This window comes from Mustela putorius, unplaced genomic scaffold (genome assembly GCF_011764305.1).
Source record: "Mustela putorius furo isolate JIRA1106 unplaced genomic scaffold, ASM1176430v1.1 tig00003909_pilon_pilon_pilon, whole genome shotgun sequence".
In the NCBI taxonomy this organism is placed as follows: domain Eukaryota; kingdom Metazoa; phylum Chordata; class Mammalia; order Carnivora; family Mustelidae; genus Mustela; species Mustela putorius.
In genome coordinates, this window is record NW_025422057.1 from 165477 (window position 1) to 236353 (window position 70877).

Below are 70877 nucleotides of genomic sequence, written 5' to 3' on the forward strand. Positions count from 1 at the left end.
CATCTGTTGATGGACATCTAGGTTCTTTCCATAGTTTGGCTATTGTGGACATTGCTGCTATAAACATTCGGGTGCATGTGCCCCTTTGGATCACTACATTTGTATCTTTAGGGTAAATACCCAATAGTGCAATTGCTGGGTCATAGGGCAGTTCTATTTTCAACATTTTGAGGAACCTCCATGCTGTTTTCCAGAGTGGCTGCACCAGCTTGCATTCCCACCAACAGTGTAGGAGGGTTCCCCTTTCTCCGCATCCTCGCCAGCATCTGTCATTTCCTGACTTGTTGATTTTAGCCATTCTGACTGGTGTGAGGAGATATCTCATTGTGGTTTTGATTTGTATTTCCCTGATGCCGAGTGATATGGAGCACTTTTTCATGTGTCTGTTCGCCATCTGGATGTCTTCTTTGCAGAAATGTCTGTTCATGTCCTCTGCCCATTTCTTGATTGGATTATTTATTCTTTGGGTGTTGAGTTTGCTAAGTTCTTTATAGATTCTGGACACTAGTCCTTTATCTGATATGTCGTTTGCAAATATCTTCTCCCATTCTGTCAGTTGTCTTTTGATTTTGTTAACTGTTTCCTTTGCTGTGCAAAAGCTTTTGATCTTGATGAAATCCCAGTAGTTCATTTTTTCCCTTGCTTCCCTTGCCTTTTGCGTTGTTCCTAGGAAGATGTTGCTGCGGCAGAGGTCAAAGAGGTTGCTGCCCGTGTTCTCCTCAAGGATTTTGATGGATTCCTTTCGTACATTGAGGTCCTTCATCCATTTTGAGTCTATTTTTGTGTGTGGTGTAAGGGAATGGTCCAATTTCATTTTTCTGCATGGCTACACATTTAATGCAATTCCTATCAAAGTACCATCCATCTTTTTCAAAGAAATGGAACAAATAATGCTAAAATTTATATGGAACCAGAAAAGACCTCGAATAGCCAAAGGGATATTGAAAAAGAAAGCCAACGTTGGTGGCATCACAATTCCGGACTTCAGGCTCTATTACAAAGCTGTCATCATCAAGACAGCATGGTACTGGCACAAAAACAGACACATAGATCAATGGAACAGAATAGAGAGCCCAGAAATAGACCCTCAAATCTATGGTCAACTAATCTTCGACAAAGCAGGAAAGAATGTCCAATGGAAAAAAGACAGCCTTTTCAATAAATGGTGCTGGGAAAATTGGACAGCCACATGCAGAAAAATGAAATTGGACCATTCCCTTACACCACACACAAAAATAGACTAAAAGTGCCATCTTTAAACTTTCTGGGAGCAGTGCAGTCCTAGATGGAGTTTGGGGTCAGAGTAGTTTAGTTTGTCAAAGATGATGTGAGTTAATAGGCTCCAAGAAGCTGAGCATGGATTTTTTCCATCAGGAACATCCTAGTTACCCTAACAACAGCACCAACAATCCCTTGTTCCTCCCTGTGTCAATAATCATGCTGCTATGAGACTAAACATTATTTCCTCATCAACCCTTGAGCTAGTATGAGTAGGTGTTCTACCTTCAGATCCTTTTACAGATGATGTGTGCCTTCCATTTGCCCCACCACCCCACCACCACCACCTCCGACCTGCAGACGTGCACTGCCTGCCTGATCAGCCCACACTCTGTGAAGGAGGGTGGTCAGACATTCTATGCAGAGCCCCTACTCTAGGAATTTTAATGCTCAGGGCAGGTGGGTTGCCTTTATACAACAACAAACAAAAGAATGAGAAGAGTGATGCCCTTGCACCTCTATAAAAATTGGACATAAAATACCTGGATTTCAGGGCTGCGTGACAGGGAATCTAACCTGTCCTGTGAGGCTGTGGGTAGGGAGAGTGCAAGGTCAGAAGACAAAGGGATGGATTAGCACACTCTTGGCAGAGCAAGAGGGAGGAGCTGGAGGGAGGAGCCTGGGATGAGGGGTCTTACAGAAGCAGGGCATGTGACAGGAGACTGCAGGATGGGCAGCCTGCCCATGACTGGCGGATGTCTTAGACCATCCACTCCCATCACAGTGATGGGAGCAAGAGCCCCTTGCAAGAGGTACCCCGGTGCAGGCAGGAGCGTGAGAGAACAAGGCAAGGACTGCCTTTGAAATGAAGGTCTCACAGATGGTCCTTCAAAACCTCAGGCTGTGAGGGCATGTGACTTCCAGGAAAAATTGTTTTGTCTTTTTGCTTATTTGCTTTAAATATGTGAGCAGTGTGAGAAGGAGTCAGCAGGGGGAACGCGTGTCACAGGGGAAAGAGGGCAGGGCCGAAGAGCAGGTCCCTGAAAGGGTGGGAGAGAGGCGTCCAGTGCAGAACAGGGGAGAGACCAGGAGGGCGGGAAAGCCAAAGTCAGAGGGTGAGGACTCTGCCAGACACATGGGGAGGAAAGGCCCAGTGCAAGGGGCAGGCTGAGTGGGTCCCTAAGTCTCTGTGCATATCCCAGGAGCGTGGTGGTTGCAGGAAGCCTGGGTGGAAATGCAGTGAAGATTGGACAGGCCCTCTGTCTCTCCCAAAGCCTATGCTCTCACCACTTGGCACTCTCACCTCCCAAGCCGCATGCCCACTTCTTAAACACTGGGAGTTAGAACTGGTGGCAAGTCCCCACTGTCTCTCCAAATTAATCTTTATACCACTTCTTTGGGTAAGTTTATCCACACTTTATGAATAAGAGAATCCATCAGTGAAGTCACTTTCCAAATACTCTCACTACTGTCAACTCTTGACATGGACCCTTCATGACAGAAAAGTGTCTGTTCTGCCTGCAGTACAAAGGCAGAAAGTCCTCACTATGGTGCAGTCTCCTTGGACTTGAGCTTCGGGGATGATGAGAATAGCAATTCTGTGTTCGTGTCTCGAGAATCCATGGGCCAACCCCACGGCCATCCTGGCTCCTCCTCTGTCCCTTACACCTCCTGGGCACCCACCAACCTCCTCAAACACCTCAAGACACATCTTCCCTTCATGGCCCCACTCTACTGCCTTCCCAATTTCTTTCCCTTATTCCTATAAAACTGTTCACTGCTTTCCTTCCCTGCAGCCTACCCCTATCTACTTCCCACGCTGGCCTCAGGGGAGCTTCCTCCAAGCCTAGTTTTCTCCAGCTCAGGATCCTTCATTCATACCAGTGCTTCTGAAGTCATGGTCTGACTTCTCACCTAACACACAGAGCACCTGCTTACCTGGCCGATCTCACCTGGCACACACAGTTCTTGGTTACTTGGCTGACCTTTCTGACATCAAGCTGCCTACTCTTCCTGGGTCCCAGCATCTCCTGATTCCCTGGGCCCCACCAGGCCCCCAGGTATGCCATCAGGCTGCCATGCACTCACAGTAATTCTCACCTCTGCTCTGGTGATGCCCTGAGCCCAGACACTCAGTTCCGTGTGGATGGAAAACAGAATGCCAGGAGTAAGAAAACCTCATCAGCTATGTATGCAGGAACTTTGCCAGGCCCCTCAATGTGTTATTGGTTACAGACACAAATACACACAGTGTTCCACAATTTGTTGATTAAGACACCCATCAGACCTCCCAGATTGCTAGTCTACTGCCTTGTATCTTCCTCTGCAGTCAGCTAATGTGTGAGGACCACTGGGCACCAGGCAAGGCAGAGGCCAGAGTCTCTGCAGGGTGGGTGCTATACATGACAGACATGGTGACCATCATGTCCATCCTGACATCCAGAGAGACAGGTGTTTTCCACCCTCTAACCAGGTCACTTTTTTCCTAACCTCCACCTCCCTGCCTAGGACTGAGTCTGGCTGATCCCTGCCAGCCTTTTCGGACTAGCCCTCTACATGCCTCACAATTCCCTCACCTCCAGCCTCCTCAGCCACAATCCTGTGTCCATCCAGTAGGCAGGATAACATCAGAGTTTTGTCTGTGGGATTTGTGTTCAGTCTGGGCTGGAAACATCATCCATTCTTAAACCATGATTCTGAGTGGACATGTCCCTGGGGCCTGGAGTGAGGGAGGTAGTGGGGACTGTGCACCAACGAGAGCAAAATTCTTTATTCTCAGGGGCCTATGGAGGGGCCTTTCTGACAGCAGAGAGCAGGTGTGTGGTAACAAGAGTGATGCTGCTGAGGGCCCAGGGTGAGGGAAGGCAGGAGCTGCTGGAGGCACTTAGTCCACCCTGGGGTGGGTTTGGCACCCATCCCATAGGTTTGCTTTGAGAAATGGAATGAAACTTGATTAAACTTGGAAATTTTTCTCTGAAATCTAAACACTGCTTCTAGAGTAAGACTCAAAACAGCAGTTTCATTCTGGACTTTGCAACGCTGGGACCAGCCCATAATCACCAACCTTCAGCTTATCACTCACTGGAGTTCCCACTCTCACACACCTCGTGCTGCAGGTTGCTGAGTCACAATGGAATATTACTCAGCCAAGAAAAAGAATGAACTCTTGCCATTTGCAATGACATGGATGGATCTAGGGAGTGTCGTGCTAAGCGGAATAAGTCAGTCAGAGAAAGACAATTGTCACAGGATCTCACCCATATCTGGAATTTAAGAAGCAAAACAAATGAGCAAAAAAAGAAGGAGAGAAACCATTAACTCTAGAGAACACACTGATGGTCAGCAGAGGGGAGGAGAGGGGAAGAAGGAGTGTAATTGTTGTGATGAAAAAAATAAAATTAAATACAAAGCAGTCCATGCTGTCTGGCTCTGAAGAGAGGGGGGGCCTGGCCAGCTATTCCTCAAGGTGTCCCAATGCCTCTGTCCCTCTGTGGGCTGCCCTTCCTGCCTTTTACTTGTCACATTGGCCCCTCTCTTCCACTTTTTCTGTTTTCTCTCAGTTCAATTCATTATATGGACACAGTCCACAAACACATTCTGCTTGGAAGCTGAAACATTACCAGACAAAGCCGAGGCCCTTTGACCACGCCCCCAGCACCACTGTTGTGTACTTGTTGTGCGTCCGTGCAAACTGCTGCCTGTGCATTTGTGTGCCTGTGTTTATATAAAGAATGATACCCCTGCCTCATAACTTTTATGTTAACAATAGGATATGCTTTTTGTTCTGTAACTTGCTGTTTTCAACATCTGGAAGATGGCATCTGGATACCTTGATTCTAACAGATGCACTGCCCTGGCAAGAGGTGCTGTGGCTTAGCTGTGGCCCCACAGTGGTCTTCAGTGCATGTCTTGTTGCTGTTTCTCCTGCTACAGTGAGGATAGAAAGTGTCCATGACAAGAAACACCACATGCCTCAGTGCAGACTGGTGGTTGCCCAGCCATGGGAGGTGATATGAAGTGACCACTTCATAGCTCCAGGGTCTCTATTTGGGCAATGAGAAATCTCTGGACCAAGATAGTGATGAGGAGTAGTCAATCCCACTGAATCGTTCACTTTAAAATAGTTAAAATAGTAAAATTTTTGTTATGAGTATTGCACCACAAGAAAAAAAATGTAGAAATCCTTAGAAGAAAACATTAAGTAACACACCTTGAATAGATATAATTTTTATTTACTAATTTTACTTTTAAAAGCTGGGGAAATGCAAATAAGATGTCAAAAAAAAACCCCACAGACAGCATAGACATTTTCAAAATGTTCGTTCTTCCAATCCATGAGCATGAAATATTTTTCTATCTCTTTGTGTCTTCCTCAATTTAATTTCTTTTGTAAGCGTTCTATAGTCCCTAACTTGTAGATCCTTTACCTCTTAGGTTAGGTTTATTCCAAGGTATCTTAAGGTTTTTGATGCTATTGTAAGTGGAATCGATTCCTTGATTTCTCTTTCTTCAGTCACATTATTAGCATATAGAAATGCCAGTGATTTCTGTGCATTGATTTTGTATCCTGCCACGTTGCTGAATTCCTGTTGAATTCTAGTAATTTGAGGGTGGAGTCTTTTGGGTTTTTCACATAAAGTACCATGTCATCTTCAGATAGAGTTTCACTTCTTCTTTGCCAATTTGAATGCCTTTTATTTCTTTTTATTGTCTGATTGCTGAGGCTAGGGCCTCTAGTACTATGTTGAACAACAGAGGTGAGAGGGGACATCTATGTCATATTCATGACCTTAAGGAAAAGCTCTCAAAATTTTTAAATTATGTTCAGTCAGCCATTGTATAGTGCAACATTAGTTTTTGATATACTGTTCAATGATTCATCAGTTGTGTACAACAGCCAGTGTCCATCACTACATGTGCCCTCCATAATACCCATCACCTCATTACCCTATCTTCCGGCCCCACTCCCCTTTGAAACCCTCAGTTTGTTTACCGAGTTCCAGAGTATCTCATGGTTCATCTCCCTCTCTGATTTCTCCCCCTTTAGATTTCCCTCCTGTGCCCTTTGGCCTTCCATGTATTTCTTATGTTCCACATATGAGTGAAAGCGTGTGCCAATTGTCTTTCTCTGCTTGAGTTACTTCACTTAGCATAATCCCCTCCATTTCCATCCATGTCAATGCAAATGGTGGGCATTCATCCCTTCTGAATGGCTGAATAATATTCATATAATATATGAACCACATCTTCTTTATCCATTCATCTGTCGAAAGGCATCTTGGCCCTCATTTTTTCCCCACTGAGAATGATACTCACTGTGGGCTTTTCGTAGATGGCTTATATGACATTGTCATATCTTCCCTCTATCCCTATACTTTGCAGAGTTTTAATCAAGAAAGGATGCTCAGAGCAATCCACATATTCAGTGCAATCCCTATCAAAATACCATCAATATTTTTCACAGAGCTGTAACAAACAATCCTAAAATTTGTGTGGAACCAGAAAAGACCCCAAATTAGGGGAATACTGAAAAAGAAAACCAAAGCTATGGTATCACAATGCTTGACTTTAAGCTATATTACAAAGTTGTGATCATCAAGACACATGGAATTGGCACAAAAGCAAACATATAGACCACTGGAATAGTATAGAGATCCCAGAAATGTACTCTCAACTCTATGGCCAACTAATCTTCAAAAAAGCAGGAAAAAATATCCAATGGAAAAAAAGAAAGTCTCTTCAATAAATGATGCTGGGAAAATTGGACAGCCAAAATGCAGAAGAATGAAACTGGACCATTTCTTTACACCATACATGATGATGTACACAAAATTGATGAAAGACCTCAATGTGAGAAAGGAATCCATCAAAATCCTAGAGGAAAACATAGACACTAACCTCCTTGACCTTGGCCACAGCAACTTCTTCCAAGACACCTCTCTAATGGCAAGGGAAACAAAAGCAAAACTGAACTATTCAGACTTCATTAAAATAAAAAGCTTCAGCACAGCAAAGGAAACAGTCAGCAAAACCAAAAGGTAACCTACAAAATGGGAGAAGATATTTACAAAAGACATGACAAATAAAGGGCTGGTATCCAAGATCTATAAAGAATTTCTCAAACCCAACACCCAAAAAAAAAAACACCAAAGGCACTGGAAACAAAAGTGAAAATAAACTTTTGGGACTTCATCAAGATCAAAAGCTTCTGCACAGCAAAGGAAACAGCCAACAAAACAAAGAGGAACCCATGGAATGGGAAAAGATATTCTCAAATGACACTACAGACAAAGGGCTGATATCCAGGATTTATAAATGACTCCTCAAACTCAACACACACAAAACAGATAATCATGTCAAAAAATGGGCAGAAGACATGAACAGACACTTCTCCAATGAAGACATACAAATGGCTATCAGACACATGAAAAAATGTTCATCATCACTAGCCATCAGGGAGATTCAAATTAAAACCACATTGAGATATCACCTTACACCAGTTAGAATGGCCAAAATTAACAAGACAGTAAACAACATGTGTTGGAGAGGATGTGGAGAAAGGGGAACCCTCTTCTACTGTTGGTGGGAATGCAAGTTGGTTTAGCCACTTTGGAAAACAGTGTGCAGATTCCTTAAAAAAATTAAAAATAGAGCTTCCCTATGACCCTGTAATTGCACTACTGGATATTTACCCCAAAGATACAGATGTAGTGAAAAGAAAGGGCCATATGTACCCCAATGTTCATAGCAGCAATGTCCACAATAGCCAAACTGTTGAAGGACCCTAGATGTCCTTCAACAAATGTTGGATAAAGATGTGGTCCATATACGCTATGGAGTATGATGCCGCCATCAGAAAGGATGAACACCCAACTTTTATTAACACCATGGACAGGACTGGAAGAGATTATGCTGAGTGAAATAAGTCAAGCAGAGAGAGTCAGTTATCATATGGTTTTACTCACATGTGGAGCATAAGGAATAGCATGGAGGACCATAGGGCACAGGAGGGAAATCTGAAGGGAGAGAAATCAAAGAGGGAGATGAACCATGAGAGACGATGAACCCCGGGAAGCAAACTGAGCATTACTGAAGGGGGGGTGGGGGACGGGGTAGCCGAGTAATGGGCATTAGAGGAGACACGTGCTGTGAAGAGCACTGGGTGTCATATGCGGCTGTGAATCATTGAACACTACATCAAAGACTAAGGATGTTGGCTAACTGAGCTGAAAGGAAGGAAGGGAGAGAGAGAGAGAGAGAAACCCCATGGAAATCGTCATATCCTAAGTGCTCAGACGGGCTCAGCCGCCCTCATTGGCTGCTGCTGTGTGGCTGTTATTGGCCTGTCCTGCCTATGCCCAGCCATGGCCAAGCCTCCTGCCCCCACACCCACTGGCACACCTGTCCCTGCCAGTGTTGCCCAGAACTCCCACTGTTCCCTATTCTGCTTCCTGGACAGCCTCCCAGCCTAGTGGCCGGAGGAGTGTGTGGTGCTGTGGTGAGCCTTGTCATCCACGGGCCTGTGACGTAGGCTGATACCCCCCCCCCGCACCTGCGGTCCCATTTTACACTAAGGGTCAGTGTCGTCACCTCCAAGGAACCCTCTAGTGCTGTGTTTCCGGGAGAAACCAGCGCTCAGAGTGGGCACTGGGGACGCTGGTGTCTGGCAGACACTGCCCGTCACAGCCCCGTCGGAGGAAGTAAGTTTTCTCTCTAACTTGGAGTGGCCGCTCCCGCCAATACCGCTTGCCTTGTCCCTCAGTACAAGTCACTCTGTGCTGAGGCTACCGCCTCAGGCTCCAAGGCCCCCAGGGCTCCTGAATCCCTCTAAGTGACAGAATCTGGAGCTGGATCCCAATGGGTTAACACTTTCACTCATGACATCACACAGCAGAGCTGCCTGGCTGAAAGCAGGCCACACTGGGCTCTGGCTGCTGTCCTCAGCACAGACCCCACCGACCCCACTTGCCACTGAACAAGGCCCCTGAAGAGCCAGCACAAGGTCACGTGTTTGTTTCTTCTGAGTCAAGCCCGAGGGGACTCCCTAGGCAACTTAAGGGCCATCTGCAATGCTTCCGGGACTCAGAAAGAAGCTTTCATCTGCTCCACAACTGTTTAAGTCATGCTGTGTATTATTCTTGATAACGGATCTCTTGCTATTATTATTAGATTCATTTCACAAAACAAGTGGAACAAAATGACTTAGGGCATGAAACTTTTTGTTTGCTAGGTCACAAATTATTATTATAGCAATTTTTAATTTTAGGGGTAAGTTTTCATCATTTTCAGGGGCCACAGAGAGAGCAGGACAGGGAAGGAGGGAGGGGCTAGGACTTTGTGGCCAAGGCCCACGTCCCTGCGTTTTGCAGGTCAGAGCAGGTGTGAGTGTGGGGCTGTGCACCATCCTCTCCAGGACACCAGCGGACACCTCCGAACACCTGTCCAGGAAGCCCGGGGCAACGCGGATCCCCTCTGAGGTGGGTGCTGCTCCACTTGTCCCTTCTCCTAACCCCGAGGATGTAAGACAGATCCAAGGCTCGAAGGTTGTTCCCTTTTCCCTCTGGGTGATGCACCTTCTGTGAGGTCTTGGGTGCGAGCGTGATCGTGTCTGCAGTGACCTGATGCCTCCCAGAGCCCAGTGTCCTGAAGGGCTCCCATGTCTGCTTGGAGGGGTCCGTGTACCCTAGCTGTGCCCTGGTGTTGCGTGCAGGTCTGTCTGGTTTAAACACAACTGACTTCTGCTTTTTGAGAGAACATGTTGTTATAATAAATTGCCATGTCATCAAGTTTTTAAACCGACTGCTGACCACACAGTGTCCGGGCTCAGACTGTGACGGGGAAGGAGAGCACGGTTCTCCTTCAGATGCTTCTGTGCTCCCCCGGCCCTCCTCTGACACTCCGACTGCAACCTCTCTGCTCCTCGCGGGCCCCACATGCTCACAGCACAGCCCAAGCCAAGGGCAGCAGCAGAAGAGTGTGCTCTGCACAGTGTTCTCTTCTGGACGGGAAAAGCCTGGGAGGGTCTGACTTTGGGTCCAGTCACCAGAATGGTGTATTTAATAACACTTCCAGGAGTGCCCCTATTAATACATGACTGCACAGGACACGAGCAATTGACAGGCTCTTTCAGAAGATGGGGTGGCTTCCCCTGTGCCTGCCTTTCCAGCATGAAGGTCTCTTGGGATTGTAAAAATGAAGATGCTGGGGACCCATTCACATGTGCTATTTCAAGCAGAGATATTTTTTCCTTTTTTTAAGATTTTATTTATTTATTTGACAGACAGAGATCACAAGTAGGCAGAGAAGCAGGCAGAGAGAGAGGAGGAAGCAGATTCCCCGCTGAGCAGAGAGCCCGATGTGGGACTTGATCCCAGGACCCTGAGAACATGACCTGAGCCAAAGGCAGAGGCTTAACCCACTGAGCCACCCAGGTGCCCCCAGAGATATTTTTCTTAAGTCTGGGTTGCCCCTGTGAACTTGGGGCAGGTCTGTACCTTTATAGTACAAAGTCAAAATTAAAACAGTGAAGATACAACCTGTCACTCATTTGTGGTGGGAACCCTTAAAAAGGTGCTTTACTCACAGATGTAAGTGGCAGGCACACAGAGTTGGGCTGTCTCGGGCTCCCGATGGACTTCCCCGGAGGCTGATCTGGGCTTCGGTTGGAAGATGTCCCCACTCAGTAGTAATACTGTCATCTGTTCTGCAACGGCTGCACAGCTTTCTCGGAAGTCCCTTGCTGGCCATCTGAGAAGGGCCAGTGCGTCTGCAGATACGCAGAGTGTGCTTGTGGCCGGGTGCGACCACGATGACTCTATCTGCTGTGTGACTGTGTGCCTGCCTTCTCAATGAGCCCGACATATCCCCTTGTCATGTACAGGTTCATCCTCGAACTGTTACCCTGTGTCTGTTATCATACAAGAAACATGACTGAGAAATATAAAACACACCAAAAATCGTGCTAATCTCTGTTGTGCCAGCACAAACCCAGCCGGAATAAGAGCTATGGACAAGGTCACCCCTGCAGAAGCAGCTGGGAGTTGCCATCAGGCTCTTTGATGCCTGCCCTGGACTGGATGCCCCCTTCCCAGGACGGGGAAGTCACGGGGACAGAATCAGCGACACTGCCCTCGGGGAAACCCTCCGTTCTGCTCTCTTCTGGTGGGACTGCCCTGGACCCTCAACCTGTAAGATCCTCCCTGCTTCCAAGAAGGCCTGTATCCCCTCTGACCTTCCCAGTCTGGTCCCGACTGCACCTCCCAGCCTGCACCTCATGTTCATCCCCCTCGGTGACTTAGGTCTCCCACCAGCCCTCCTGCCTCCATCATACTCTGTCCCCCTAAGCAGAGCCCAGGCTCCATGTCGAGTGTGACGTCCACTGATGTCCACTGCCTCATGTCTGGGGCAGCTCATCAAGGAATGTGAAGGGACCCGGGGGGACCGGGCAGAGGAAGGGGCGGAGGGTGGAAGAGGGGTTAATGCCTGGTACTCCCGGGCCAGGACAGGACATGGAGATACTTTCAGGCCGACCGTGCACACTGGGCATTGTCTCCTGAAGGGCCTCACAGGGACATGGCATGGTCGGGGGACCACTGTGGGAGGCCGTCATGCCGCGGTGGGGTGTTTGTGGGCAGGGGTCCTGGGTGCCGTGGCGGCAGGAGGAAGCAAGAGCGAGCACACCCGCCCATTTCCCTGAGAGGAGCTTGTTAGCCGGTGATGTCTGAGTCTAATGAAATACGAAAGGATTAAATTCTGGGAGAGTCTGGCATATTCACTTATTCCACACTTAGACCACTAATTCCACACACTTTTTTCCAGCCCAGCTGCCGAACAGGAAAGAGCTTGAACAGACGGGTCAAAGGCCATGAGGAATCAGACGCGAGTGACGGAATTCATCCTGCAGGGCTTCTCGGAAAGGCCGCAGCTCCATGTTCTCTACTTCATCCTCTTCCTCTGCCTCTATGCCACGGCCCTCTGTGGCAACTGCCTCATAATTGTGGCCATCGCCTTCAGCTCCAGGCTCCACACACCCATGTACTTCTTCCTGGTTAACCTGTCTGTGCTGGACATCATCTGTACATGCACCGTGGTACCCAAACTGCTCGCAATCCTGGTGGCAGAGAAGAGAAGCATCTCCTACAGAGGCTGCATGGCCCAGATGTACTTCCTGTCGTGGTCAGTGGCCGGGGAGGTGCTGCTCTTCACCGCTATGGCCTATGACCGTTACGTGGCCATCTGCCAGCCACTGCACTATAGCTCCATGATGGGCCCGGGGGTGTGCGCCGTGCTGGCTGGAGCCGTGTGGGGCATCAGCGTGCTAGGAGCTGGCGTCAATGCCTGCCTGATGTTGCGGCTGAACTTCTGCGGCCCCAACGTGATTGATCACTTCTTCTGTGAGATCCCCCCTCTGCTGTTACTCTCCTGCTCCTCCACATATGTGAATAACATCATGGCAGTCATGGCCGACATCTTCTTTGCCATGCTGAACTTCCTGCTCACCATGGTGTCCTATGGCTTCATCATCGTCACCATCCTGAAGATTCGCACAGCCGAGGGGAAGCAGCGAGCCTTCTCTACCTGCTCCTCCCATCTCACCGTGGTCACCTTGTACTACTCCACCATCATCTACACCTATCTGAGCCCTGGCTCCAGCTACTCCCCCGGGATGGGCAAGGTGATGGCTGTACTCTATTCCACGGTGAGCCCCACCTTGAACCCTCTCATCTACAGCCTGAAGAACAAGGATGTCAAGGCAGCCCTCAGGAAAGTCTTGATACTCGTGATCAAAAACCTGTAAATTGGCAGTCTCTAAAGTTGTGTTCTTTGTTGCTCTCTGACCACTGACCCTTATGAGATGTATCCCACCTGTTATAAATACCCTCTTTCTATGTGACTCAAAACACAGCTTTATTGAGAAAATATTCCTGTATGAGTTCTCTCTAACATCGCAGTGACTTGTGGCTTTTGCCACCTGTCACTGGAAGTTTGGAGTTCCTGGAATATAACACACGGTAAGGTGCAATGGATGTGTTGGTTACTTCTCAGACCCCTGGACCACACACCAAACCAGAGTCTCTATCTTTGTCTTGCTGACTTTCATGAGGTGGGAGCCAGCTCAACTCCATCATAAATGCCCCTGCAAACAAACAAACAAAATGCCCCTGAAAACCTACCCGAAGCTCTGCTCAGGCCACATGGGTCTCAGCTCCAGATTGCAGAGGGGAGGCTCCTGCCATGGTGGACCTCGTGTGTGGACCTGACTGCGCTCTGGGACACACAGACAGCCGGTTCGGACGTTATTTCGGGTGTGTCTGGGAGAGATTAGCATCTGAATGGACAAGCCGGGTAAAGAAGGTCATAGATCTTCCTCCCCAGTGGGGGTGGGCGTCACGGGGGCGCTGAGGGCCGGATGGAACAAAAAAGGGAAGGAAGGGTATGTTTGCTTCCTTGGCTGGAGACTCAAAAGAGGACTACAAATTGTCCCCGGTTTGGAAGTCTGGTCTTGGGCTGAATGACTCCATCAGGTCTTGTGGTTCTACAGTTTGCAAACGGCTGGTAGTGGGGCTTCTTGTCTTCCATAAATGCATCAGCCACTCCCCAATAATAAACCTCCAAATCTATGTATATATGAACATAAGTAGATACATACATATATGCACACCGTATTGTACCATATCATGCATGTGATTACATGTGCATATGTGTATATGTGTGCATGTTATCTATGTGTGTGTATGTGTGTGAATAGATATAGATACAGATCACCACAAGTCCAAAAGTACGTGTACCTCCTACTGGTGGTTTCTCTGGAGAGCACGGACTACACCCTCTCCCGTCCCGTGCAATGACTGCCTTGGAATCCCCGGCCCAGGGACGCGACAGAAACCTCATGAGCCACAGCAACACCCCCTTCGAGTCTCGTGTGCACATTACTCCTTCCACGTGGGACACTATTTACTGCTTAACACATGCTCTTTTCACACCCCTGCTGCACATTCAATCCTGAGTAGTTTTTCCCTAGCCAGCCTGAGTTCGGTCTCTCCACTATCTGCTCCTAGTGCTTTCTTATTTCCCTCACAGCTAATCATTCAATCGATTATGTAATTAATATCTGTCGCACTGGGTTTCATTAAGAAAGGGGCTCTGGATTTTGCACACCACTGCATCCTCACAAAACACGGGACCTGGAGCACAAGAGGTGGTAAATAAATGACAAATGATGCACAGTGCCTCTGACTTGTCACATCTGTCAAAGACGAAGACGCGCAAACCCCACTATGGGACAGTCTCCCTGCTGGCTGCTCCTGCCTACAGACACAGCACATGGGCTCACCGTTGTCCGTTCCATCACTTCGTGCGGTGGCAAAAAGTGGAAACTGCCTAAGTGCCCATCAGTGAGAACATAAGGAAGCGAGCTGTGGATTTACCACACCTGGGCTATCATCCCGAATCCATCCATTTAATGTGGAAATACATCACACCTGGAATTTCCTGTTGGGTGTTTTATCCATGGGGACAATATAATAAAAGCATAATGTAAGGAAGAAAAACAAGTTGGAAATAAATAGATGTAGGTGGCAAACATTGCCATATTTATAAAAATACTGAAATAATGGGGCACCTGGGTGTCAGGCAGTTAAGCATCTGCCTTGGCTCAGGTCGTGGTCTCGGGGTCCTGGGGTCGAGTCCTGCATCAGGCTCCCTGCTCCGCTGGGAGTCTGTGTCTCCCTCTCCCTCTGCCAGCCGCTCCCCTGCTTGTGCTTACTTTTGCCCTCCCCCTCACACTTGCTTTCTCGTAAGTAAACAAATACAAAGATTTTTTTAAATCACTGAAGGGTGCCTGAGTGGCTCAGTCAATTAAGCGTCTCCCTTCAGCTCAGGTTATGATCCCAGGGTTCTAGGATCAAGTCCCACATCCGGCTCCTAGCTCAGCAAGGAGCCTGCTTCCCCATCTGCATGCCCCTCCCCTTTTTTGTTCTCTCTCTCTCTCTCTCTCTCTGATAAATAAATAAGATGTTTTTTAAAAACTAATGAATCAGAATTTTCATTTTAACAGGTTCCCTGGGGGGTGCTTCATAAGCTAAGGTATGAGTACACCCGACTTAGGATAAAATCAAGACTTTCCTGTCTCCCACTATGTGCCCATCATGGTATCTGGTATTCTTCCTCAACACAGAGAAAACTATAGGAACCCCTCAATGAAATTCCTCTGTTTAGCAGATAATTCTAATTCATATCCTGTTTGTTTAAAGAAAAGTTGTCATAGCAGCAATGGCCACAATCACCAAACTGTAGAAAGAGCCAAGATGCCCTTCAACGGGCGAATGGATAAATAAGATGTGGTCCGTATACACTATGGAATATTCCTCAGCCATCAGAAAGGATGAATACCCAACTTTTGTATCAACGTGGATGGGACTGGAGATTATGCTGAGTAAAATAAGTCAAGCAGAGAGTGTCAATTATATGGCTTCACTTACTTGTGGAGATTAAGGAATAGTGGAGGACATTAGGAATAAGAAAGGAAAATTGAATTGGGGGAAATCGGAGAAGAAGATGAACCGTGAGACTGTGGGCTCTGAGGAAAAAATTGATGGATTTGGAAGGGAGGGGTGGGGGGTTGGGTGAGCCCGGTGGTGGGCATTCAGGAGGGCACAGATTGCATGGAGCACTGGGTGTGGAGCATAAACAATGAGTCTTGGAACACTGAAAAAATAAGATAAAATAAAAAGATGTCAGTATCATTGATCAGAATGGCTAAAATTAACAGCACAAAAAAAATTAACAACACAAGAAACAACAGGTGTTGGCGAGGACGGGAAGAAAGGGGAACTTTCTTACACTGCTGCTGGGAATGCAAGCTGGTGCAGCCACTCTGGAAAACAGTGTGGAGATTCCTCAGGAAGTTAAAAATAGAGCTACCCTATGACCCAGCAATAGCGTTACCGGGTATTTATCCAAAAGATACAAGCATAGTGATCTGAAGGGACACCTGCACCTCAATGTTTATAGCAGCAATGTCCCTGGTAGCCAAACTCTGGAAAGAGCCCATCTGTCCATCGACAGATGAATGGATAAAGAAGATGGGATAGATGTACAATGGGACATTACTCAGCCACCACAAGAATGAAATCTTGCCAACAACATGGATGGAACTAGAGGGTGTTGTGCTGAGCAAAATAAGTCAGTCAGAGAAAGACGGTTATCATATGAGCTCACTCATGTGGAGTTTAGGGACAAAACAGAAGATCAGAGGATAAGGGAGGGAAAATAAAATAAGATAAAAACAGAGAGGGAGGCAAACCATAAAAGACTTTTAAATCCAGGAAACAAACTGAGGTTTGCTGGCGGGGACAAGCGGGGAACAGGGTAACTGGGGGAGGGGCACCGAGGAGGACACGTGACGTAACGAGCGCCGGGTGTTGTGTGCAACTGATGAATCACTGAACTTTACCTCTGAGACTAATAATATAGCATATATATGTTAACTAAATAGAATCTAAGTAAGTACGTTTTTAAAAAAGAAAAGTTGTCAGTATCATAATCTGAGTTTTTGAAGGTACCGTTTTTAGTAAATATGGGTAGTTTAGCCAGCTGGGCTGTGCTGTAGTCCCCCCGAACACGCCGGTGGTCTGTAGGCCATGGGTCACCTCTATATGGCATGGCTCAGCCACAGGCAGTTCCCGGGGCTCCATGGGACAGACACCACACAGCACACGAGTTCCCCCGTGACCAGGTCCTGGATACACCATTGGCAGGCTGTGGGAAGCACCATAGGCTGCTTCGAAGGGTGACACTGTCCTTGAGTGCTGAAAACAGTATCGTAGGGAAAAGAGTTCTTCTAAATCCTCTCAAAATAGTAACCACATGAATGTTTCCAACCAGCCAGCCAGCATCTGAGTTTCTGTCATTCTCATCTTGCCTGACTCCAGGAGACAAATGAACTGACCACAGGATGTTGCTTGGCACTAGCCGCTGGCGACTCAGCACATAAAAATGGCTTCAGTTGCTCCCTCTGGGCACTCTAGCCACTTAGAATTCATCTCCCAATTTTGCAAGCACTTAGTCGTATTTCTAAATTGTAACTGATTTTACCACATAAAGCTGTGAAGATCCCTAATGTAGCACATCACCTCAGTGGGTTAGGACAATCAAACAAAAAATCTGATTATAATTAACCTTGAATAACTTTTCCCACTTCCTCTATACAAGAGTAGATATGTATTTATCACCACTGCGAACTGTTACATGAAGACAGTGGGAACAGTTCCAACAGATGCTTGGTCTTCCCTGGACCTGCCCTCCCCCTTGCACACACACCCCATTTCTATCCCCAGAGTAGTCCCCGTTAACTTGTTCTTTTATGTTCTACGAGAAAACTTTTGTTGTGCATTGCTAAACAAATACTGGATAGCTATTTATCATAGCATTTATAGATTTTTATAATTTTTTTCTTTTATAAAGTGATTTTATTTAACCAGGTATTTATTGGCCACAGCAACTTTCAAGACACATCTCCAAAGGCAATGGGAACAAAAGAAAAAATGAAATTTGGGAGCTTCATCAAGATCAAAATCTTTTGCATAGCAAAGGAAACAGCCAACAAAACAAAGAGGCAACCTACAGAATGGAAGAAGATATTCGCAAATGACACTACAGACAAAGGGCTGATAAAGAAGATCTGTAAAGAACTCCTCAAACTCAACCCTCAAAAAACAGATAATCATGTCAAAAAATGGGCAGAAGACATGAACAGACACTTCTCCAATGAAGACATACAAATGGCTAACAGACACGTGAAAAATGTTCAACATCATTAGCCATCAGGGAAATGTAAATCAAAACCACAATGAAATACCACCTCACACCAGTTAGAATGGCAAAAATCAATAAGACAGGAAAACCAAATGTTGGCAAGGATGTGGAGAAAGGGGAACCCTCTTCCACTGTTGGTGGGAATGCAAGTTGGTGTGGCCACTTTGGAAAACAGGGTGGAGATTCCTTAAGAAATTAAAAATAGAGCTTCCCTGTGACCCTGAAATTGTACTACTGGGTATTTATCCCAAAGATACAGATGTAGTGAAAAGAAGGGCCATCTCTATCCCAAAGTTCATAGCAACAATGGCCATAGTCGCCAAACTGGAAAGAGCCAAGACACCCTTCAATGGACGAATGGATAAAAAAGATATGGTCCGTATATAGAATGGAGTATTATGCTTCCATCAGAAAGGATGAATACCCACCATCTGCATCAACATGGACGGGACTGAAGGAGATTATGCTGAGTAAAAGAAGTCAGGCAGAGAAAGACAATTATGATATGGTTTCACTTATATGTGAAACATAAGGAACATAGCAGAGGACCATAAGGGAAGGGAGGGAAACTGAAGCGGGGGAAATCAGAGATGGAGACGAACCATGAGAGACTCTGGACCCCGGGAGACAAACAAGGGTCAGGGGCGAGAGGGGTTGGAGGGGGCGTAACAGGGTGCTGGGCATTAAGGAGGGCACATGTGATGAGCATGGGGTGTTGTACACAACTAATGAGTCGTTGAACACTACATCAAAAACTATGAGGTGCTATACCTGCCTAACTGAATTTAAATTGTTAAGAAGTTAAGCCTGGGGCGCCTGGGTGGCTCAGTGGTTAAGCTGCTGCCTTCGGCTGAGGTCATGATCCCCGGGTCCTGGGATCAAGTCCTGCATTGGGCTCCTTGCTCAGCGGTGAGCCTGCTCCTCTCTCTGCCTCTGCCTCCACTCTGCCTACTTGTGCTCGCGCTCTCTCTCTCTCTCTCTGACAAATAAATAGATAAAATTTAAAAAAAAAAGAAAAGCTAGGTGAAGTAGAAGAGACTGAAAAGTGAGCATCTCAGGTGACCCATAAGGCAATATTGAGCATCTGTCAGATATGTAAGTGGATTCCCAATACTGGAGTGAGGGGTGGAAACAGCAAAGAAAATTGGTCAAAAGTTTTTCAAAGATTTTCTAGATACAGGAATCCCCACAGTCACCACAAGCAGCATGAACACACAGCAACCCATCAAAACTCACCGTTGTGCAATGACTGACAGTCAGTAGCGAACCGTAAGAGGAATCAAAGGCATAAAGAAAGGTCACACATGAAAGAACAAACATAAAAAACCGCAAGCAGATTTCTCGTTGGAAGATGTGCGAGCCAGGGGCACCTTGGTGGCTCGGTCGGTTGAGCGTCTGACTCTGGCTGTCAGCTCAGGTCATGATTTCGGGGTCCTGGGATCGAGTCCCGGTGCGGCTCCCTGCTCCACAGGAGGCCTGCTTCTCCCTCTGCCCCTCCCCCACTTATGTTCCTTCTCTCACTCTCTCCCTGTTAAGTAAATAAAATATTTTTTGAAAAGGTAAATAAAATTCACATTTACCTAGATTGACCATGAAAACATTAGAAAAGCCTCAAGTTCCTAAACTCAGAAACAGAAGTGGAGGCATTCCAACCCAACAGAACAGAAGTGAACGTGGTGCGCCGGGAGCCAGCACGCGACAAAACCCAGAGGGAACGCGCAGATCTCCAGAAACACCAACTACCAAACTGACCCAAAATAAACAGAAAATCTGAGAAGACTTATAAAAAATAAAGAGAATGAATGAGTAAACCAAAATCTCTGAGCAAAGAAAAGCCCAGCCCCAGACTGTCCACTTCGCTCATAAAGGAGACAACGGAACATGAGTGTCCGGACTGAGGCAGAGAGGGTGTCCGACACCACCCAGCCGCGCGGCAGGGGAAAACCCTTCAGCTGGAAAGGAAAGGAGCGTTTCTCAACACAACCCAGGCCGGACGTGAAAAGCCCACAGCGTGCACGGGGCTCAGCGGCGGTGGCCGGCAAGCTCCTCTCGCAGCGGGGGCAGATGGGACCCCTTTCCCATGGCTCCCAGTCAATGCCAGATGCACGCTCTAGTTGAACAATGAGGCAAGAAAAAAGAAAAAGGCATTCAGATGGGAAAAACAAGTAAAATATCTGTATTCACAGAGACATGATCCTCTATGTAGAAAACCCTACAGAATCCTTAAAAAAAGAAACTATTAAATAAATTCAGGAAAGTTGATGGTACAAGATCAATACATAAAAATCAGCTGAACCTCTACAGAGCAGCGATGACCAACGCCAAAGGAAAGTGAGAGAACAGTGCCCTTCACAGCGAAAGAAACACAATCTTCCTGCTTCCCATCTGAGCCCGGCCTCCGGGCGGTGCCCACGCTGGTGCCCCGGCCCCCGAGGGCAGTGGGACAGCAGAGACACCTGCACCACGGAAGGCCTCCGTCCACACAGGCCCGGAGCCCTGGCTGAACTGGGCGCCTCCAGGCGTGGACACCGCCCAGCCACACTGCAGCTCCCAGCACACCACGTGGGCCTTGGCCCGGTCCAGGTGGGCATTGGAGACGGTGCCCCAGGTCAGGCCACACCTCACTTCCAGAGGCTGGCACAGGGGTGCCCGGCGCACCCCAGCTGGGCCTCCTTGTGGCCTGGGGAGGACACTGAACTGAAACAGTCCATCTAGGGCAGGGGAGACGTTTGGCAGGCCTCCGGGCAAGGGACCGACTGCCCCACCCTCCAGGCCCACAGGGAAGAAGGACCCAGGAGGACCAGGATCCCTTGGCCCAGCACAGCCCCCATGGGCCAAGGGGTCCTTAGGCCAGGACTGGAAGTCTGGGGGTGGGGCGACCCGTGGATTAGGAGGACCGTCTCGTCCCTCAGCGTCTCCCAGGTCCCAGCCCCACGCAGACTGTGACAGCAAAGGCTCACTTCCCACCTCCTCAGGCCACGTGGGGGCCAGGGATAGATGAACACAGCACCCTCAGCTCTGTCCTGGGGGCCTAGGGCCCCTTCCCCAGGCCGGGACTGCGTGCCTGACTGGAACGTGCATCGCCTGGTCAGTCTTCAACCCTGGTGCCTAGTCAGAGCCCTTGTGGGGGCAGGGGGGCATATGCGCCAGGGCCTCCCAGTGTTGTCTGCTCCCAGCAGCCCCAGTGACCCCCAGACACGGCCTCCGGAGCGAGAGCACAGGAAGGCTGTACATGGCAAAAATGCTGCACTCAAGGACCCTTGGTCCAGAAATTTCAAAAATTAGAGATCAAATATTCACCTTCCATCTCAATTTGGATCCTTAATTTTAATTTTCCTAAGTTTGCTCACACTTTATTTCAATGGTGTCCATGACATTAAGAAATTAAAGATTTAGCAAAAATGAACGCCCGAGGATCCTTTCCTGAGGAATCTCCACAGAGTGAGGGTCTCGGCTCTTCACCTGAACACAGACGGTTCACTCTGCCTGCAAAGGGCTGAGACAGCCCGTCTCTCTGGGGCCCAGGTGCTGTGGTCCCCTCCGCTCGGGGACCTCTTGGAGCCCAGGGCCCTGTGGACAGCAGCACACTCACCTGGAGGGGGCATCCAACAGGCCAGGAGGAGGGGTCTCCCACCGCTGCAGCCCCCTGGGCACGGAGAGGGGGCCCCATGCCCCTGCAGGAGGTGGGCTGCAGCTCGGCAGGGAGCAGTTCGGGAAGGAAGCGCCGCCCACCTCCCAGCTGCCCAGGGCCACCCTGCCACACCCACACAGCACCAGTGGCAGGTGGGGAGGCCTGGGCTGGGCTTCCCACACACCCAGGTGTGAGGCTCCTGGAGGCTTCCTGGAGGCCCCACCTTCCCTTGCCCCACGCAAAAGGTCAATCCAAGCTCCGGGGGCGTTGTGGACAGACAGCAATCTGCTCGGAACCCTTAAAAAATGCCTGACTGTGGTCAGCCATCACGAAGGGTGCACACACCTCTCTTTGTGAGGACGGGGGCTTCGGAGAGCCGTCACAAGTGCAACGGAGTGAGGATAAATGATAGAAGACACGTGCGGAGGGCTACTCGGCAGACATCGGGCACTTAACACGGACACGTCTGCGAGTCTCCGGAGCGAAACACGCAGCACACGGACCATGCACCGCGTCAACCGCACTCATAGATGCGCATCAGTGCATAGAAAAGGTCTCGTGGATGTCGATCAGGATGCCGAGGTGTTCATTTCTGGGTGTAGAACAAGTGTTTTCCAACCTCATTCTTGGTTCTGTAAGTTTTTGCATTTGCGGTAAGAAACGCGTATTATTTTATAAACAGAATCAGATCAGTAATGGCTGCTATCCAAAGCTTTGCCAGATGACCCGTTTTCGAGAGGGCCGCTCAGGTTTTCAGACAGTATGGAGGAGGCAAGGAGAGCCTGGAGAGGGCAGGAGGCCCCCATCCGCAGAACCCTCTGGGCAGCAGCTCCTGAGCCACAGCCTCTCCCAGCACTAAGTGGCACCCCCAGCTCGGGTCTCAGGGCACCAGGGACCTGCAGTTGCTTCGAGTGGGTCCCCCAATGCACTTCACTCACAAGCTGCCTAATCAGAACCCTACAAAGGAACTGAAAGGGCGAGGGCCCCTGGGAGAGAGCTCGGCACATAGCCGGAGAGGGCACCGTCCAGCCCGGGCAGCACTAAGCACTTGGGAAGTGCGGCACACGTAGGGGAACCTTGCACACTCCCGACCCTCTCTGCTCAGCTGACACCCTTACGCTGCTCTCCGCGTCTTCCAGGTCCCCTGTCCCATGCCCAGACCCCCAGAGGGATGTCCCCAGTTCCTGCCAGCTCCCTTCTCTCCTTCCTGACCCCAGGGACGCACTCCTGCTGCACCTTCCCCCAACCCCCAGGCCCGCGGGATGTCCAGTGCAAAGATGCAGAGGGTGTGGCCAGCGTGTGGTCAGGGAGAATGTGGTCAGGGGTGTGGTCCTGGTTGGGGTCCAGGTGGGGACCTGGTTGGGGAGGGTGTGTCGGGGGGAATGGTGGGAGGGAGCGAGGGGGGGAGGCAGTGGCCAGAGTGGGCGTGGCCACAAAGGGCTGCGTCCCTCTGTGAGCGCTGGGGACCCCGACACGGCAGAACACCGGGGCCGGTTCCTGCGCTCTCTGCGAGGCGCTCTCTGCGAGGCGGCGCTCCAGGAGCTGGTTCTTCCGGGCCCCGCTCCGACGACGCCCCACGCCGACGATGCACGCCCGAGACCCACGTGAGCAGGACGCTGAGGGTGCGGATCGCGGAAGACGCGCGCCCACATGGGACCAAGGCGAAGAGGGGGTCGCTGAGAACTGCACCTGGGCTGGGAGAGGTGGTCTGAGGAATGCTCCTGAGATGAATTAATGCATGAATGAGTGAGTTCAAAGGGACTTTAATGACATCTCCTTTTGAAGTGAGGACAATGAAAGCCCCCCAGGGCCTGGGCTTCCTCCCCAACCGCCCCACCCCCACCCCGTGTCACTGATGTCGCCATGGCCAGCTCACTGTCATCACGTCCCAGGGCATGCTGTGTCTTCTGTCTCAGGCCAAGCTTTGGGGCAGAGGCTAAAGGAGCCCCACCTGTGTTGAAGGAGAAAGATGCACGTTGGGCCCCTTGGCCACCCCCCGAGCCCCCACCACTTCTGGGCCCTGGTATGTCACTTGAAACCAGAGGCCAGACAAGGACTAGAGCCAGGGTCACACTGTACCCCCTCCCACCCTGACGGCTCAGGCCCCCTGCAGCTGAACAGGACAAGGCACTAGAGGAACCCTGGGGGCAGCCATGAAAAGAAACCCAAGGGAAACTGCAGGACCCTCTCTAAACTCCACATCCCCCACAAGAAGATTCCTGTCGAGGGAGCAGCTCTGAAGGGACAACCCAGCCTGTGGCGCAGGAGTGAGGGACATGGACACACGGGCAGATGGCTCTCAGGGTCTTTAAATGTAGGCACTGGCCAGTGCAGAGCCCCGCACATAGGAGCAGTACAGAAGGAAGAGCGCGACAGATGCCAGCATGCAGAGGTGCACACCGGTGGGGCTCAGGGGTGCCTCCTCCTCTTCCTCCTCCTCCTCAGGGCCCAGGTCTGGCTCCGCTGCATCGTCATACTCCTCCTCCAGAGCCAGGTCCTGGGACACTCTGGGTCCCTCGTCTTTCTCCCCCATGGGGACAGCTCCAATGTCCTCATAAACAGCTTCCGAGGCCAGACTCCCCAACATTCTGGAACCTGAAAAGGCCACACCAGAGCCCCCTAGAAGAGACCCTCCCTCCGTCTGAGCCCAACCCCTGCTGGCCCTGTGGGGTCTCCCGTGTAGCCTGGCCTACCAAGAGCAACGTCTCCCACAAGGGGCCACACATCTCCCTGGGCTCCCATGGCTGTTCAACCCCACCAAACAGATGGCATAAGGAATCGGGACACCCCTGGGGACTTGTTTTCACACCCAGGCCACCTCTCAGAAGCAGAGCAGGGTCCATGGTTCCCTGACCCTGGAAACTCATGGGCCCAAGGGTGTCACTGAGAAGTCACCATGCAGTGGGGTCTGGGTGAGACCAGACATGCAGAGCAGTTCCCAGGAGAGAAGGGGCCTGTGAAGGGCTAGGGTCTCGGAGTGTGCACCCCCGGCATCCCCATCCCCAGAGCACATGCTCCCAGCCACACCCACCTACCCCTGTGGGCTCTGCCACGGTACCATTGCACCCCCAGGACCAGGGAGACGATAACCAGAAGGGTGCCGAGGACAAGGCAAAACGTCATGGGCAGGTTCCTGGTCTTGAGGGCAGGCGAAGGGGCTGAGGGGTGGCCTGTGGGGACAGTGAGAGGTGGGGTCTCCCCTGTGTGCCTGGGGTATTGTGACCTTGGGTCTGGACCACCTGAGCCTCTCAGGGAGGGGGAAGACACCCACAGGAGAGATGGGCCTTGTGCTCCTCTCCTAGAGATAGCCCTGAGGTCACAGGGCAAAGGTGAGGAAGGGGGGGACACAGGAGGGAGGGGGCCAGGAGAGAGAAGTACCAGGAGGGAGGGGGCCAGAAGGGAGTGAGAGTGTTCCCAGGTCAAACCCCCCAGCCGGTAAAAGAAAGACCCCAGAGAAATGACTGGTCAAGGCCTGGGCTTGGCTTGGCCCTCCATATAGGCTGGCCCTCTTCCTCAGAGGAAGGGGTGTTCCTGGTCCTCCAGACCTTGGCCCAACCAACCTAAGGAGGGGCTGCCTGGGGCCTTGGCACCCATAGGAAACTCCAGGGCACCCCTCTGTGCAGAACCCATTGTAGGGCCCCTCTGAGTTGGGACCAGACAGGAGGGCATGAGCTGAGACTTGGGGGAGAACACACCTACCCGATGTCTGTGCCAGTGCCGGTGGCAAGGCCGTGGTTCCCCTGTCACCTGCAGGAGAAATCAGAGGGATCCGAGGGCAAAGGAGGGGAGGCAGCCACAGCCCTGGGCAGCCCAGACCCTCAGCCAAGTGTCCCAGTCCCACTCAGCCTGAGCCCAACATGCCATGGGACAGCCACAGAGGCAGCCAGAGGAACCCAGCTCAGGTACAGCCTTAGGGCCACGTTTTGGGGGATATTCCAAGGACCTCTTCTGGCAACGCCCACCCCAGCCCCCAGCAATCCCTCCCACCCTGCCTGGCCCACTGCCCCCTGCCCACTCACGGGAGCAGTGCACACCAGCATCCTCCTTGTGTCCACAGTCTCCAAGTCCCCATGGCTCTGCAGGACAGCTCCACAGGGACGACTCGCTGCCACGGCACCCCACCTCATCCAGCCACACAGGGCCCGAGCCTGGCCCGAAGGCGGCCCCTGCAAGGGCACCCAGAGCTGGGCCACAGCCCAGCTGGCGGCACACGACCTCTGCATCTGCCAGGTCCCAGGAATCATCACACACGGTGCCCCAGGAGCCAGCATGCCAGAGCTCCACACGGCCAGAGCAGCTGTCCTTGCCCCCACGCACACGCAGCATACCCTCCTCTGAAAAAGGGAGCTGTGGTCACTGCAGGGCAGGACCAAGATGAAGGGTGGACAGGGAAATGGGCGAAAGGGTACCTGGGCAGCTGTGGGTGGATGAGCAGTTGAGGGTCTCCCCGGAATCCTGTATCATTTTCTCTGACAATCCTATTGGATTACATAGTCACCATCCCATTGTAATTGCCCTGAAAAGCTTCAGAATGAAGTCTGTAGAACCCACAGGATGCCAGGCCCTGAGTCAGGATCAGTGGCAGCTCCTGTGGGTGAGCTCTCAGAAACCGCCCATGTCCCACCTGCACAGGTGATCCAGACCTCCTCTCCAGGGGCACAGGAGTGTGGGTGCCATGGCGCCGAGGGGCACTGCCACAGCGTGGAGTTCCTCAGCCTGCGGCACTCGATGTCATCCACCCAGGAGGTGCCCAAGCTGCTATGGACAGGCTTGTTCTCTAGCCAGCCCTGCTCCCCACAGCCCAACTGCTTGCAGATGATGGACAAGGAGATGTCCTTCAGGGCATTACTGCACACGGCGCCCCATGTCCCATTGTAGAACACATCCAGCCACCCAGCACAGTGGTGGATGCCACCTCGCAGCCTCAGAGCCACTGACCCTGGAAGAAAAGAGCAGTCAGGCCAGGGGAAATTTCCAAGGGAGGAGCCAAAACGTAGAGGGTCGCAGCACCAGGATCAATGTTGCTCATGGGCATCTAACCCCTCAATCACACACGCCCCCATGACAATCTCCCACCCCAGGGAGGCAGGGAAATGTTAACCTCAGGGGACCAGAATGAATCCCCAGCTGCAGGATCTTAGCGGGTGTCAGTTAATTGTCCAGAAATCCGTCCTTGGAAATCGTTCAAAATACAGAATAATCCAAGTGCTAAATGAGAAAAATTTAGCAGCCCATAATACTTTATCCCTCAAGACTGTCATTCAGAGTAGAAGAAAAGATCAAAATCTTCCAGGACAAACAGAAACTAAAAGAATTTGTGATCACTAAACCAGCCCTGCAAGAAATATTAAAGGGGATCCTTTAAGCTAAGAGAGAGTCCAAAAGTAACAGAGACCAAAAAGGAACAGAGACAATATACAGAAACAGGGATGTTACAGGTAATACAATGGCCCTAAATTCATATCTTTCAATAGTTACTCCAAAGGTAAATGGACTGAATGCCCCAATCAAAAGGCACAGGGTATTGGAATGGATTTAAAAAACCACGACTCATCAATATGCTATCTGGAAGAGACTCATTTTAGACCCAAAGGCACCTGCAGATTGAAAGTGAGGGCATGGAGAATATTTATCATGCTAATGGACATCAAAAGAAAGCTGGAGTAACAATCCCAAATCAGACAAATTACATTTTCAACCAAAGACTGTAAAAAAACATGAGGAAGGACCCTATATCATAATTTAAGGGTTTATCCAACAAGAAGATCCAATAATTATAAATATCTATGCCCCTAACATGGGAGCAGTCAATTATATAAACCAGTAAATAACAAAATTAAAGAAACACATGAGTAATAATACAATAGTAGTAGGGGACTTTAACACCCCACTCATGGCAATGGACAGATCATCTAAGCAGAAGATCAACAAGGAAACAAGGGCTTGAATGACACACTGGACCAGAAGGACTTCACAGACACATTCAGAACATTCCATCCTAAAGCAACAGAATACACATTCTTCTCCACTGCACATGGAACATTCTCCAGAACAGATCACATATGGGGTCACAAACCAGGTCTCAACCTGGGTGCCAAAATATTTGGATCATTCCCTGCAACAGTCCATCAAAAGGATTATTCACCACGACCAAGTGGGATTTATTCCTGGGCTGCAAGGTTGGTTCAACAACCACAAATCAATCAGTGTGATACAATACATTAATAAAAGAAAGAACAAGAACCATAGGATCCTCTCAATAGATGCAGGAAAAGCATTTGACAAAGTACAGCATCCTTTCTTGATCAAACTCTCTGCAGTGTAGGGAGAGAGGGAACATACCTCAATATCATAGAAGTCATATTTGAAAAGTCCACAGTGAATATCATTCTCAATGGGGAAAACTGAGAGCTTTTCCCCTAATGTCAGGAACATGACAAGGATGTCCACTCTCACCACCAGTGTTCAACATAGTACTAGCAGTCCTGGCCTCAGCAATCGGACTACAGAAAGAAGTAAAAAGCATCCAAATTGGCAAAGAAGAAGTCAAACTCTCATTATTTGCAGATGATATGATACTTGATGTGGAAATCCCAAAAGACTCCACTCTAAGACTGCTGGAAGTCATACAGGAATTCAGCAAAGTGTCAGGATATAAAATCAATGCTCAGAAATCAGTTATATACACTAACAATGAAACTGGAGAAGAAGAAACTAAGGAGATGATCCCATTTACAATTACACCCAAAACTGTAAGATGCCCAGGAATTAACCCAACCAAAGAGGTAAAATACCTAAAAACTATAGCACACTCATGAGAGAAATTGAGGAAGACACAAGGAAATGGAAAAATATTCCATGCTTATGGATTGGAAGAACAAATATTGTTAAAAGGTCTACGCTGCCCAGAGCAAGCTACACATTCAAAGAAATCCCTATCAAAATACTATCAACTTTTTCCACAGAGCTGGAACAAATAATCCTAAAATTTGTATGGAATCAGAAAAGACCCCAAATAGTCAAAGGAATGTTGAAAAAGAAAACCAAAGCTGGAGACATGACAATTCCAGACTTCAAGCTCTATTACAAAGCTGTCATCATCAAGACAGCATGGTACTGGCACAAAAACAGACACACAGATCAATGGAACAGAACAGAGAGCCCAGCAATGGACCCTCAACTCTAGGGTCAACTAATCTTCGACAAAGCAGGAAATAATGCCCAATGGAAAAAAGACAGTCTCTTCAACAAATGGTGTTGGGAAAACTGGACAGCCACATGCAGAAAAATGAAACTGGACAATTTCCTTATGCCATACACAAAAATAGACTCAAAAGGGACAAAAGTCCCAAATGTGAGATAATAATGCATCAAAATCCTAGAGCAGAACACAGGCAGCAACCTCTGTGACCTCAGCCATAGCAACTTCTCACTAGACACATCTCTAAAGGCAACAGAAACAAAGACAAAAGTGAACTGTTGAGACTTTATCAAGATAAACAGCTTCTGCACGGCAAAGGACAAAACCAAAAGACAACCAACGGAATGGTAGAAAGGATTTGCAAGTGACATATCAGATAGTATGCAAGATCTATAAAGAACTTATCATGGGGCGCCTGGGTGGCTCAGTGGGTTAAGCCTCTGCCTTCAGCTCAGGTCATGATCTCAGGATCCTCAGCTCAGTGGGGAGCCTGCTCCTTCCTCTTTCTCTCTGCCTGCCTGTCTGCCTACTTGTGATCTCTGTCTGTGTCAAATAAATATTTTTTTAAAAAAAGAACTTAGCAAACTCAACACCCAAAGAACAAATAATTCAGTCAAGAAATGGGCAAAGGACATGAACAGACATTTCTCCAAAGAAGACATCCAAATGGCCAAAAGACACATGAATAAAATGTTCCACATCACTCGGCATCAGGGAAATACAAATCAAAACCACCATGAGATACCATCTTATGCCAGTAAGAATGGACAAAATTGACAAGTCAGGAAATAACACATATTGGTAAGGATACAGAGAAAGGAGAGCCTCTCGCACTGTTGGTGGGAATGTGAACTGGTGCGGCCACTCTGGAAAACAGCAGGGAGGCTCCTCACGGCGTTAAGAATAGAGCTGCGCTATGGCTCAGCAATCACACTGCTAGAGATTTACCCCAAACATACAAATGTCGTGATCTGAAGGGACAGCCGCACGCCAATGTTCATAGCAGCAATGTCCACAATGGCCAAACTATGGAAAGAGCTTAGATGTCCACCAACAGATAAAGAAGATGTGGTTCATATATACAATGAAGTATTACTCAGCCACCAAAAAAAATGAAATCTTGCCGTTTGCAACAGCACGCATGGAACTAGCGGGTATTTTGCTAGGGGAAGTCCATCAGAGAAAAACAATAATCACATGATCTCACTCTTATTGGCATTTAGGAAACAAAAGAGATGAACACAGGGAAAGAGAGGAAAAATAAACCAAGACAAAATCAGAAAGAGGGACAAACCATGAGAGACCGCCAGCAGCATCAGAGCAGACCCGCCCTGGGGTTCCCTGTCCCGCCCTGTCCCCCACCCCCTTCCCGCGCCCCTCCCGCAGCAGGGTGAAGAGCGCACGTCCAGCCGGGAAGAGGGCGAGCGGAATCCGAGGAAGGCAAGTGTGCGCTGTGTCACTCCCTCGGGCAGCGCGGCCATTTGATACCCAGCGGCCCCAGGAAGACACTGGACGAACAGGACCGACCTGAGCAGACGACGCCCGCGTCCTCCTTGTGCCCGCAGTCCTGCTGGCCCCAGCCCCGCGACGGGCACTGCCACAGCGCAGACTCGCGGCCGCTGCAGCCCAGCTGGTCCAGCCAGATGCGCCCCGAGCCCGCACCGAAGGGCGCGGCCCCCAGGGCGCGGAGGGCTTGGCCGCAGCCCAGCTGCCGGCAGACCACGTGGGCGTCCCGCAGGTCCCAGCCATCGTCACACACGGTGCCCCACACGCCTCCGTGCAGCACCTCCACGCGCCCCGCACAGCGGTGGGGCCCCGCGGCCAGCCGCACCCGCAGGCTCCCTGCAGGGACACGCCGGGAGTCAGGGCGGCCCGCCCGCGGGCAGATGGGCGGGAGGCCCGGGCACTCACTCACCCGAGCACACGACGCCCACGTCCCGCGCGGCCCCCGCGGGTACCAGCGGGGATGCGGACACGTTGCACTGGGTCAGGCGGGTCTCGGTGCCCTGACAGCGCGCGTGGCTCAGCCCCACGGGGACGGCCCCGCGCTGGGGCGCAGGTGCATCGTAGGCCCGGTCAGCCAGTCCGCAGCCCAGCTGCCTGCACACCACGTGGGCGCCGCGCAGGTCCCACGCATCGTCCAGGACGCGGCCCCACACCCCGTCCAGGGAGACCTCCACGCGACCATCGCAGCGGCTCTGTCCGTCCCTCAGCCGCAGGGCGTGGAGGAGACCTGGGGAGGACGCCCGGACAGAGGGTCAGGGGGAGGGACTCTCCGCCTGTGAAGGGGAGGGGACCACCACCTCCTGGCAGAACCCCGCCCACTCCCAGCCTCCCGCAGACCCACCTGAGCAGACCACGGCAGCCGCGTTCCCCAGGGCACAGACCCCGCTCCCAAGGGTGCCTACTGCGCAATTCCACAAATAAGGTTCTGTCCCCACACAGTGAAACACATCAGGCCAGATGGGAGCGTCCCCGCCCCCAAAGTGGCCTCCTGGGGGTGTGGCCTCCGCGCTGCCACAGTTGAGCTGGTGGCAGAGGACAGTGGTGTCTGCTGAGTCCCAGTGGGCCGCGCAGATGGGGGCCCAGGCCCGCTGCACCTGGAGCTCCACGCGCCCCTCACAGCTGCTGCTGCCGTTAACCAGCCGGAACTCTGAGGAGGGGAGTGGGTGTCAGCATCCCCCTCCCCCACAGACCTGATTCCGTCCTTTGTACCCAGGGCGGTGTCCACGCCATGCCCTTGCCTGCCTCACTAGCTCCCTCCCCTCCTCACCCTCAGCAGCCAGATCACGCCTCTAGGCACGGGCTGGAAGACTATGGTGTGCAACTGGGGGCAGGGGGTGGGGGCCCAACCTTCTCCTCCCCTTCCTTCAACCCAGAGGCGACACTTCCTCAACCGGAACACGCACACCCTCCTGGCCAGAGGCATCTTCGTGAGCCTAGCTTAGAGCCCCCAGAGGGAGTCACCGAGGGGGCCCGGCAGGGAAGCCTACTGGAGGCTGGCCCTCCTAGTCTCACCTGAGCATCTGAGCCCGGCATCCTGGCCGTGCCCACACTGGTGCCCCGGCCCCCGAGGGCAGTGGAACAGCAGAGACTCGTTGCCCGCACAACGGAAGGCCTCCGTCCACACAGGCCCAGAGCCCCGACCGAAGTGGGCGCCCCTGGGCGTGGACACGGCCGAGCCACACTGCAGCTCCCGGCACACCACGTGGGCCGTGGCCTGGTCCAGGTCGTCATCACAGACGGTGCCCCAGGTCAGGCCACGCCTCACTTCCAGACGCCCGGCACAGGGGTGCCCACCGCCCACCAGCCGGGCTTCCGTGTGCCCTGGGGGGGGGGGACACAAACTCTGTTAGGAGTCATGCTCTCAGGCAAACCGCTCAGCCACCTCCCCGGACTGCAACAGGCTCCAGCCAGGGCCGAGCACCTGGGCCGAAGCAGTAGGTCCGCAAGCCCGGGCCAGGAACGGAGAGCCAAGGGCCCAGACACCCTCTACCTAGAGCAAAGCAGGGGTCACTGCTCACTTCCCGAGACCAGAGGACAGAGCCACCTCCTCCAGGGGCTCACAGGTGTCACACAGTCTCTGCCTGCCCAGGGCAGGGGCCTTAAGGCTCTGTATAGTCTTGGAGGCCCGGTCAAGGCACCTCTCCTGCCACAGGTCACTGCCTTCTTGGGGGCACCCAAGACAGGGGCCCATCCACCTCACTTCAGCCTTTCCTCATTCCCAGAACCGAGCCAGCATCCCTGAGGGCCGCTTCACTTGCCCGTTTGAGGCAGGACTGGGAGGGACAGCTACCAGCCAGCCGGCTCGCGTCGCACACGCAACACTCTCAACTCCACCAGCTCAAATGCTGCAGGACAGCCAGGCCCCCCGCCGGCCTGGGGGCTCTGAGCCAGGACACCTCTGCAAGGAGAACACACGGGGCCCTCGGGGAGGCCCCTGTGGGCCATCCAAGAGAATTTTGTGCGCCCTCACCTCCAGGCCTCTGTTCCAAACAGCTCCGAGCCAGAGAACGCCAGATGGTCCCGGCACAGGGCTCTCCTCTCTGCCTGCCAGGCCGCCCCGACCTGATCCCTCTGAGACGGCAAGGGGCCCAATGGTGGAAGGAGATGGGGCAATTGGGCGGGGAGGACTGAGACCCTTCCCAGCAGCAACTGCCCCAGGGCCCTGCGCTGGGGACTCGGGCGGTGCGCGCGGGGCCTCACCTGTACAGACCACATCCGCGTCCTGCTGGAAGTCACAGCCGCTGCGCAGATTGTTGTTCAGCCTGCAGTTCCGGATGGTGGGCTCGGTGCCCCTGCACGTCATGTACTTCCCGACGACACCCACATCTCGGCGCGGCGCCTGAAGCACAGGCCCACAGCCCAGCTCCCGGCAGAACACAGTGGCCTCCTCCTCGTGCAGGCCGCAGAGGCGATCCACCCCGTTCACATTCCTGATCTCGGGGAGCCCAGAGCAGGGGCTGCGGCCCTTCACCAGCCGGATCTCCCGAAAGGTGCCATCTGAGAACCACAGGCCCATGGGGCTAAAGGTGGGGACTCTGCCGGCCGCTTGGCCACTCGGAGCCTGTGGCCTGCCTCAACGACCAGACTCCATTTGGGCACGGCATTCCCTACACTGGGCCTGGGTTCCAGCCCGAGCCCAGCCCTGCTCCTTCCAGTGCCTCAGTGTTGGGCTGCATGGGGCCCTCTCTGAGAGCAGGTGGTCCCAAAGGCCCCCCACCCAGCAGGCCCCCCCGCTCAGAGGGGCCTGGGCCTGTCACTGTCTTGAAAACCTTGCTGTTTTCCCAGGTCCCTGCATTTTCGCTTTATGCTGGGCGTAGTGGGTCAGCCTCACAGACGGGATGCTACAGAGGGACCTCACAGGTTCTCGGCCACCTAAGTGGCCAGAGACAGCAGAAGACCCTCAAGCGAGACCTCCAAGGGAAAGCATTTGCCCCCTCCTCATTTTGGAAATCATGTTTCGGCCTAAAGTGTCTAGAAGACAGGGTGGTCCTCAAGCCCCCACCCGCCCGTGTGTTCCCTGCTCCTCCCACACCACTGCCCTGCTCCTTTGTTCCCTGCCTCCCGGGGGAGAGGAAAGGCTCCTGCAGCAGGGTCTAGTCTGAGTTACGCGCCGCTGCCCGCCCCCCGCATCTAGAATAGTGCCCTGCAAATAAGCATCTGTTGGAACAGAAGGAATAAAGGACTCACGAGAGATGGAGATCGGAAGGCTTTACAGGTGAGGGCGGTTCTCACGCCCAGTGAGGAGCCCCAGCCAGAGACCCCAGAGCCCCTCCCCCCCCAGAGGCCCTCCTTCCCCTCCCCAGACTCACCCTCCCCCCTCCCCAGACCCTCCCCCTTTCCCTGACCCCTTCTCCCCTCCCCCAGACCCACCCTTCTCCCCCTCCCCAAGCCCCCTCCAGCACACTTACTTGCACACAGAGCCACCACCACCCACTCATGAGGGCACTCGCTCTGCGTCCAGGCCCCGAGGCTGCACTCCCAGAAGGAGGGCTCATCACCCCTGCAAGACACGTTGTGAAGCCACGGCCGCACCATCTCCCCGGGCAACGGGACGTACTTGGGTGCACCCACCGCATGGCCGCAGCCCAGCTGCCTGCAGACCACGGATGCCTCTGCCAACGTCCACTCCTGGTTGCACACGTGTCCCCACTGCTCCTTGTGGCGGACCAGCACCACTCCGTCGCAGGGACTGTGTCTGTACGCCAGCCTCAGGTCGCGTGGTCCGCCTGCAGAAGGACAGGCCAGCCTCAGAGGGGCCGGAACCGTCTTTGTGGCCTGGGGGAGGGAGCAGCTGGGGTCTGAAGACAACTATGTTTGCCTGGAGTCACTTCCAAGGTCTTGCTCTGAGGCCTCAGCGCAGTCAGGTCCCTCAAGGCCCCCAGTAGACGCAGTCCCGAAAGGGGACGGGGTGGGGTCACAGGGAGACCCTCCCACTGCCCCCAGGCAGCCTTGTGTCCTCCCCTCCAAAGCCCCCTCCAGTCAAGCTCTCTGCTTCCCTCCCGAGCCCTCTGGGGCCCCCCAGGCAAGAAAGGCCCCTTGTCCTCCACGGTCCTTCCCACCACCCACCACACCTCCCAGTCATCACCCCCACCTCCACTAGAGGGCCTAAGGCCCACCGCACGCCCCGCACCGCGCTCCACTCCCTGCTCACCCCCACCCCCACCACCTGGCCATCTGCCCTTCCAGTTCTGCCCGCCAAGCAGGCCTCCTCCTCGGGTTTCAGGCCTTGGCAGCTCCCTGGACCAGGACCAAATGGACCACCCTACCAGGACCAGGACACATTTCCAGAAGAACGCCCCGTCTAGGCCTCTGCACCCCGGTTTTTCCTGCACAGCCCTTGATCCCCCATTCTCATGACCCCCTCCTGGGCTGGTGTGGGAGAAACACAACAGCAGCCACGGAGCAGTCTAGGTCCCAGCCTGGGCCACCCCAGACCACATCCAGGGCCCATCCTGGCCTCACAGAGGGAGGAGGCAGAGGGCAGACTCCCGCACACAGACCCAGAGGAAGGCATGTCCCCCTCACCACTCGTCTCACCGACCCTGGAGGGTCTTCATTCAACGCTGGTACAACCCCAGAGCCTCCGCATCCCCCTCCAAACTGTGCACCGTGTGTCTGTGTCTTTCACACAAAACGAGGTCCCCTCTAGCTTTCCCACGCCACTCCCGCCCGATGGCATCACTGGCCACAGACCCCTGCCACCATCACCTGCAGCGCCTTCACTGGCCGGCTCCGAGGCCACCTGGGCCGGGCCCTGGGACAGCCTGCCCAGTGAAATGTCCTTCCTTCAGTTTCCAGGGCCCTGGACACTGCCGCCCTCTCCTGTCTCCCTGCACAACTCACACGCGTGCACACACGTGCGCTCGCACACACCGTCTGACGCCAGCACGACCACTCACCCAGTCAGAGCCCCGTGCTAGCGTGTGCAGCTCCCCCAGGGACTTCTCTCACCAGCAGCCTTTCCGTGCTGGCCCGTCTGGCAGAACCCCCTCGCTACAGCTTCCTACACATGCTCCTGCCTCTTGGTTTCTGGACCCACTGGACCCACACCGCTGTGACCCCCACCTTGCTATTGCAACTCCCTAGAACTGGGTCTCTTCCGTGTCCCAGCACAAGCTGAATGGTCACCCTCATGGCCCAGTACAGCTAGCTCTCCCACTCCCTCAGCAGCGCCGCAGCCCCAGGAAAAGCGGATGGAGCAGCCGCTCTGCAAGAGCCCTCGGCACCTCCCGTCCATGGGGTCACGGGGACCCTAGCCCTGTCCCCTCATTCCACCCGGGCTCTGGCCCAGCCCTGCACCCCGGGTTCACCATGGAGTTAGATCTCCTCAGTCTTTCTCAGAACAAGAGTCTCCAGAGACACAAACTTTGGAGCCCACATGCCCACTGGCCCCAGGATGACCCATCCCCCTTGGGGCTAAGCAAGCACCCAACAGACAGCCGGTCACAGCAGGAGATCACCACACCCCAGGGTCTCAGGCTCTGCAGAGCGATGGTTTCCAGAAACTTCCACGGATGTGGGGAGGAGAAACTTACCAATGGGGACTGCCCTGAGAGTGAGGAGAAGGGTCCCCAGTCCCAAGGCCCAGAGAACTGTCTTCATGGCTCTGTGACCCCCAGAGCTCAGCCTGCTCCTGCTGCTCCACAGGGACAATGCAGAGATTATAGTCCAGAGTCAGACATACTGAAGTAGGAGCCACGCATAGCCTCCAGGAACCAATGGGGACAGTTAGGGCCTTTCTGTCTCTGAGCAGGGCAACCAATGACCTTGGTAGCCCTGAGCATTGCCAGATCTAAGCGAGGGGCCCAGGCTGTGGGTTTCCTCCCACAGTACTAACTGCTGACAGGGTATCTTTACTGAGACCTCACAGTCAGACAGGTCTGATCTGCCCACAGCCACAGCGACAGCATAGCCCTGTATGTCTTGCCCTCCACCCCAGGCCCAGTGGCCTTGGCTCCCCGACACAGTGACACAGTGACACCAGACTTCTGGGGACTAGCAGGGTCTGAGTGGAAGACCCACAGCACCAGAAGAATGAGACAGGCCAGGATAGCCTTGCAAGGCCCCCAGAAGATGAACTGTCATTGGACCTACAGCCACAAAAGTTCATATCCTCTGAACTTAAACAGGATGACAACCTGCTGACAAGGAAGGGTCTCCTAACATCGCAGTCCAGAGTATAAGTGAACATCACCCATCATCTGAAAAACCAGGAGAAAAATAATCTGATGATAAAATACAATGAACTGGTGCAGGTCTCAGAACTATCTGCCGAGGGTTTAAAGTAGCCATCACAAAAGATGCTTCCATGATAAACTGCAAACTCCTTTGAAACAAATGAAAAAAAAAAAAAAAAAACAGGAAATCTCAAGAAAGACATAGAAGTTATAAAAATGAACTGCTGGTGAGGGCGTGGAAACACTGGACATTCGTAGGACTGGGAAACGCTGCAGCCAGTTTGGAAAACAGTCTGGCAGCTGTTCATAATGTCAGCCCAGCAGTCCCACTCTTAGGCACTCGTCGAAGAGAAATCAAGTCCTGTCCACACAAAAACCTGTATATAAATGTTCATAGCAGCATTACTCATAATAAGCAAAAAACGGAAGCAAGCAAATGTACATCAATTGATGAATGCATATTTGGACTGTCCACAGCACAGACCATGAGTCAGCCACCCTAAGGAGGGAAGATCTGACACTGGGAACAATGGAATGAATCTTGGAAACATCACGCTAAGTGCGAGTTGTCAGACCGGAAGTTCACCACCATTTATATAAAATGTCCCAACTGGGCCAATCCACGGACAGAGAAAGGGAATTAGCGGTTGCCAGGGAGGGTAGAACTGGAAACAACTGCTAATAGGTATGGGGTTTCCTTTGGAGGAAATGAAAATGTTCTGAAATCAGCCAGCGGCAATGGTGGTATAATTCTGAGTCTACTAAAAACTACTGATTATAGACTTTTAAAGGATACGTTTGTGATATATAAATTATAGGCTCAATAAAGCTATTATTCTTTTAAAGAACCAAATAGAAATTATAGAACTAAAAATACAACAGCTGAAGTTTTTTTTAAACTCATTAAATGGGGATGCCTTGGTGGCTCAGTCAGTGAAGTGTCTGCCTTTGACTCAGGTCATGATCCCAGGGTCCTGGGATCGAGTCCCACGTTGGGCTCCCTGCTCAGCAGGGAGTCTGCTTCTCCCTCTCCCTCTGCCACCCCCCTACTCCTGTGCACGTGTGCTCTCTCTCTCAAATAAATAAATAAAAACCACTAAATGGACTCAAGAGTAGAATGAGAACGCTAGAGGACAGCATCAGTCAAATTGAAGACAAATAAATAGTATTTCCTTAATGTAAACAACAGAGAGAAAATAGACAAAAAATTAATACAACCTCAGAGACCTATGGGACAATAACAAAAGAACTAACGTTTTATCACTGGAGATCTAGGAAGGAGAGGAAAGAAAAGAATGGGAAGAAACAATGGCTGAAAACTTCCCAAGACACAGATGTACAGATTCAGGAAGCTGAGCAAATTCCAAGCAGGATGAATCCAAAGAAATCCACACCAAAGCACCTCATAAGTAGAATTTTGAAAACTAAGAAATAAAAGAATACTAAAAGGAGCCAAAGAAAAATAGCACATTATAAAGGAAATCCAATAGGAGTACTAGCGAATTTCTTATCTGCAATGGAGACCAGTAGGTTGCCAAAGACCCCTTTTAAGGGCTGAAAGAGAGCATGTGTCAAGCCTGCATTCTATGTCTGTGAAACTACCCCGCAGAAATTAAGGGGAAATAAAGACGCCCTCAAATGAAGGAAAACAAGAGAGCGTCATGCTAGCATACATACTGTTACATGACGGTCAAATAAAACCCCCAACCTGAAAGCAGACGATTACAAAAAGATGGGACTTTCAGAAAGGAAAGAACAACAGAATGGGTAAAAGTCGAAGTGGCCATAATATACTACCGTTTACTTTGCAGTTTCTTTGATCACATTTTATGTTATAACCCTGCCTGAGGTGGAGTCAGTGAATATGGAGGAAATACTCCAAACAGTTCTGTTTAAAGCAGGAGGGGAAAAAAAGAAAAAAAAAAAAAAAACCTGAATATAAGTAAGGTTTCTATATTTCACTTGAAGTGTTAAAATGGTAACACCAGGGGCACCTGGGTGGCTCAGTGGGTTAAAGCCTCTGCCTTCGGCTCAGGTCATGATCTCAGGATCCTGGGATCGAGTCCCGCGTCGGGCTCTCTGCTCAGCAGGGAGCCTGCTTCCTCCTCTCTCTCTGCCTGCCTCTCTGCCTACTTGTGATCTCTCTCTGTCTGTCAAATAAATAAATAAAATCTTTTTTAAAAATGGTAACACCAGAGGCTGTTATAAGTTACGTAGAATATCATATGTAAATTACATGTAAGTTAACCAATGAGAAAATTACACAAAACTCAAAAATATTATAAATATACCAAAATAGAAGTCTGAAAAATGTTCATATGACTCATAGGGAGAGAAGGGAAAGAAACAGGCACCTGAGAGTAAGTAAGGTTCCTTGCTTACTCGGGTTCCCCTGAGAAATAGGGGAACAAAGAGGAAATAAAAAGTAAATGGCAGATATGAGCCCCAAGACATTAGTAACAATTTAAATGCAAATGTTCTAAATACACAAAAGACAGATGTTGGCCAAGTAAATTTTTTTAAATGATCCAAATACGTGCTTTTTTAAGAAAAAATATTTTATGTGAACATTAGTCCAAAAAGGCAGGAGTAGCTGTATTGATATCAGAGAAAAATTTCAGATAAAAGAAAATTATAGGAATAATGGAGAACATTGTGTAATAATAAAAAGGGTGAATTCACCAAAAAGATAGGACAATCCTAAATGTGTATGTGCCAAACTACAGAACTTCAGAATATATGAAGAAAAATGGATAAAGCTGAAAAAAGAAATCGACAAGTCCACAATTCTCGTTGGAGACTTCAAGATGTCACTCATAGCAACTGACAAAACTCCTGGAGGTAAGACCAGCAAGATGTGGAAGATCGGAACCCACCAACCAATGGACCTACTGCACATCTGCGGAACCACCCACACACACTAAAGAACACACGTTTGTTTCACACACATGGGACATTCACTGAAAGCTGTATCTTGGGTCATAAAACAAACCTTAGAATTTAAATCATACAGAATATATTTTCTGACCATAATAGATTCAAATAAAAACTCAATAACACAGAAAGACAACAGAAAAATCTGCAAATACTTGAAAATAAAACACACTTCTAAATAAACCATGGGTCAATGATGAAGTCTCAAGGGATATTTTTAAAATACAAAGAAGCAAATGAAAACGAAAACGGCATATCAACATTGTGAGCCGCAGCTCAAGTAACGCTGAGGGATGTTTACACGCACATGAAAGGGAAGATCTCCATCCATACGATAAAGTGCTACCTCAAAAATCTACGGAGAAAAAAGCCAAATAAAACCAAAGTATGTGTAAGGAAAGAAATAATAAAGACAAAAGCAGAAATCAATGAAATTAAAAACAGGAAAAATTTTTTGGAACACTGCATCAAAAACTAATGATTTCATGGTGACTAACATAACACAATAAAAAATAAAAGTAAAAAAATAAAAAATTAACGAAACAAAAAGCTGGTTTTTGAAGAATAAAATAAAATTAATAAACCTCTAGCAAGATTAACAAGAATCAAAAGTGACCCAAATCAATACCAAGAATGGGAAAAGTGACGGACCGACAGACCCAACAGGCATTAGAAGGGCAGGAGGGAGATACTGTGAGCAACCATGAGTTCGCAACTTCAACATCTTCGAAGAGATGGACCATTCCCTGAAAGCCACAAACTACTAAAACTCAGCCAGATGAAACAGATAACAGAAACTATGAAGAAACTAAGATTTTGTCATTAAAATCCTTCTGAATCCAGAGCTCTCACTACTGGAATCGGCATTTACATACCAGCAAGGGCAGGAGGCTGGAAGGACCACACGGTGGTTAATTAGAGGTAGAGATGTCGTGAAGACCTTGTGCTCAACTTGATATGGGTACAGATGTCTCCGTACAGAAATACTGTAAAGGTGTGTGTGCACTTCTGTACAGATGTGTGCACAGGTTTGTACATACACACATGTATTTCTTCGTTCTGCCAACTGAGAGGGCCTAGAAGCAGGGGTGTCCCAGTAGCAATGAGCATACCCAAGTGCCCAGAACTTGGCATCTAACAGCATCCTCAGTAAAAGGAAACTGGACACCTGGGAGAAGCAGCTGGTTCTAAGACTGGAGCAGGAAAAAGTAAGGTGGCCCAGAGCATCTTCTAATGTCAGAAAATAAAAAAGTGATCCAAAAATAAAAAAAAAAAACAATAACAGGCGAGCCTGGGTGGCTCAGTGGGTTAAGCCTCTGCCTTCAGCTCAAGTCATGATCTCAGGGTCCTGGGATCAAGACCCACATCGGGCTCTTTGCTCAGCAGGGAGCCTGCTTCCTCTTCTCTCTCTGCCTGCCTCTCTGCCTACTTGTGATCTCTCTCTCTCTCTCTCTCAAATAAATAAAATCTTTTAAAAAAACAAATAAGAGAAAATTGAAACATTGGTGATGAGGTACAGCAAGCGTGCACAGAGGCTGACTGAAGACTTCCCAAAGACCAAAGCTGGGACAGTTGGAGCAATGACCAGTCATACCGATTATGACCCAAAGGGTAAAATACACACCCGCGAGTCATACTGACATAAAAAATGACGGAATACGTGAAGGGGGAGAAGAGACACCGTTCCCATGCAGAAGAATTCCAATTTGTGTAGATACTCTGCTTTCAAGGAAGGAGCACCTAACTTCCCACTCTTAAATGTGGGCCTGCCTAACGTCCTCCTCCAAAGAGTGAAATACAGAAGGGGAGAAAAGGAACAGTTCTTCAATGGAAAAAGCCTGACCACACAATTCAGCCATGTGAAAAAAGTCAACGTCACAGCCACGCACCATTTTAATATGTGCACTCTGGGTCATGTGGGACAAAAATGGCACTTCACCTTTGCGATCTGCCTCCCAAAACACCTATAACCATGATCTAATGGGGAGAAGATCAGAGAAATTCCAGTAAAAAGGCCTCTTACAACATACCTGAGCAGTACTCTTCAACACTGTCAAGGTCACCAAAACCAAGAACGTATGAGAAACCGTCACAGCCGAGAGGAGCCTCAGGAGACGTCTGCTACCACGGGAGTCCTAGAGGGGACCTAAGAGAGGAAAAGGACACTAGGTAAAAGCGAAGGAAATCTGAACAAACTATGCACTTTTGTTTATAATAACGTTTCGGTGTCGGTCCATTAACTGTCGCAAATACAACATACTAAGAGGAAGATAATGTAAATGTGGTGTCTGTGCTAGCTTCTCTGGTTTGTGCAAATCTAAAACTGTTCTAAAAAAGAAAGTCTAAAAATTCCTAAGGAAGAAATCTCTAGGCCTAGCTGGTTCCACTAGAGAATTTTACCAGACGTTTAAAAACGAATACGCCAACTCCACACAATATCTTCTAAAAACAAGATGGAACCCTTTCCAACTCGTTTTATGACCCAACCTGAAAGTGCAACGGAAGACAGCACTGAAAATGAAAACCACAGACCTATATTTCTAATGAATTTAGATGCGAAATCCTCAACAAAACTCCATCAAACATAACCCAGTAGATAGAAAGAATAATTCACTCTAAGTGGGGTTATTCTGGCACTCAAGACTGATTCAATATCGAAAATCAATCGGCCTGATGCATCTCAGCAACAGGCAAAGAGGACAAATCTCATGATGGTATCGAGTGTGGGGAAGGCGCTTCGGACAAGATTCACACCCACTCGGGATAGATAAAAATCTCTCAGGTAACTAGGAACAGAGGGGAACTTTCTCAAATAAAGAGCATCTACCAAAAATTCTCAGCAATTAAATCACCCTTAACCCTGAGAGACTGAACGTCCTCCCTTAGGATCAGGAACTCCATGTGGTGACGCCCATTCTCCCTCCGCACAGCCCGGGAAGTTCCAGCCAGAGCAACAGGGCAAGAGAAGAGACTGGAAGCATACAAGTTGGAAAGGAAGAAATAAAATTATCTCTATTTACAGATGACATAATTATGTAGAAATTCCCAAGTCCACAAAAATAAAACTCGTAGTAGTAGTAAGTGGGTTCAGTAGGCTCAGAGGACAGGACATCACATACAAACACCAGGGGCATTTCTGCACACCGACAATGAGCAGGGGGAAATCTCAAGAAAAAATGCAATACAATTTAAAATTTCTACAAAGAAATGAACTCAACGTAACCCTCGTATCTATACAAGTGCTAATTCGAAAAGAGTCATGGGCCTAAATGTCAAATGTAGAACTACAAAACTTCTAGAAAAAATGGATTAAATCTTTGGGACTTACGATGAGGCAAAGCATTCTTAATTTGACACCAAAAGCAAAATTCTACAAAAAATTAAATTGGACTTTGTAAAAATTTAAAACCTTTGCTCTGTGAAAGAATTGTGAAAATATACACTGGAGGGAAATATTTGCAAATCACATATTCAACGCTAGACTTGCATTCAAAGTATTAAACTAAAAAAGTCCCCAAAACTCAACATGAAAAAGTACTCATTTCGAAAATGGGCACGCAGAGTCATTTCACCGTCGAGGACGCACAGCTGCGCCACCGCAGGACATGGCCAGTGGCCCCCCTCGTTAGCCGTTTAAGCGTGAACTAGAAACGCAGTAGGACACCCCTAAGAACCCAGGATGGCTTTTTAAAAATCAGTGAGACGCCGAGAAACTAAGGCCCAGACACGTTGCTGGTGGATGTGGGCTCCACAGCCACGGCCACTGCGAACAGCGCGGCCTTTCCGACCCTGGAGCTAGAACTGCCGCTGACCCGGCGGCTGCGCTGCGGGCCCGACCCCGGAGCAACAAGTGGTTTCCACACAGAGTCGCGTGCGCTGGTGTTGGCAGCAGCAGGTTCGCGCGGCTTCCCGAGCGCATCCGCGGCCCCCGGCGCGCTGTGGTCCGCGCGGGACCCGCCCCAGCAGCGAGGAAGGAGTCCCTGGTCCACACAAAGCCGCCTGGAGGACCGGACCTCGGGGGTGACGCGGAGTGGAACAGCGATCTCCACGGACCCGCACCGCAGGGCCCCACGGATCGGCCCTTCTCAATCCACCGGGACGGAGGGTCAGTGGGTTCGCGAAGGGGGCGGGGGTGCCTGGAAGCGGCCGCTCCGGGGTGGGCGTGATTGCCGGGCCCCCGCCTGAACGGCCGCCGCGCGCTCCGCGGACGCACAGCCCAGAGCGCGCGGCCCGCGGGATCCGCGACAGCTCGGGGCGTGACCCGCGCGCGGACTTCCCGCGTGCACAGTCGGGGCCTCCCCCAGCGCGCCGGGACAGGCTCCGGGCAAGTCCTTCGCGGGACGCGCACGTCCACTTCTGGCAGCGAGGACCTAGGGCGGGCGGCGGGCCGAGCGGTCGGAGCGAGGAAGGACCAGCTTCCCGACGTGGCTGTAGGACTCGGGGCTTCGGTGCCGCCCACACTCTCCGCTCACACATTTCTAGGAAACGCGAACAGACAGTGGCAGGTGGGGCCGCCCGGAGCGCAGGAAACTCCGGGGGATGGAGACGCGCGTTCTGCTCGCTGTGGCTCACGGGTGCGCGTCGACACCAGCCGGACCGCGCAGGTGTGCGCTGTTGGTGCGCACCGGACGCCTCGACGGTGCTGGCTTGGAGGACGGAGCGTCCCTCACCAAGAAAACCCTGTGCCCAGAGCCCACAGAATCACAACGTGTGTGAAGCGCAATAATGGTGCTGACTTCGCCCCAGGACTGCGGAGCTGGTCGTTCCAAACGCCAACCACCGGGGCGCCGGGGGCCTTAGTCTTTGAGCGGCTGCTTCCGCTCAGGTCATGGGCCCGGGGTCCTGGGATCGCGCCCCGCATCGGGCTCCCTGCTCTACGGGAAGCCTGCTTCTCCCGCTCCCGCTCCCCCTGCTTGTGTTTCCGCTCTCGCGGAGTCTCTCTCTGGCAAATAAATAAATAAATAAAACCAAAAAAGAAAGAAAGAAAGAGAATCCACCATTATAATTTGCCACACTGAAATACTGAGGGAGAAAATGTGTATTATCCTCTTAAGAGAGGCAAAATTTTTTATATTAAAAAATGTATTGCGTTTACTAAATACTTTGCAAACTAGAAGTAGCAGGGAAGTCCCTTAATCTGATAACAAGCATCAAACCACAACCCACAGCCTGTCTCCTGCTCCCCAAAACCAGGTCGGGGACCAGAGACCGCACAGGACTGCCCTCCCCACTTCCAGAGGCTCTGCCCTGCCCTGGGGGCCTTCACGAGTGCAGTGGGTTATGAGAAGAAAGTCGTTAGGACTAGAAATGAGGGCAAAGCCCTAATGACCCACAGACGATGCCACCGGGAATGAAAGGAATCCAGAAGAACCCTCAGATAAGTGAGCAGAATTCACGGCAGTTTGGCAAGCTCACAGGGCACAGTTAATAAACAAAAAGCAACAAAAAGAAAAGGGATTCTTTTTAAAAAGCTCCAATTTAAAAAGCAACAAAAATATTAAATATCTAATTTAATATTATATTAAATATTAATACCTCAATATCTAATGAAAGACGTGGAACCCTTCACACGGAAAACAAACATCGCAGCAAAGTTCGAGGAAGAAAAATACGCCCAGTTTATGGGTCAGAAGGCTCAATCTTGCAAAGACATAAAATTTCCCCAAATTAACTACTGAAGGAGGGAGGCTGACCCTGACAAGTGACCCTAAAATTTACCTGGAACCCCACAGGGGCGGGAGCACCAGCCCAGTCTGCTAGGGCAGGCCTCCGCCGCCCCTGCTGGAGTAGCAATAACACGGTTGCAGGGGACACCCACCAGCCAGCCAGTGTGGACCGAAGCAGAGGGCACGGTCAGGAGTGGGCTCTCTACTTCTCCAAGGCCAGTGGCAGGTGGGGAGTCCTCCTGCCCAAGAAGTAGGGTGAGGACACGCAGGTGCCGCTCCCAGGGGGTAGCGGGGTGGGGGTGCTGCAGGGCTGGGGCTTCCTCCCCTTTGGTTTCTAAGACAGGAGGCTGGGGCCTGTGTCCTTGCTGCTGTTAGGAAAGGTGGAAAGAAAGAAGGTGGAGACCCAGCAGCAAAGGTCAGGCAGGGGTCCAGAACTCAGCACAGCCTGGAGCCGGAAAGCCCCCAGGATGCTTGTGGATAAAGATAAGGTCACTGTGGGGGAAGCAGGAAGTCAGAGTCCCTGCCCCTGGCTTGTTTTCTGAGAAGGGGCTGAAGGTTTGGGAAGCCTGCCTGGGGGAAGGGGGCAGAGGACTGGGGGCGGGGGTGCTGCTGGAGATCACGCTGCAGGGACAGACTGGGGACTCTGCAGGGGTGAACACTGGCCCCAGCGATTGGGAGGGGTGGCAGGACCGGGTGTGGGCACCCGCTGAGGTGGGACCAGGGCTGGTGTGAGTGAGGTGAGAAATGGGCAGGACCTTCACCTCCACAGCCTGGATCCAGAGGTGAAGTTCTGGGCCACAGGAAGCCAGGGGTGTCTGTGGAAAGGGGCCGAGATGATGCAGGGAGACAGGACCCTGGGAAGCAGGAAGCTGGGGAAGTGTGGGGTGTGCTGCCCGGAGTGCTGGGGTTCCCAAGAGGAAAATCTCCAAGCGGCCACCAAGTCAGCAAACCAGCAAGAGGTCCAGCAGCGCAAGACACTCCCCACCTGAACACAGCAGAGTCCCCGATCTCACTACTGCAGAGGGGCTGTGGGGCAGAGCTCCTGGGAAGGTGTGGGGGCGGCGAGGAGGTGGGGACAGATTTAGACCAGGGCAGGGGTTGGGGCTTCACAGGAGTAAGAGAGCTTCTTCTCCTGGAAGGCCCCAGGCAATCCCTCTGCAAAGCAGCCTGGTTGGCTCAGGTGCAACACAGAGCAGTGAGGCTCAGAGCGTGGTCAGCCCTGCCCGGCAGCCGCAGCGGCCCCCCAGACCCAGGGCCCAGTGGGAAGGGATGGTGTAGGCCTGAGAGTGTGGGTACACGGACCAGCAGCCTAGCTGAGTGTCCTCCCTTGGTCACTTGCTCGGGCCACTGTCACGGTCCCCAGATAGCAGCCCGCACAGCCCAGCTCCGGCTCCAAGCCCCTCCCCCGGACAGCAGTGAAGAGCCTGGCCTGCTCCTGCCTCACCCCACACCTCATCTGCGGGAGGCCCTAGTCCTTGGTCCAACTCTCAGCCTCGCACCCTGGGAGACCCCAAACGCCCACCTCCAGGGAGGCTCTCGGGTTCAGATGCATGTGTCCATGCCACCACCTAACCTCCCTCATCTCTAAATCTGCACACCCAGAACACTTACTCCTGACGCCCTCTCCTCCAAAACCACCAATCCCACATCCTGCAGCAAATCCAGCGACACCCCCCCACCCCCGCGACAGGGCTCACTAGCTCGGACGGGACGGGGCCCCAGTGCAGCCCATCCGGAGCCGCCAGTTTGTTCTCCCCAGCAGCCCAGCTCTGTCCACAAGCCCACACGTCTCGGGGGCACCCCAGACCGTGCACCCTCCCCAGAGCTCAGCTGCCGACCCCTCCCCAGCTCTCTGATACCAGGCCCGTCCCAGCATGCCCCTTCCCCCCACTGCCCCTACACGTGGAGCCCGCGCCCCCCCCCCAACCCGTGCAGTGGCCCTTCCCTCCGCCCATGCACTCCTCTGGGCTATCTCCAGGACCCTGTGCCAGCTGGGAACCGCACCCCGGATTTCGTCCCGGTCCCTGCCAGCCGCAGCACGCCTCACCACCCCCTTGTCCGTCCCTCCAGCACCAGAGCTCCACACACAGGAACTTGACTCTTGGGTGCCCCAGAGTCCGGCCCGCCTGAGCTGAAGGGTGAATGAGTACCTGTGGCTTCTGTAAAGTGATTCTAGGACCCAGCAACACACCGCCAACCTGTCCACCCTGGGCCCCGAGATGGGGCAGCCCCAGAGAACCGAGTTCCCCTGAGGCCAGGACCCCACCTCTGAGGGGCTGGTCAGCTGTCCCCTCTGGCTGAGCACAGCAGACACGGGACCCCATGTGGCAGGAAAGGACTGCAGGCCGGTGTGGGGTCCTGGACACCCTCCTCCCACCTCCCACAGGACAGAGGGAGCTGCTGCTTGGGTCCCTTCACAGCCGAGGAAGGGGTTTGCCTGTCCACCCCCTGGGCCCTCACAGTGTCCAGCTGGAGGTCAGAGAGGGAGGTGCCACGAGACAGGACTGGAGCCTCAGTCCCACGCACTCAGGACGCGGCCTGGAGCCCACTCAGGACAGCGGGTGGAGGACACGGCCTGGGCCAGCTCCTCACCCACAGCCCCGCTCAGGGGTGGGGGCAGAGGTTTCTGGCTAGGGCCCTCTGCTGCACCAAGCACCTGCTGAGGGGTAAGGGGGACCGCCTGTGCTCACATCCCACCCCCACCCCCAGACCACACTGCCCTCTGTCTGTGCGGACAGCCAGGGAGGGGTCCAGGCTGCACATGGCCGCCCATCCTGGCCATTCTGGCTGACATGGATGGTCCCAGGGGAGGAGGGTCCCTGACCAGAGGCCTGAGGAGCTTCCCAGGAGGAGCTGCTGATGCACCACCCCTGGGACGGCGAGGGGGGGGGGGCAGGGCAGTGCGAGGGCGGGGGCAGGGGCCGGCGGGGAGGAGACTTGCTCCCTCTGCCCAGCCCTGCTCAGTCTCTGGCGCTGGCTCCCCCGAGCTCTTCTCCAGTGAGGAGGGAGCGACAGCTGAGGTGAGCTTCCCATTCGCCACCCAGCTACCCTTTAGAAACACAGCCGCGACCTGCTGGTGGGCGGTGCGGGCTCCGGGGCTGCGGGGGTTCCCCCCATGCAGAGGGGCTGTTCCCCACAGCCGCGGACTGGCCCGGCCATGGTACTTTCCCCAAAACCTGACTCCTGCTCCTGTGAAACGAGGGCAGGAAAGGAGCCCCTACTTGTCCGACCACCACCACCGTCTCCGCCTGGAGGGCTCCTTACTGGGGAGGAGGGGTCTTTGCAGCCGGTGTTATCCATTTTGTATCTTCCAAGCTCTGCCCAGAACCGAGATGGTCCCAGGCTGTGTGGCAGCCCTGGGAGGGAGAGATCCAGGGGGCCCGTGGTCAGCCTCCCTCCACTGTCGTGCTGAGCCCCTCTCAGCACTCAGGACCAGCTAGTGACCTGCATTGGCTAAGTCCCTGCCCAGAGCAGCACTGCGGCCTCAGGAAAGCCAGAGAAGAGCGCTGAGACCTTGTCCTCCCTAGGTGAGGAGTCAGGCTTGGGGGCTGACAGCAGAGTGTGGGGCTGGGCTCGGGCTCCAAGGCAGACCTGCCACCTAAAACTGGCATCTCTGCCTGTGGGAGCCTCTGTTCCTGTGTGTGCCCACACATGGGGAGGACAGCAAGCTTGTCTGAACACCTCTCTGAGGGGCAGGACGTCTGGGGCTTGGGGTTGAACCCTGTGTCAGAGCCGTCACTCGTGTTCCTTTGGCAGAGGGTGCAGGTCCTGAGCCTCGGGCGGGAGGCTTGGCATCTGTCTCCTGGGCAGGGCAGCGTGTGGTGGGGCACCTGTGCTGTCCGAGGCCTCGGTGCCCATGTCTGTGCCAGGTCGGGGTCTGCTGGGGACACTCAGGTTCGCAGGTGTCTGTCTGCCTGGCAGGAACCTGGTGTCTGTGTGGGTCACTGCATTAGGGGCTGTGGGTCTGGGTGTGGAGGTTGCTGTGGCTTTGACTCGGATGCCTGGGTGCCCCGAGTGCATCTGAGTTTGGGGGAGGGAACGTGGGCCTTCTCCCAGGTAACGTCTGGGGGGCACCGGCTTTGGAGCATCACAGCGAAGCCTGGGACTTGCTGTTTGTGTCCTCGTGTCTGTGGGACTCGGGGCTCCCGAGGAAACGCTGTTCTCACACCCCTGCAGCCAAGGTGACACTTTTGTTCTGTCTCTGCCCTGGACAAGGGCAGACATTGTTCCAACTCTGATCAGTGGCAGATCTGAGCAGAGAGTCCTGGGGTCACCAGGAGCCATCGTGGAGGAGAGATAAAGGGACCCAGGGGTGTTTTTACTCCAGACCCCACTACAAAAGGCCGACCCCACCAAGGTTCCTCACCGCACCCTCTGGGGCCACCAAGCGCCCTGAGTGAGCATAGCAGGTGTGCAGGCTTCCCACGGCCCTCAGAGCCCATGCGTCCCACCCCTCCTGCTGGCTGCAGAGACCGGGGACAGCCCAGCAAAGGTCCTGCCACGCCCCACGGGACAGCTGAGGGGTCAGAGGCCGATGTCGTGTCCCAGGCGCAGGAGGCTGGGGAGGGTGAACCTGAGCTGCCCATCCCAGAGCCCGTGCCCTGGAGCTCCAGGCTCCGCTGCCTCTCACCATCTTTGCAGGAAGAAAACCATGGGAAACTGCAGGCGTCAAGAAGGTCCTGGGCAGCACATGGGGGAGAGAGGACGGGGGTCCGTGGCCACTCAAGGGCAGAGGCTGGGAGGAATCCTGGGAGTTCTGGGGTTCTGGGAGGAGGCAGGAACTGAGAAGGGGACATGAACTGGGACCTGGGGACAGGGACAGCCACCCTGCCGGGTTCCGGGCTCAAGGGCCTCTCCAAAAAGGGGCAGGGGCTGAGGAGCCAGGGTAGCCGTGCCCTGGGGCATCCACTCCGTCCGGGAAGGAGGGTCACCTGCCGCACCCCAGTCAGTCCCAAGCTCAGGAGGAGGCCTCAGGGGACAGGCCTGGTGTTGGGTGTGCCCTCTGAGGGCTCACAGCAGCGAGATGCCCAACAGAGCCTGAGCAGGGGTCTAGGGGTTCTGCCTCCAAACCCCTTCTCTCATGCATCAGCCAGCGGCTACTTCGCGTCCAGTGTGCGGGTCCCCTGGGCTGTGTCCCAAGGCGCTTGGCGAGCAGGTAAGAGCCCAGACCCCAGCCACAGCACACACGAGCACGTTGGGTTTTAAATGGGTTTTTGGAGATCTGGCAGCACAGCCTGTGACCTGCGGGAACGTTCCTGGGACAGAGAGCACAGGCTGATGTGAGGCACAGTACAGGGGGACCCTGGACAGGACTCGACCACACTTCGGGGAGCCTCTGAGCCAGAAAGCCCACGGGTCCACAGGACGGGGGAGACCCACCATGGTAGGGCAGGGGTGAAGAAGCTACTTCTGTTTTGAGGGTCTGGCCCTTCCAGTCCTGTGAGAGCAGCTCCTTGGAGCCACAAGGAAGCTGCCCACAGTCCTGCCCTTGGCCACCGCAGCCAAGGCTGGAAACAGGGATGGGAGCACAGGAAGTTTGGGCCCAAGAACCTCCCTGCAGGCTGTGGCTGCATCCCCGTGGCCTGGGCAGAACCACGCAGGAGCTGCCCCAGGGGTGAGCAGCGGAGGGCCGGACCCCCAGGCCCGTGCAGCGGCGCCGGCTTCTGGGAGTGTCAGGAAGTACGTAGCTCCCCTGGCCGGGGTGTCCAGGGGACCCGGGGTGGCTTCCTGCATCCCTCCAACTGCCTGCGATGCTGACCTCTCCTGGGGAATAGGCGTCCCATGAGGGGCCGTGATCCGTGTCAGGCCCCGCACCACACGCGCCCATGGATGTCCTCCTCAGCAGTCCTGGGGGACACAGAATAAGACGGCCCCTCCACCCACACCCCGCCCGCCAGCCAACCTCTGACCCACCGCCTCTGCCAGCAGGCGGTGTGCACCATGTCCACCGGGGACAACCACTCCGAGGTGACAGAGTTCGTCCTCGTGGGCTTCCCGGGCTCGCTGGGCATCCACGTGTGCCTGCTGCTGCTGTTCGCGCTGGCCTACACGCTGACGGTCACGGAGAACGTCATCATCGTGGCCGTGATCCGCGTCAGCCCCCTGCTGCACAAGCCCATGTACGTCTTCCTCAGCAACCTGTCCTTCCTGGAGGTGTGGTACGTGTCCGTCACCGTGCCCAAGATGCTGCTCAGCCTGGCCGCGCCCCGCTTCCGCCGCATCTCCTTCGCGGGCTGCATGGCGCAGCTGTACTTCTTCCTGGCGCTGGCCTGCACCGAGTGCGCGCTGCTGGGCGTCATGGCCTACGACCGCTACGTGGCCATCTGCCGGCCCCTGCACTACCCCACGGTCATGAGCCCCAGCCTCTGCCGCGTGCTGGCCGCCGGCTCCTGGCTCTCCGGCTTTGCCATCTCCCTGGGGAAGGTCTTCTTCATCTCACGCCTGGGCTACTGTGGCCCCAACATCATGAACCACTTCTTCTGCGACGTGTCCCCCCTGCTGAACCTGGCGTGCTCCGACATGTCGGCGGCCGAGCTGGTGGACTTCCTCCTGGCGCTGCTCATCCTGCTGGGGCCGCTGCTGCTCACCGTGTTCTCGTACGCCGCCATCCTGGGCACCGTGCTGCGCATCCCGTCTGCCGACGGCCGGCGCAAGGCCTTCTCCACCTGCGCCTCTCACCTGGCCGTGGTGGTCATCTTCTACTCCGCCTCCCTCTTCATCTACGCCCGGCCGCGCGCCCTCTACGCCTTTGACCTCAACAAGCTGGTGTCCGTGGTCTACACGGTGCTCACGCCACTGCTCAACCCCATCATCTACTGTCTGCAGAACCGGGAGGTCAAGGAGGCCCTAAGCAAGGTGGCCCAGAGGGCAGCCCAGGCCCTGGGGGTCCCATCCTAGGAGCCTCCCCAGGACCCCGGCTCCCGCAGACCTGCTCTAGGCCTCTGTGTCCCCTGAGTGGCCACAGGGCGAGGGGCTGAAGGCAGAGTCCTGGCTGTCCCTGTCCCTCATCATGACCGGCCCAGGACGAGCACCCCAACCTGGGTCACCCCCAGCACGCCCGTGTCCGGAGCACCTGTCCGGAGCCCTCGCCGTGCACCCCAGGTGCCTCGCAAGGTCTCATCCTGCTGTGCTTTGCACGTGCTGCTCGTGGCGGACCAGGAACCCCCATTCCAGGCGGGACCCCCTCTGTCTCCCAACCCAGGGTAGAAATGGAGTGGCCAGGTTGCAGGCCTGGGCCTGCCTCTTTGCCGAGGCCGCAGGCCATCCCCACCAGGCGCTCCTCCTCTGGACGGGCCCCCGGGCCAGGTCAGCCATAGCACCAGACTCCTGCGCAGTCCCAAAGAGAGGGTGTGAAGGAAGAGGGGCGGGTGTGCCCCAGCTGGGACGCAGAACCTTCTGACGCCATGCCACCGGTGATCTCGGGAGAGCAGGGAAGAGCTCTTCGAGGGAAACCTCGGTCCTGCCCTCCCCGGTCAGCCAGGCCCGTGCTGGGTGTGGACCTGCACCCAGTCTCCCCTTGGTGACAATGTGCATGTGGGAGCTGTGGCCGAGATAGCCACCAGGGACCGTGCACAGCAGGGCCCAAGCGGATCCCATGCCAGGTCCACAGAGCAGGGAGGCCACATTGGGGCAGACAGCTGGAGGAGATGGGTCTCTGGTGGGAGCAGCACCAGTGCTGGGTCTGCGTGGAACAGGCCTGCGTCTCGGGGCCCGCACCTCGCTTCCAGGCATGGCCTTGTTCACTCCACCTGCTCCCGACAGAGAGCAACCGGTCACGGGGACACTGGCAGGTGGGCAGGGCTCCACCTCCCAGAGTCTTGGCCGCTCTCCTGAGATCACTGGTGCCAGGGCGTCAGAAGGCGCTGCGTCCCAGCTGGGGCACGACTGTGACAGACCATGGGGTTTCCACCGCGGCTCCTAGAGTCACGAGGCCCCAGCCTGTGCCGGTCTGCAATCTCACGGTGCCCGGTGGGATTTCGGGTGGCAACCATCAACCATGCTGGCTAGTTGGGGCGACCTAGAATGCTGGTCTCGTGAGATGGACGAGGGAGTTTGAGCTGCCGTATCTGGGCCACAGAAACACACCGGACCCCGAGCGCCGAGGCTGCTTGCCCCATGTGGGCATGGTGCTGCCAGGCACAGGGGACACATCCCCACGTAGCCCCGCGGGCCAGACCTGTGGGCAGGACAAGCAAGGGAGGTCCTGCCGCCCCGTCCACTGGCGGAGCTGTCGCCGCGTCCCTACTGGCCTCTTGGCACAGACACCACCGCCGTGGCAGCCAACAGGATGGAGCAAGCGTCCCACACACAGTGCCCGTAAGCCCGATACCTCGAGCTCCTCCCTCTTTCAAGATTTGTTTATTTATTTGACAGAGAGATCACAAGTAGGCAGAGAGGCAGGCAGAGAGAGAGGAGGAAGCAGGCTCCCCGCTGAGCAGAGAGCCCGACTCGGGGCTGGACCCCAGGACCCTGAGATCATGACCCCAGCCGGAGACAGAGGCTTTAACCCCCTGAGCCACCCAGGCACTCCAACCCCGCCCTCTTTCGTAACAGATGTAGTTCCACATCAAATTTCTGCAAAGCGATCACTCTAAAAACTAGGCTGAAAAGACCACGGCTCACTGGTCTGACAATTCAGCAAGCTCGGAGTGCCAGCCTCTCACTCGGTTCTGTAGAGACCAGCTGCACCGGGGAGCTCACAGCCTGGACTAGTCCCCCAGAAGCAACAGATGCAGCTCGGGTCAGGGCCGGACACACAGCAGGGCCCCCAAGGCCAGGGAGACACAATCTGCTCCAGGTGGAGCCTGGGTGCTGTGCAGGGATGGGGCCGTGAGGGAGCCCCAGCAAGTGTGGAGTAACGCCCCGCAAGGAGCAGCGAGGTCAGGAGACACGGCACGTCCGCAAGCCAGGAGGAGCTGGGATGCAGGGCCCCCAGCAGGGCACGAAGGGCTGCCCCACATCCTCCTGCCGAGGCCGAGCACTTGAAATGAAGCGGAGATGCGCTCTGGTCTTCACACTGGAGACAGAACTCTACAGTCGGGCCAGAGGGAGAGCCCACCCCGAGCACGGGGGGAGAAGCGGAGACTGGGGGTGTTGGAGGAGGGGGCACCGGCATACGCAGCCCAGTCAGGCAACTAGTTAGTGCTGGAAGACTGAAAACTAGGGGTCAGGGACAAAGCCCCAGCATCGGTGGGGGTGCCCCAAACTGAAGACCGAAGCCCCAGAGCAGAGCCGAGAAGGGCCTGATGGGGGAACCTCGTGGGCTCTTGGATTTGGGGCCCCATAAAATCATAATTTGAGTTTTTAGAAGATTGCTCCACCTTTGGGATGTTCTAACGGGACTTGGCCTCCTTCTAACGTGGGATACAGAGCACAGAGTGGGAGCGGGAGTCCGGGGATGAGGGAGCCAGGGCAGAGGCCCAGGCAAGAGGCTGGGGCACCTCGGACACGGCGCAGCTGGCCGGTGTGCGAGGCTGCAGAGCTGCGCCGAAGGTGGGGCCGAGCTCCGTGAGGTGCTGAGCCTGGAGGTCCCCTGTCCACACACCCAGAGGGGCAAGTCTGGGGAGCAGGACCCCTGCTGGGACCACCCTGGTCTCCCACCCCCTGCCCCCTCACTTGACCCTGCCATCAAACCCCTATTGTCCATAGGCAAAACTCCCAAACCTTACGGGGACCCTGTGATCCAGCCTTCACTACCACCCCCGGGGCCTGACCACACTGCCTCCCATCTCTCCGGATCGCCAGGCCTCCCCATCTGCTCCCGTCAGGCACCGGCCCCCATCGAGGACACTGAAGGAGACAGTCCCCTCTGCCCTGGCCCCTCACAAGCGTGACTCCAGGAGGGGCTTGCCCAGAAGGACACCTGCAACCTCCCAGCGCCCAGCGCCCAGGGTGCTCACCTGTGTCTGTCCCTCCGCCATATTCACACGTTCCAGGCACACACTCCCGGGGGCCACTGAAGCCTCCTGCGGACCCAGACACACCACTCTGCCCACGTGCACCCTGGCGCAGGGACTGAGCAGCAGGTAAAAACGGCAGCCCTGGCACCGGGAGTGGGAGCAGCCCTGGCACTGGGAGCCCTGGCCATGGGAGTGGGCCCCCTGCATCCCCTGGGAGCATCCTGCCAGGCCCTCCCTCCTCTGGGCCAGCGGGGCCCAGACTCTCTGCCCCATCTGATGCTCCATGTGTTCTGTTTTCTTGGACTTTGGAAGGTGTGTATTTCCAGTGGCGACTCCTTTCTTTCGCACAGTGTGAAGTTGGGGGCAGCAGAGAAGTCAGCGGCCGCTACTCCTGCGTGAGCGTTCGGGAGGCCAGTCTCCCTAGGCCTGCCGTGCTGAGCCAGCCCTGCCCCCTGCCCCAGAGCCCCCAGGGACAGGAGGAACCCACCGGCAGATGAGGAGTCGGAGCTTCTGTGGCCCGGGACACCTTGCCACCAGGGGTCCCACGAACCACCCCAGGCCCTCTCCGAGGCTCCTCTGTCTCCCTGCCCCAGCCCCCTGTCAGGGTCCAGTTTCTGGTTAAAGGTGGTCAGTTGCTCACCACATGGCCCCTCCTTATCCCACCAGAATGACGGTAAAGGAACCCACAGGATAAGGACAGTGACAGAGGGGCAGAAGCAGCGAAGCCCCAGAAACTGGGGAAATGGTCCGGCCAGAGCTGAGAGGACTAAAGTGCAAAGCCCAGAAGGAAGGGTCTGCCTCTCGGATACCGCTGAGACCCTCACCCGGGGCAGACTGGGCAAGCAGAGAGGAAACTCAGGGAGCCTACAGTAAAGCTTATTATTCAAAAACCAGCTTGCGTCCATATATCAGCAACAAACAATAGGAAGTTGAAGTAGTTTTCAAATCCCATTTCCAGTATGACGGGAATAAGGGAGGGCATGTGATATGGTGAGCCCTCGGTGTTATTTCAACTAATGAGTCATTGAACATTATATCTAAAACTAACGATGTACTATATCTTCGCTAATTAAATTTAAATTAAAAAATAGAATAGCTAAGGGTAAATCTTACAAAAATGTGCAAGAACTATACGCTCAAAACTACAAAATGTTGCTGAGAACATTAAAGAAATGAGATGTAAACCACATTCTTTGGCTGAATCACTCAATTTTTTTAATCCTCCCCAGACTGATCTACACATTCAATGTGATCCCAGTCGGAACCTGAGCAGGTTTCTCTTAGGAACCACCAAACTGATCCTAAGGACCTAGAATTTTCACAACTTGAAAAAGAGCCACAGATTTAGAAAACTGACACTGTCTGATTTCAGGTTTTATTGTAAAGCCACCGTGACGAGACAGCACAGTACTGGCATCAAGAGAGACAAAAAGGTCAGCAGAACAGAGTAGAGAGACTACAAAAACGGAGCCCCACATATAAAAACAACTGATTTTTGACAAAAGCACAAAGGCAATTTAGTAAACAGAATAGTCTGTTCAACAAATAGGGCTGGAAAAATGAGATATCTTGATTCCCCCAAATAGGCTTTGATCCATAACTCACAACATACATACTCATAGAGCTAAATAGAACCTCAAACTCCCAGAGGAAAACATCTGTGGAAATCTTTTTTACCTTGGGCTGGGCAAAAATTTCTTAGCTATAAAAGCAAAACCAAAATCCATAAAAGAAAAAAAATCATCAACTGAACTTCTATAGAATTTAAGCCTTCTGCTCTTCAGGAGGCGCAGTTAAAACAGGAAAATACAAGCCACAGCCCGAGAGAAGATATTTCCAAAGCACGTGTCTTGGCGGGAGTGTAAGTGCAGAGCCACTCTGGAGAGCTAGATGGGAACTTCCTGAAACAGTGTACTCAGACCCACATACAATGCCCATCTCACAGGTATTTATCCAAAAGAAATGAAAGTCTTTCCAAAGACTGTAAGTGTATGTGCATAACAGCTTTCTTGTGACAGCCCCAAACCGGAACTAGCTCAAATGTCCCTCAGCCAGCGGGTGAATAAGTTACGGCCCATCTACATGCTGGGTTTGTTGGTGATCGAGAGGAATGGGCTACTGACGCAGATGACATAGGTGGTCCCAGAGAAACCATGTTCAATGGGAAAAATGTGACACCTAAAAACCTGGAAAATGCAGACTGATCACCAGAGACGGCAGACCAGGGTTGCCTGTGATGCTTTGTGGGGAGGCAGCCAGGAAGGGTTAGACCTGCAAGCCAAACACATACTCTCTGACCCTTTCAGAAAAGGCTTGTCCCCGGATACAGCAATATTGATAAGACTGTGGTTGGGAATATTCCAGAACTAATGAACAAGAGAAATCTATAGATTCAATAAAAGTCCATGAATGTTGAGCAGAACGAAGACGGACGGTGCCCAGACATATACTAAAAACACATGACATCCAAGACAGAGAAAAACTTTCAAAAAGCAACCAGGAAAAAGGCAGATGTCTTCCCAAGGAACCAGAAACTAACTATCAAGAACTTCTCAAACCCAACACTCAAAAAACAAATAACCCAGTCAAAAAATGGGCAGAAGGCATGAACAGAAACTTCTCCAAAGAAGACATACGAATGGCCAAGAGACACATGAAAAAGTGCTCACATCACTCGGCATCAGGAAAATACAAATCAAAACCACAGTGAGATCCCACCTCACACCAGTCAGAACGGCTAAAATTAACCAGTCAGGAAACGGCAGATGCTGGCGAGGATGTGGAGAAAGGGGAACCTCCTACACTGTTGGTGGGGGTGCAAGCTGGTGCAGCCACTCTGGAAAACAGTGTGGAGATTCCTCAAAAAGTCGAAAGTAGAGCTACCCTACATTACAACTAGGGTATTTCTAGTGGCTACTCCTTTCTTTTGCACACTGTGAAGTTAGGGGCCACTGCAGCAGAGAAGGAAGAGGCCACTACTCCTGTGTGAGCGTCAGGAGGCCAGTCTCCCTAGGCCTGCCCCGCCCCAGCATTTGCACTACTGGGTATTTACCCCAAAGATACAGACATAGTGAAAGGAAGGGGCACCTGCCCCCAAATGTTTATAGCAGCAATGGCCACAGTCACCAAACTGTGGAAGGAGCTGAGATGCCCTTCAAGAGACCAACAGAGAAAGAAGATGTGGTCCATATACACAATGGAGTATTCCTCAGCCATCAGAAAGGAAGAACACCCACCATTGGCATCGACGGGACTGGACGGGATGATGCTGAAATAAGTCAAGCAGAGAAAGACCGTTATCATACGGTTTCACTTATTTGAGGAGCACAAGGAATAGCTCAGCGGACCACAGGGAAGGAGGGAAAACTGGGAAGAAATCAGAGAGGGAGACAAACATGAGAGACTCTGGACTCTGGAAACCAAACTAAGGGTTGCTGGGGGGGATGGGGAACGGGGTAACCGGGACATGTGCTGTGATGAGCGCTGGCTGTTACACGTGATCACTGAATCACTGAACACTACATCGGAAACCAGTGATGCACTAGACAGTGGCTAACTGAACATTAAGGGGGAAAAAGCTGAGTTTCCAGCAGTAACTGTGGAAGTCAGTGCCTTCAAGGTGCTGGAAAAATCTGCCGTCCTAGCATCCTATACTCAGGGATAACTGCACATGGCAACTTTGGCCAGTTTTCCTAAAAAGTCAGTCCCAGTCTTAGGTGGATACTTGCCACTCCTGAAGACATTTGGAATCAGCTGGTCCAGGCTTTACAGGAGCATCTGAGAAGTTCCTGAATGTGGTCTGGGGACAGCTTCTGCCCCCCAGACCATCTGTCTACGACCACGAGCACGTGAGTAGCCTGCAAAGGTGCTAATTAGTCTCAGGTTATTCTCAGAGAAAACCTGCTATGCCTTTCTGATAACTACTTATTTTAGAAATATTTCCAGCCTTGCACTGCACCGTCCTTCCCTTGATCATTTGTGTTTCCTATTGCTGTGTAACGAGTCACCACAGGTTAACACAAAACTGTTTATTAGCTCGTGGTTTCCATGGCTCTTCTGCTTGGGTTTTCGCCGGACTGCAGGCAGATGCCAGCTGGGGCGCGTTCCATGGGAGGCTCAGCTGGGGAGGGACCCACTTCCAAGCTCTCTCGGCAGAGTTCATCTCCTCACAACTGTAGGACTTCTGGGAAGAGATCCCTGCCAGGTGCCCCTACAGGCCCTCCCACTGTAGGGCAGCATGGTCAGACTCATGGGGTCTCACATATCACAGGAGTGACATCCAATCCCCTTCGCGTAGTGGCTGGTTCCCATCCACTCCCAAGCGCTTTGTCCTCAAAACATTAATAAAAGTAAACTGAAGAAGAGTTGGGTTCACTCAGCGGTCTAGAGGTCTTTTGCCTAGAAAACTGTCAGCCAAATTTGTACCCAAGCCCTTCTCACTGCTTAACCTTTTAAAATTCCTTTTTTTTTTAAAAGCTTGTATTCAAATTACAGAGGAGGGAACTATAAGGCAAATTTTTTTTTAATTTTTTATTTTTTTATAAACATGTATTTTTATCCTCAGGGGTGCAGGTCTGTGAATCTCCAGGTTTACACACTTCACAGCACTCACCAAAGCACACACCCTCCCCAATGTCCATAACCCCACCCCCTTCTCCCAAATCCCCCCCCCCCAGCAACCCTCAGTTTGTTTTGTAAGATTAAGAGTCACTTATGGTTTGTCTCCCTCCCGATCCCATCTTGTTTCATTGATTCTTCTCCTACCCCCTTAACCCCCCATGTTGCGAAAAATTTTAACAAAAACAGAACTTGTTGATAACAATGAAGTTGTATTACTAGGAAGAAATTTCATACCAGGATAATGTGAGGTGTAATGTTTTTCTCTACAACCAATCTAGAGATCACCACCCAGCTCCTGGCAACCACCATTCTACTCTGTCTCTAGGAATCTGACTCTTCCAGGTGCCTCATGTAAGTGGAATCATGCAGTTTTTGGCCTTCTGCGTCCGGCTTATTTCATTTAGCATGATGTCCTCTGGGTTCACCTATGCAGGATTGTCTTCTTGTTTAGGGGTGAATAATATTCCACTGTGTGGGGGCACCTGGGTGGCTCAGTGGGTTAAGCTGCTGCCTTCGGCTCAGGTCATGATCTCAGGGTCCTGGGGTCGAGTCCCGCATCGGGCTCTCTGCTCAGCAGGGAGCCTGCTTCCTCCTCTCTCTCTCTCTGCCTGCCTCTCTGCCTACTTGTGATTTCTCTCTATCAAATAAATAAATAAAATCTTTAAAAAAAAAATATTCCACTGTGTGTGTGTATAAGTGTGTGTGTATATGTTTATTTTATGTGTGCATATAAGTGTGCATACCTATGTATTATGTGTGTATACATGTGTGTTGTGTTATGTGTGTATAAATGTGCATACATGTGTATTGTGTGTATTATGTGTGTAAGTGCATATACGTGTGTATTGTGTGTGTGTGTGTGTATGCATGTGTATTATATGTGTGTGAGTGTTTATATGTGTGTATATGTATATGTGTATGTGTGTGTGTACGTGTGGCTGTGTACACCGATCTTCATTATCCATTCATCTGCTGACGAACACTTGGGTTGTTTCTGTGTCTTTACTATTGCAATGAACACAGAAGTGCAGACAGTCTTTTCAAGACCCTGAGGTCATCGCCTTCACATACACACCATAGTGGGACTGCAGGGTCAAACAGTAGTTCTTTTTACTTTTTGAGAACACTGTTTTCTACAGAGGCTGCACCAATTCGCATTCCCACCAACAGTGCACAAGGACTCCTTCTTCTCTGTGGCCTCACCCACACTTAGTTTGCTTTTTAAGAGCAGACATCCTGGCAGGAGGAGGTGGTATTTCGTTACGGTTCTGATCTGCATCTCCCTGATGATGAGGGATGTGGGGCATCTTTCCATGTGTCTATTGACAATCTGTAGGTCTTCTTCCGAAAAAGTGTCAACTCATGTCCTCTACCCATTTTTAATCAGGTTTTGGGGGGCAGGGGTTTTGTTTGGTTTTTGCAACTGAATTGTATACATTCCTTACATATTTTGGATATTGAATTTTTATCCGATATATAGTCTGTAGGTGTTTTCTTCCCACTGGTTGCCTTTTCATTTTGTTGACTGTTTCCTTTGCTGTTCAGAAGCCTGCTGTTTGACAAATGTTGGTGAGGACACAGAGAAAGGGGAACCTCTGACAATGCTGGTGGAAACGCAAGCTGGTGCAGCCACTCTGGAAAACAGTGTGCAGGTTCCTTAGAAAGTTAAAAATAGAGCTACCCTACGACCCAGCAATTGCACTCTGGGTATTTATCCCAAGGATATAAATACAAACATAGTGATTCGAAGGGACAAGTGCACCCCAATGTTTGTAACAGCAACATTCACAACAGCCAAAATATAGAAAGAGCCCAGATGTCTATCGACAGATGAATGGATATAGAAGACGTGGTCTATATACACAATGGAATACTATGCAGCCACCAAAAAGAATGAAATCTTGCCATTTGCAACAACGCGGATGGAGCTAGAGGGTATCGTGCTGAGTGAAATAAGTCAATCGGAGAAAGACAACTATCATATGATCTCCCTGATATGTGGAGTTTAAGAAACAAAACAGAAGATCATAGGGGAAGGGATGGAAAATAAAACAAGAAGAAAACAGAGAGAGAGAGACAACCCATAAGAGATCCTTAACCCCAGGAAACAAACTGAGGGTTGCTGGGGGAGGGGCACCGAGGAGGACACATGACGTAAGGGGCGCCGGGTGTTGTGTGCGACTGATGAATCGGTGACCTCTGCCTCTGAGACTAATAATACAGCGTGTACAGGTTAACTAAATAGAATTTAAATAAAACATTTGTTAAGAAGCTTGTTGTTCGATGTCACCCCACTCCTCTACTTCTGGTTTTTGTTGCTTGTGCTGTTGCTGTTGCTGTGTCCAAGAACTCGTGCCGAGACCAACTTCATGAAGTTTCTCCCCAGTGTTCACTTCTAGGGGGTCACAGTCCCAAGTCCTGCGGTTAAGTCTTTAATCCACTTGGAGCTTCCGCACATGCACCGTGTGAAACCAGATGCAATTTCAGTCTCGTGCATGTGGATCTTGTTTTCCAAAACCCTTTGTTGAAGTGGCTGTCCTTCCCCAGGGGGTTCCTGGCACACTGCAGATCCGTCTGGCCGCCTGTGCGGACGACTTTGCTTCCACGTCCTCTGCGCTGTTCCTTACTCTGCAGCCCGGCGTGACCAGGACCGCGCTGTTCATGCGACTCCGTCGTGCATTCTTGAGTCAGGACGTGCGGTGCCTCCACCATCCTTCTTCCTTCTCAAGGCCGCTCTCGCTGTTTGGGGTCTTCCATGCTTCCACATACATTTCAGGGTTACCCCGATGCCGATTCCAAAGACACCACAAGGAAAGAAAAACGCAGGCCAGGATCCCTATTGAACATAGATGGGAAAACCCTCAACAAAATACTAACCAGCGAAACTCGGTGGCACACGCGGCAGTTCAGACACCAAGACGGAGGGATGGATCCCGTGCAAACACCAGTTAGCCTGAGGCGCCGCAGGCCCAGAAGGAACCACAGAAGTCCTCTCAGCAGCCACCTGCCCTCATCCAGCCCTTCAGAGCTCTGGGTCACAGACGTCTTCAGGACCAGAGAGAGCGGGGCCATCCCCAAGCCCAGGAGAGAGCCCAGCCAGCCCACAGCTATCCTCAGACGCCTCAGGGAGCACTGTGAGGCCACAGCCTCTGGAGGGGCAAGAGAGGGCTTTTGTGTGATCATGGTCTTAAGCCACTGAGGCTTTTAGTCCTGTGTCATCTTTCTTATGGTAAAATCACTCCTGTGAAGCCTGGAACCTGCGGCATGGTGGTGGCCACCAGCGCCCCCAGGCAGACCCACTTCCTCGGGCTAAACGGCCCCACGGCACTCAGGCTTGCCTCTCCTGGTGATCCACTCCGTAGGCCTGCAGTCCAGCGCGCCCCTTCGCTCCACGCATGTGTCTGAGTTCCATCAGGTGTGTATGGTCACCTCTTTCGGCCTGCTCCTGGGCGCTGACCCACAACGTGAATGTCCTCTATGGGACAGACCCGGGGTCACACTCCGTTTGGGACTATCATGAACGACGCTGCTATGAACACACTTAGAATGTCTCCGTGTGGACATGCCGTCCCACTTCTCCTGAGTCACCTCCAGGCGACAGAACTGCTGGGTCACCTGGCAAGTGTATGAGGTGGTCACTCTGTAAGATACTGCTGTGCTGGTTTCCAGACAAGCTGCTGAGGTCCGAGGTGGCTCGTGTGCAGGGCCACTGGAGGACTAAGTGACCGCCACGTCATATGGACGGTATAGAAGCCAGTATCAAAGCAGCAGGAGACAAGCAGGGTTTCCCCCCCCCCCACCTCTCGGGACCCAGCTAGCTGGCGCACCTGTGGCCTGGGGTCCCAGCCACATCGGCGACCCAGCAGCCCAGGGCTCACGGTCTGCTCGCCGAGCAAAGGCGTACTGCACACACACAGGCACCCTGTTCACATCAGCAGGAATGAATCAGTGACCATGATCACAGAGACTAAGGTAGAATCATACAGGATGCTTTATGCCAAAAGGAATATTTTCTGAAAGAATTGTACTCAGAGCAGCTCAGTGGTCCTCAGACTAGAAATCGTGGTGGACAGCACCCGCCGCCGCGCCGAAGCACAGAGAGCTCAACAGCTGGTCCGCCCGTGAGCGTCCCACAGAAGACACTCTTGGCCACCGCCATGGTGGCTGCTTCCCTTTCTGGCTGCCAGGCTGAGTGGTTTCACTCAAGAGGGGGAAGGAAGGTGAGCAGAGGCCCACAGTCACGGGTCTGCCATGCGCTCACCCCGTGACCATCAGTCTCTTCAACCAAAAGGGAATTCTTTCTTTTTTAAAAATTGTTATTGTGTTATGTCAGTCACCATAAAATACACCATCAGTCTCTGATGCAGTGTTCCGAGATTCACTGTTCATGCACCTCACCCCCAGTTCCAGGCAACAGGTGCCTCCTTAGTACCCGCCACCAAAGGGGCTTCTGTCCCACTGTGTGCTGCCCATGGGACAAATGAGGGGGTGCCCAGTCCCCACTGTGCCACAGGGCAAGTGTGGCGGTCACTCCCACTGTGCACATGGGCATGATGGCAGAGCCACTGCAGGGAGGACCCGTCCCGCTCCCGGCCAAGGCTGTGCTGCCTCAAGTGAGCAGGGACGTGCAGCCTCTGGCAGAGAGACACCCGCAGCAGTGCTCTGACCCCACATTGCCTCAGATTTAAGAGGACTTGTGAGCCAACCATGTGCCCTTCAAACAGGGAGGCTTCAGGGGATGTGCTGGGGACAGAGGTGCCGGCCTGGTCAACCACCTCCAAGGTGACACAGGGGTGCACAGCTAGGCTTCCGCAGAAGCGTCTGAACATAGCCCTGTGGTCCAGTGCGGTAAACGGGTCCCACGGAGGCCCTATCCTGCTCTCTCAAATCCGAGATCAAGAGAGACATGACTCACATCTCCATGGCAAATGAACATGAAGAAGTGCCCAACTTCCTAGTCACCAGGAAATGTAAACTGAAACCATAATGGGCTACATCTTCCAGGATGGCTAAAACGAAGACAGACAACACTAAGTGCTAACAAGGTTGCAGAGCACCCCACAGTCCAGAAAGACTGTGGTTGGGACACCAGGGTGACTCAGTCCGTTAAGCATCCACCTCTTCATTTTGGCTCAAGTCATGATTTCGGGGTCATGAGATCGACCCCCACCCTGGGCTCTGCACTCAGCGTGGAGTCTGCTTGGGATTTTCTCTCCCCACTTCCCCGCCCCGCTTCCCCGCCCCTTCTGCCACTCGTGCTTGCACGTGCGCTCTCTCTTGCTTCCTAAAATAAATGAATGAATAAATACCTAAAAAAGAAAGAAAGACTGTTGCCTGGTAAAATTGAACAGACACAGACCTATGGCCCAGCAATCCCACTCTTGGATTTATACCCAAAAGAAACGCATGCATATTCTCCCCAAAAGACATGTATGAGAATCGTCAGAGCAGCATTACTTACAATGACCAAAAGACAGAACCAGCCCAGATGTCCATCCACAGCCAAGTGGATGAGTCGCGAGAATTCATGAACTGCTGTCGCATACGACATCGTGAGACACGAGAGGACCTAGAGTGAAACACCAAGCACACGAGAGCACATTCTGTGTGATTCCACTTACATAAATACTAGAAACAAGCGAAACTAATCTGTGGTGGCAGGTGGTCAGGACCACGGTTACCTTTGGGAGCTGCAGGAGGAAGGGCGTGTGGGGCTGTGGGGTTCTGGCACATCTGGTTCTAGACTGGGCGTTGGTTTCTTTGATGTGTGCCGTTGACAGAAACCCACCGAACCGTCCACTTCAAATGTGGGCATTTCCGTGTACTCATTGTGTGATTCACAAAAGTCTGCACACCGATGTAAGGCACACTTAATAATACTATGTTTTACGTTTGAGAATTACTATATGTTGGCTAACTAACATAATGAATAATTAATTAATTAAAAAGAAAATTGCTGGGGCACCTGGGTGGTTCAGTGGGTTAAGCTGCTGCCTTCGGCTCAGGTCATGATCCCAGGGTCCTGGGATCGAGTCCCGCATCGGGCTCTCTGCTCAGCGGGGAGCCTGCTTCCTCCTCTCTCTCTGCCTGCCTCTCCGTCTACTTGTGATTTCTCTCTGTCAAATAAATAAATAAAATCTTAAAAAAAAAAAAAAGAAAATTGCTAAGAGAGTAGATCTTAAAAGTTCTAATTATAAGGGGAAAAATTGTAACTATGTGTGGTGACAGACGTCAATTAAATTTATTGTGATCATTTCTCAGTCTATACGGATGTAAGTCATTATGCTGGATGCCTGAAACTAATACAATGTTATGTGTCAATTATATCTCAATATAAAAAATAAACAAACACAAGGACTGTCAAATTTTTGTGTTGTCACATACTTGCTCACAATATATAGCCTACTACAAATCAAAAAAAGTTGACACACCACAAAAAGTCTAATCCCTTTGAAATATAGATAGTGAAAGAATACAGAAATGGTTGAAAACCAACACACTACAAAATGAGAGGTCCAGCAGCCATTTGCCGGCCAGGCTGTGTTCAGGCCACAGGCAGAGGACAGTGGGCCCCCAACGTGATCTGCAGCACACCAGTGTTTACATGCCACGGTCATGCCGTGTGAGGCTCTGGTGCAGCCCACAGACCCCGTCAGACTGTGCGGGGTCACCAGGCTCCTTGCAGGAAAATTCCACAGAAACCAGGGAATCCAAGGTCTGCTGAGGCCAGGAAGCAGTCAGCACACCTCATCTCCCATGGCCCCCCAGCCCCGCTCAAACTCCAGAAGGTGGAAACCTCATGCACGAGTTTCCCATTCAGCGCCGTCCTGCTCCTGCCTCCTGGCTCCAGCTCCCGTGCGGCCGTCACCGCAGCTCTCAGGAGCTTGCGAGCCACATACATAATTGCTTGTTGAAACTAATTGACTCCTCTGAGCTGAGCTCCTCTGAGTGAATCTGCTGTGGTTCGTAACTGGGAGAGACGTCATCACCCCCATGAGGACGCCCTGGAGTCCCGGGTCCTGACTCTCCCTGAGCCTAACGAGCCAGAACCCCCCAGCCTTCTCGTCGCCTGGGGCCTGGCAAGGCACCTCCCCCAGGCGGCTGCTCAGCCTGCCCAAGCCCTGCCTGACCTCCTTTTAATGATTCCCCTGGGAAGAGAGCACTTTGGTCTCCCAGCTCGTAAAACTTCTCCCACCAAAGTTGCCTGCAGTCTTTGTAAACTATCAATTTGATTGGGTGCCATGAGGTTTATGAATTATTCCCCAATTGCCCAAAGAACACAAACTTCTTGTCAGAAACAGGGCTCAAACTAAAATACGTTCCCTTGGGTGAAGTGGGTCAGGGAAGGGCCAGATGCTGAGCAGGGGCTCAGCTGCAAGAGCTGAGTGGTGTTGGAGAATAGCCCACACCTCTGCTCCTTGCAGGTGGAAAACATGCCAAGCCGCTACCTGAAGATGCCTGGCAACTCGTAGCCACCAGGAGGCCGAAGTTCCAAAGCATGAAAACCAGCTATGGGCAGAGACTCGGGTGTGTCCGGGGTCCTTGCTTCCAGGGAGGGCCTGGCATCTCCCGGCCCAGCAGGTGCCTCCTGGCCAGCACCCACCCGGGAAGGAAGCTGTGGCCAAACGCCAAGCTCCAGCACCTGCTGAGCTGTTTGCTACGAGTCCCTATTGAGAGTGAGCACAGGATTCCCATGTCTGCAGATCCAGGGTAAACAGGCTACCGCATTTCCACCTGGTCTTCAAGGAATTACTGAAATAGTCCAAAGGTCTCAACTATCTAACCTTCAACCTAGGCCTGGAGCAATGCAGGACACCCCACACAGCCCCTCATTCGACGTCCATTCTCACCCGATAGGAGGTCTCTCCAGCACTCATCTTCTCTTATTCCCGTGACACCAAAATTGCGCTCAGGACTAGACATCACCATCAACAGTGACACTATCTCTGTAGGTTCACTCCACCTCCTCCTCCAACTGTTGCCACTTCCTGGCCCCTTGATGGGGTATCAATGTGTCCTCTCTGCTCACCCTCTTCCAAGACTCTGTCCCGACCACCTCAGCAAAACTGTTCTGTCACAGCCATGTGGCCTCCGCCATGGTTAAGCGAGCTGAGGATAGGAAGGCGCCATCAGCAGCAGCTGGCTCTCCACCTTCCTGGCGCCTGCCCTTCCCAGTCTCCTGCGCTGGTGCCATCCTGTTCCTGATCTCTTAGCATCAGAGGGCTCGGGCTCATCATCCCCCTTCTCTTTTCTCTCTCTAGCTCTTCCTTTGAGGTCTTAACCAGTCTTGTGACTTCCACAGCAACATTCTCAAGTAAGTGCCACTGCCTAGGTTCTCCCTAATGTCCAGACCTGTGTCCAGCAGCTCACTGACCGACTCCACTCAGATGTCTCCTCACCTCACAGATGTAATGTGTCCAAAGTAGAACCCTTAAATCCCCCCCAACAAAACTTGCTCTATCTATAGCTTTTTCCATCTCTATTAATGGAATCCATCTTCTAGTTGCTCAGGCCAAAACCCTGAGTCATTCTTGCTCCTTCTTTTTTCCTCATATCCCACAGCTGTCCTATTGGATCTACTCTGAGAATGTATCTAGACCCCACTGGCTTCTTCCTTCACTGCTGCCATCACCACCACCTCACACTTGGATTATTGCAATGGCCTCCCAACTGGGCTCCCTGTCTACACTGTAGTGTCTCCTCAACACAGCTGCTAAGGGGTCCTTCCAAATGTGAGATGGAGCTCATCACCCCTCCACTCATAATACTTAAAGGTTCCCAACCCTTTCAGATCACAGTTAAGGTCCTCATCAGGACCTGCAAGGCTTTACGTAACCTGGGTCTCCTCCACCCTGACATCATCTTCTCCTGCCATATCTTCCTATCACCTCACTCCAGACACACAAGCTCCACAGCTGTTTCTCAAACACCCCGGAAACACTCCTTCCCTGTAGAAAAGGAAAGGGTGGAAGGGGAAGGGAAGGACTCAAAACAGTGGAAGAGGAGAGCGTGGGTGGACAGATGGATCAACAGGTGGGGGGATGAATGTGTGAATGGATGGTGGACATATAGCTGGTGGACGAGTGGGCAGGTGGATGAATGGACGGATGGAGGATGGTAGACGGATGAGTGGATGGAAATAAGGTGGATGGATGGATAGATGGGTGGAAAGTGAGTCATCAGGCTGGTAAATGAGCAGATGAGAGGGTTGATGGTACAGACACAAATAAGAGCCACTGGCCTCTGCCCTCAAGGAGCTCACAGGAGGAATCAACACTGATAAATAAACACTGTGACTTCCTTTTGCCAGGAAAAGGTGGCTTGAGATGGAGTCAGGAGTCACCCAAAAAGCTTAGAAGAGAGTGGGCTTTAAGCACAGGCTCAGAGACAGCCATCCTAACCAGATGATTCCAGGTCCACAAGACAAGGAGTCCCAACTCAAGACCTGGGTCACCAAGTTGCACTTGGGTAGGGAGTTCCTCAAAAGCCAGTGGAGTTCTGCAGCCACAGGTCAAACCTCAGGGTAGCCTAGAGGCAGGAGGCATGCCATGAGTATGAGTAGCCCTGATGTGGATGAGGGGCAGCTGACCCTGAGGCTTTGGGTCTGCCTTGGGTGCCCAGACAATGGACATGGGGCTCCTGGGAGCACATAGAAGACCACCCAGGAGCTGAACTCTAGAAAAGAACATTGAACCTGCACAAGAGGAAATGGTGTCCCTGAGAGTGGGAACAGCACAACAAGAACACAGATCAATGAGAAAACACAAACCAGAGAGGAGCCAGGTCTCAGAACAGCCACACCACCATCTGTGTGTCCATACTGGCATGGCCAAGGTGATAAGAGAGGATGGGTTTTCAGAATGTTTGGAGCCACCCACCAGCACCCAACCAGTGAACCAAGAACCATCTGGGTCATCCCCTCCTCAGTCTACATCAGATATGTCCCCACCCCTCAGATCTCCGTCCCAAATGCTTGCCCCCAGTCTCACATTGCCACCACACCTTAATGTTCCCCTGATGATGCTGGAGTACCAGTCTGTCCCCAGACCAAGCTTAGAGCAATTTCTAAAATTCAGGTTCCTTTGGACATCACTCACTTCTCCCTCCAGACACAGGAAGCTTCCGGGTGGAGCTGTGAGTTCTGCCCACATTCAGATGCTGCTGGCCAGTCCCCAATGTCATTTGGTCTTCCTGCTGTGACCCCATCACATGGCACTGCAATGGTGCCTGCACCCTATTTGTGGTGAAGTTGGGCACAGACACATGTGGAGGTCATTGGGACGCTCTCAGGACCTACTGGTCATCTGTGCTCCCCTTCCAGCCTCAGCTTGAGTGTCACACTCCCTAGTGTCCCCAGCTGAGGTTGGAGTCCCCATGGCAACTTAGCCTTGTCAGTCTTGGTCACCTTCCACAGTCTGTCCTAATGGCCTACAAATCTGTCTCAAAGGGCAAGAGCTGACCTAATGTGTTTCTGGTGTCTCCCCCAGACCCAATCAGCACCTGGAACAGCAAGACACCAAAACATTTTATGAGATAGTGGAGAGTCCCATGCTCCATGGTTGCTGCTATGAGGACTGGAAGTACAGGCGAATAAACCAGTTTGAGAGAAGAGAGTTACATTTTTGACCTGTGGAATCTGAAATCCAACTGGACATTCCACCAGGTAGCTGGACAAGTAACTCCACAAGAAGGGACACTTGGGGACAATAG

The 70877-nt window shown here is 52.4% G+C and overlaps 3 protein-coding genes across 3 annotated transcripts; 2 read left to right on the plus strand and 1 right to left on the minus strand.

Annotated features, from left to right (window-relative positions):
- The first annotated feature begins 12082 nt into the window (after positions 1–12082).
- LOC101692935 (olfactory receptor 13A1-like) lies at positions 12083–13091 on the plus strand. Its single transcript, XM_004782370.2, has one exon. The coding sequence runs from the start codon at positions 12083–12085 to the stop codon at positions 13013–13015; it is 933 nt and encodes a 310-aa protein (XP_004782427.1). The 3' UTR covers positions 13016–13091.
- A 10672-nt stretch (positions 13092–23763) lies between these two features.
- Positions 23764–36677, minus strand: LOC101692639 (scavenger receptor cysteine-rich domain-containing protein SCART1-like). Its single transcript, XM_045068866.1, has 13 exons — positions 36407–36677; positions 34280–34597; positions 33072–33368; positions 31884–32192; positions 31213–31518; positions 30781–31098; positions 30393–30707; positions 26289–26603; positions 26074–26142; positions 25684–25998; positions 25364–25411; positions 24700–24834; positions 23764–24259 (listed from the first exon to the last, which is right to left on the minus strand). The coding sequence occupies exons 1-13, from the start codon at positions 36471–36473 to the stop codon at positions 23973–23975; spliced, it is 3099 nt and encodes a 1032-aa protein (XP_044924801.1). The 5' UTR covers positions 36474–36677; the 3' UTR covers positions 23764–23972.
- Positions 36678–51588: 14911 nt separating this feature from the next.
- LOC101692071 (olfactory receptor 226-like) lies at positions 51589–52545 on the plus strand. The gene has a single exon (XM_013050895.2). It carries the CDS (start codon positions 51589–51591, stop codon positions 52543–52545), a length of 957 nt encoding a protein of 318 aa, XP_012906349.2.
- Positions 52546–70877: the final 18332 nt, after the last annotated feature.

Excerpts from the sequence above, each read along its gene's own strand:
- LOC101692639 (XM_045068866.1), bottom strand. The coding sequence starts at position 36,473 with ATGAAGACAGTTCTCTGGGCCTTGGGACTGGGGACCCTTCTCCTCACT. Across the intron at positions 30,708-30,780 it reads CGTGGGCGTCGTGTGCTCGG|GGAGCCTGCGGGTGCGGCTG; the intron begins GTGAGTGAGTGC and ends GTGTCCCTGCAG. Across the intron at positions 25,999-26,073 it reads ATCCACCCACAGCTGCCCAG|AGGAGGGTATGCTGCGTGTG; the intron begins GTACCCTTTCGC and ends TCCCTTTTTCAG.
- LOC101692935 (XM_004782370.2), top strand. The coding sequence starts at position 12,083 with ATGAGGAATCAGACGCGAGTGACGGAATTCATCCTGCAGGGCTTCTCG.
- LOC101692071 (XM_013050895.2), top strand. The coding sequence starts at position 51,589 with ATGTCCACCGGGGACAACCACTCCGAGGTGACAGAGTTCGTCCTCGTG.